The sequence below is a fragment of the Nicotiana tomentosiformis genome, chromosome 6 (assembly GCF_000390325.3).
Source record: "Nicotiana tomentosiformis chromosome 6, ASM39032v3, whole genome shotgun sequence".
NCBI classification, from domain to species: domain Eukaryota; kingdom Viridiplantae; phylum Streptophyta; class Magnoliopsida; order Solanales; family Solanaceae; genus Nicotiana; species Nicotiana tomentosiformis.
In genome coordinates this window covers 112,529,573-112,601,661 of record NC_090817.1, presented here as the reverse complement: position 1 = coordinate 112,601,661, position 72,089 = coordinate 112,529,573, and the positions used below count along the sequence as shown (strand labels likewise).

General features: G+C 40.2%; 1 protein-coding gene and 1 long non-coding RNA gene across 2 annotated transcripts; both read left to right on the top strand.

Moving 5' to 3' along the window:
- Window positions 1-26: 26 nt before the first annotated feature.
- LOC117279691 (uncharacterized) lies at window positions 27-2,844 on the top strand. Its single transcript, XR_004510097.2, has 4 exons — window positions 27-843; window positions 926-1,615; window positions 1,688-2,515; window positions 2,597-2,844. It is a non-coding gene; the product is annotated as an uncharacterized lncRNA (long non-coding RNA).
- A 14,290-nt stretch (window positions 2,845-17,134) lies between these two features.
- LOC104094258 (peroxisome biogenesis protein 19-2-like) lies at window positions 17,135-21,183 on the top strand. Its single transcript, XM_070177688.1, has 5 exons — window positions 17,135-17,344; window positions 17,448-17,496; window positions 17,772-18,051; window positions 19,590-19,906; window positions 20,976-21,183. Exons 1-5 carry the CDS (start codon window positions 17,302-17,304, stop codon window positions 21,019-21,021), a joined length of 735 nt encoding a protein of 244 aa, XP_070033789.1. The 5' UTR covers window positions 17,135-17,301; the 3' UTR covers window positions 21,022-21,183.
- The last annotated feature ends 50,906 nt before the right edge of the window (window positions 21,184-72,089 follow it).

The window sequence follows — 72,089 nt, the reverse complement described above, 5'->3', positions numbered from 1 at the left end:
TCAATCTAAGTAATAATATAGAAAAATTATCGATTAAATATTAATATAAAAGATATTACAATATATTTAAAGATGTTAAACAATTAGACAGAAAAATACTTTAATTAATATTGTTCAATTTACAGACATCGTCATGGAGGTTCCCCTGTGCATCTCAGATCTGCATCTCGAGAGCTACTCTTGCTACAGGGCAACCATAGGTTTTCACACATCTGGGATGGGTAGTGTCTGTCCCACACATTTCGCCCCATACGTATAGACGATATGTGGGAGTACATTAGGGACCACCCACCGCATCCCTGTATAGTTAGACACCTTCAGGGTGCGGGCTTTTACAAGATCATAGAGATCGGTCGGTTGCAGTTCGACTAGGCGTTGATCACGGCTATGATAGAGCGATGGCGACCGGAGACGCATACGTTTCATCTACCCATCGGCGAGGCTACCATCACACTTGAGGACGTGGAGGTTCTTTTCGAGCTGCCTGTTGATGGTATAACTGCAGCTTACCCGCATGCTCTTAGAGATTATACGGGAGTGGATTACCTTCATATGTTATAGCGGCTCACCGGTTTCCAGCCAGCGGAGCAGACTGCATTGAGTGGGGCCAGTCAATTACAGCTGACGCCCGTTTGGCAGCATCTGGTGGCGATGGATACAGAGATTATTGATGATTTACCACCAGAGGATATCAGCTTGCGATTTCTACATCATCTGGAGCGGCTAGATGATTTATCTAGTTACAGCTGGGGTGTAGCTGTTCTAGCTTACATGTATAGGCAGATGTGTCAGGCGTGCATGGGCACCGAGAGAGACATTGCCGATTTTTTACCGTTGTTGCAGGTGAAAACATAGTCAATTCTTTTCATGATTATAACATACATAGTAAGAAACGCCTTAAATTTACATCCACAATCTATATTAGGTTTGGGCCTGGGAGCAGTTCCTGCAGTTCCAACCATCGATAGCTCCGGATGCACCACCTCCACCATTTCCCCCTTTAGCTTGGAGGTGGGTTGATAGGCAAGGCCACTCCCGCGAGGTCGAGGCTCGACATCATCTCCCTTATTACAGGGATTTGTTGGATTTACTTAAAGGCACTCGGGTACATATATACCTAATTTTACTTGGCCTAGCTTGATATGTATTGCGTTTACTCTTGATTCTTGTGTTTAATAAATAGTTCGTATGAAGGCCATACAGCGACGCACTCATAGTTGGATTGCCAGATTATTGCTCCCGCGGTCGAGCTATGTGGAGCTCTTCTGTCCCACTAATATATATCGATATAGTCGAGCATCATGCCACCGATCGAGTCCTTTGCCAGTTTGGTCACCCGCAGCATGTACCTATTCCGCCCACTTGGCACACGACACATTACCAGCGGGATGATCGCTGCAGGGTCGACCAGACATATTTGGCCTGGCTAGAGGCCTAGATTGAGGTTTGGGACCAGAGGTATGACCTGATTCCTCCATACCCTCTACTTGACCGTACGGAGGCCGGGCATAAGTACATGGGTTGGTATCGCAATGTTACCTGACTTGTCGTCGGGAATCCCGTTCATCGCGATAGTGGTCGGTACATTCCATACGTCGGGAGGCATGAGGCACTGGTATGTTATTTGTTATACTTACTTATAACGTTACATTATCCTTCCGTAATTAATATTTTATATGTTATGCAGGCTATTGGCTTACACCAGTTCTACCAGTTGGGACTGGAGATGCTACAGAATACAGGGGAGGGAGCGGTAGCTTTGCACGTGTTTGGCCTTCAGGTTACTGATCTTGCTGCTGACACATTGAGACGTGCCCGAGAGGATGGGAGCTTAGGATACAAGGCTGCTTATGTGCCGCCCGAGGAGTACCATCATGGTCCACCAGTGGAGCCTGAACGTGGTAGACGTGGCCAGAGAGGAAGGGGTGGCCGATGTGGTCGTGGTGGTCGGCGAGGACAGGGTTCCCAACAAGGGGGCGTTGAGGCACCCGTGGAGGATCTTAGAGATGATCAACCAAGTGAACACCCTAAGCCACACGATACTCCTCATGATATTTCATCATTCAGCCTTCAGCTGTCACCAGGGACTTTGCAGGTGATCTCCTCAGCTCTATTATTGATCGCGGACATGGCCATTACGCAGCAGGATTGGGATCAATATTTTCCTGGTCATCCAGAGCCATCGACGGTTGCTGTTGATCGTCCGCTATGAGAGGTGCATAGTGGGAGACGACTGAGTTATGGTTCATCACTGAGGGATGCTGAGGATCTTTCACATACTTCATCTACTCCAGTGCACCTCGATGTTCCGACATAGCATTGTGTCGCTACTCAGGCGCAAGTTTATTTGTATTACTATTATTTCAATTTGTTTTTGCCTTATAGATTAGTTAGTAATATCTAAAGTATTTTTATTTTTTTAAAGATTTTGTCATCGCCCGTCACGAAGGCCACATTGTGATATACTAACTTGCCGGAGACGGATGATCTTAATCAGGAGCCCGCTGAGACCATGGTATGGCCATTACATTTTTTTTGCTAACACGTACGTTAGTATTTTATATTTCATATAATAAAATATCTTATTATTTTGTAGGTTACTGCTGGCCCAATGACCACTTCTACCGAGCATGCCAGCCTTACTGACGATCATGCTGCAACCATCCTCCGATAAAGAGGCGACGTGATGAGGATGATCCTGATAACGTAGCAGGGCGAGATGGGATGGGAATCGGGCCAGCCAATGCTTTAAAGCATATAGGATGTGGGACTCATTGATATGTATTCTTAGTTGTATATATGACATTAAATATATAATAGCAAAATTATTTATTTGTTGGTTTATTTATTTGTTTAACACTAGAACACAAAAACAATAAGACAACTTAACATAAGTTTAAATTCGTCACCAATTAAAGATAATACATGCCACGCATAACATAAAAATAAAATACTATACTAAACGCATCCATGCTTTTGTTTAGCCACTATCGCCCATTTTTCTATGCTTCAACCACTTAACTTTCTCTTCCAATCGATTATTTTCTTCTTCTGCCTCTTTTAGTTTCTCCTTCACTGCCGCAAGTTGTTCTTGTAATTTCAAGATATGGAGTTCGTATTCACCAGTCAGATTCCAATTGTTTAGCAAACATGATTTATAGTATTCTTAGTTAATGGGTTCATCATACCATTCTTCAAAACCACATTGATTTTCGTCCTACCAATGGGGATGATAACACAAGACTATTAATTAACATGTTATATAAAAACTATTAACAAACATTTTTTTCAATAATAATAACTTACAACTTGTTTACACATCCAACGTCTACGCCCTAGATTGCAATTTGACCAACATGGCTTCAAAATCGCATGTTTGCCACAGTAACATCTTGGTACATCATTGCGTCCATACATGTTTGTCACGACCCAATTCTCCCTCCGTAAGACGTCGTGATGACACCTAGTCTCTACGACTAGGTAAGCCTAACAAAATGCGGAAATAACAAAAATGGAAGTAAAACTTAACAACTAACTGCAACAGATAACTAAATAACTGGTAACAATGCCGCCCGACATGTACAATATAACCAACACTCTAGTGATACACAATATTCCCAAAATCTGGAACATTATAAGTCATAAGCTATAGAAGGAAACTAGTATCTCTATACACCAGAGTCTAATAAAAGAAGTACGGAAGGTAAATGACATAGGAGAGAATAGAGGGGGACTCCGAGGTCTGCGGACGCGGCATATGTACCTTGAAGTCTCCGTACAACAACAAGCACTCTGAGCTAATAGCGGGGTTGATAAGAAGTACCTGGATCTACACACAAAACATGTGCAGAAGAGTTTCATGAGTACACCACAACGGTACTTAGTAAGTGCCAAGCCTAACCTTGGTAGAGTAGTGACGAGGTCAGATCCGGTCCCTACTGGGATATAATAATAAGACAAATGATTTAATAAAATGAAGTAAAATAGAGAAAATAACAGAAAGTATTCGCAAAGCAATAGCAACACCGCACAATGATATAACAATAAGGGCACTCTCGAGATACCATCTGGTAGTCCCAAAAGTAAATATGCGAGTAGATCTCCCGAGTTACCGCCTCGTAGTCTCAAAAGTAAATGTTCAGGGAGAACTCCCGAGGTACCGCCTCGTAGTCTCAAAAGTAAATATGTAGGGAGAACTCCTGAGGTACCGCCTTATAGTGTCAAAAGTAAATGTGCAGGGAGAACTCCCGAGTTACCGCCTCATAGTCTCAAAAGTAAACACATATCTCAAACCGATAAGTACAACAATTAACGGCAAGAATTCTACAGTTAAGACTGATAAGGATCAAGGAAAAACAGGAAATCAATTAGGCATGATGCACAGAGTTCAAATAAGCAGTTAAAGTATGTAGACATGGGATATTAGACTAAACAGGATAACTACACATGCTGGCATAACTCAATTAAAATGAAAACATGTTACTACTCAGTGAAAATCGGGTTTTACAACAAATAGCCTGTGTACGCACTCGTTAACACACGTACACGGTGCTCACATATCACAATAGTACCAAATCCTAAGGGGATTTCTCCCACCCCCCCCCCCCCACAAGGTTAGGCAAGCTACTTACCTCGAATCAAGCTCAATCAATCAGTAAGAATGCTCTTTCCTCGATTATCCGACTCCGAATGGCCCAAATCTATCCCAAATTAATTACATATCATAAATACAACTATAATAGACTAATCTAATTAATGAAATCAATACTTTAACAAAAATTCTGAAACCCGTCAAAAAAAAAGTCGACCCGAGCCCACATATTAGAATCGGATAAAAGTCACAAAATATAAACATCCATTCGCTCACGAGTCTAACCATATCAAATTTACCAAAATCCGACACCAATTGGTCATTCAGATCCTCAAAACCAACTCTCTAAATACCTAGCCACAAACCCCCAAATTACACCTAAAAAATACACCATCTAGGTGGAAAATCAGTAGGAAAACATAATTATTGAAGAAAAATAAATACAAGGAACTTACCTCAAGAATCCCCTTGAAAATCCTCTCAAAACCTCCAAAATTCGAGCTCAAAAATGGTGAAATAAAATAAAAATCATGAAATCTCGCATTTAAAGACTTTGCCCAGGCCTTCCAAACTTGCGGCAACTTGGTCGCTTCTGCGGTCTCGCAGGTGCGCCCCATTCCCGCTTCTATGCCAACCGCGTGCGGAAAAGCCCTCGCACCTGCGCCAATCTCCGCATCTGCGGCCAACATCCACTCCTGCGCAAACCGCTTCTGTGCACGCATGGCCGCATGCATCCTTGACCGCTTCTGCGGTCCCTTTTCTCGCTTCTGCGAGCTTGCATCTGCGGTCCCCTAATCCGCAGATGCGATTATACCAGTAGATGCAAACCTTCAGCAATTCCTCAACTTCAAACCTTGGTCCGTTAACCACCCGAAATCAACTCGAGGCCCCTGAGACCTCAACCAAATATACCAACAAGTCTTATATCCCAATACGAACTTAGTTGAACTCTCAAATCACCTCAAACAACTTCAAAAACACGAATTACACACGAATTCAAGCCTAAAGAACTTCAAAATTTCCAAATTTTACAAACGACGCCGAAACCTATCACGTCCGATTGACCTTAAATTTTGCACACAAGTCATAATTGATATAATGGACCTATTAGAATTTTTAGAATCGGATTCTGACCCCGATATCAAAAAGTCAAACCCCCGGTCAAACTTCCCAAAAATGCGATTTTCGCCATTTCAAGTCTAATTCCACTACAGACCTCCAATTAATTTTCTGGACACACTCTTAAGTCCAAAATTACTATACGGAGCTAAAGGAACTGACGAAACTCCATTCCGGAGTCGTCTTCATACAGCTCCAACTACGGTCAAAATTCTAAGACTTAAGCTTCCGTTTTGGGACTAAGCCAATTCACTCCGAAGCCACAACAAAACCTCCCGACAAGTCGCATAAGCAGAAAAAGATACGGGGGAAGCAATAAATAGGGGATCGGGGCTAATACACTCAAAACGACCGGCCGGATTGTTATAATATTGTAATGCTCGAAAATAAAAAAAATAATGGAAAATTTTTCTATTCGTTTCGTTACAACGCAAATTATAACTAAAATGTGTGAGGTTTTTATAGGCAGCTAAGAGTGATTTTAGGTTACGTAACGCATATTGGTAAAGCGTTATGTATCGCGTGTTAATGATTCTTTAGGGTACAAGTGGGTGTAGCTTTTCAGATCGACAACTTTTTCAGGCTGACATGACAATACACATAACATATATTGGTGACACGCTATGTTTCACGTGATAATAATTCTTTAGGGTACAAGTGGATGCATCTTTTCAGATCGACAGCTTTTTCAGGTCGACATGACAATATACATAACACATATTGATAATGCGCTACATTTCGCGTGATAATGATTCCTTAGGGTACAAGTGGGTGCAACTTTTCAGATCGACATGACAATACACATAATATATAATGGTGATGCGCTACGTTTCACATGATAATGATTCTTTAGGGTACAAGTGGGTGTAACTTTGATGGCCTTTTCAGGTCGACAACTTTTTCAGGTCGACATGACAATAAACATAACGCATATTGGTGATGCGCTACGTTTCATGTGATAATGATTCTTTAGGGTACAAGTGGGTGCAACTTTTCATGTTTGCCTACTATAAAGGCTATTCGCCTTAATAATGCTGAAAAATTCTCATCTCAAGCTTTTGATAATTACTGTCTATCAGTTGGAATAAAAGTTGAACATCCTGTAGCTTATGTTCATACTCAAAATGGCCTTGCAGAGTCATTTATTAAACGGATGCAATTGATAGCAAGACCACTACTTATGAAAATAAAATTGCCCACTACTGTTTGGGTCCATGCTATCTTGCACGCAGCATCACTTATCCCTCTCAGACCAACATATTATAATAAATATTCTCCGTCACAATTAGTTTTTGGTCATGAACCAAATATTGTCCATCTACGAATTTTTGGATGTGCTGTATATGTGCAAGTACAGCACAGTAAGATGGGCCCCCAAAGAAGGTTAGGAATATATATTGGGTTTGAATCACCCTCTATTATTCGCTATCTTGAACCATTGACGGGAGATTTATTTACTGCTCGATTTGCAGATTGTCGATTTGATGAAACAAATTTCCCACAATTAGGGAGAGAGAAAAATGAAATCAAAAGAGAAATTATGTGAAAAGTTTCATCATTATCTCATTTTGATCCACATACCCCTATATGTAATCAGAAGGTCCAGAAGATCATCCATTTACAAAATATAGCAAGTCAAATGCCAGACGTGTTTACTGATTTGAAAAAGATAACTAAGTCACATATCCCTGCAGAGAATATGCCTATACGAATTGATGTCCCAACAGGACTATCTACTAGCATAAGAACTAGTGAACCTAAAGCATGCCTGAAGCGTGGTAGGCCTTTGGGTTCTAAGGATCGAAATCCTAGAAAAAGAAAATCGACAAATGATCAAAATGATATTATGAAGGGATCTCCTGAAGAGACCCAAGATCTGATTAGTTCTGAGATTCCTGAAGAAATCAATGAACCCGAGACTCAAGTGAGTGAGGAACTTTTAATAAGTTCTACTGGTGATGGGATTAATTTAAATCGATTTGAAATAGTGGTGGATAATATTTTTGCATATAATATTGCACTTAACATTATGCAAGATAGTGAGGATTGTGAACCCCGATCTGTCGAAAAATGTCAACAAAGATCTGATTGGCCAAAATGGCAAGGGGCAATTCAATCAGAATTGAACGCACTTGCTAAAAGAGAGGTCTTTGGACCAGTAGTCCAAACACTTGCTGGTGTAAAACCAGTTGGTCATTAATGGGTTTTTGTGTGAAAAAGGAATGACCAAAATAAAGTTGAAAGATACAAAGCTCGCCTTGTCGCACAAGGATTCTCACAACGACCTGGAGTCGATTATGAAGAAACATATTCACTAGTTATGGATGCCATAACATTTCGATATCTCATCAGTTTAGCCTTACGTAAAAGACTTGAAATACATATGATGGATGTGGTTACAACTTATCTGTACGGGTCACTTGATAATGATATTTACATGAAAATCCCTGAAGGATTTAAAATGCCTGAAGCATATTCGAAATCTCGGGAAATGTATTCAATCAGATTACAAAGATCTTTGTACGGTTTAAAGCAATCTGGGCGCATGTGGTATAATCGCCTTAGTAATATTTACTGAAAGAGGGTTACATAAATGATGTTATTTGTCCATGTATTTTTATAAAGAAAATGACATCAGAATTTGTTATACTTGCTGTTTACGTTGATGACATAAATCTTGTTGGAACTCCAGAAGAGCTCCAAAAGGCAATTGAATATCTTAAGAAAGAATTTGAGATGAAAGATCTGGGAAAAACAAAACTTTGTCTTGGATTGCAAATTGAACATTTAGCAAACGGGATCTTTATGCATCAATCTACCTATACATAAAGGGTCTTAAAATGCTTTTACATGGACAAAGCGCACCCATTGAGTATACCAATGGTTGTTCGATCACTTGAAGTGAATAAGGATCCGTTCCAACCTCCAGAAGAGGATGAGGAACTCCTTGGTCCTGAAACAGCCTATCTCAGTGCAATTGGTGCACTTATGTATCTTGCTAATGCTACAAGGCCTGACATAGCATTTTCTGTTAATTTACTAGCAAGATATAGCTCTTCTCCTACTCGGAGACATTGGAATGGGATTAAGCATATTTTGCGATATTTAAAAGGAACTCTTGATATGAGTTTGTTTTATGCTAACAAAGGTAGTGCAGATCTTGTTGGCTATGCAGATGCAGGTTATTTATCTGATCCCCATAAAGCTCGATCTCAAACCGGGTACGTGTTTACATATGGAGGTACTGTCATATCATGGCACTCCACAAAGCAGTCAATTGTTGCTACTTCTTCAAATTATGCTGAGATAATAGCTATTCATGAAGCAAGTAGGGAATGCGTATGGTTGAGATCAGTGATTCATTTTATTCAAGAAAAATGTGGTTTGGAGTGTGATAAAAGAACCATAATTTTATACGAAGACAATGTTGCATGCATAGCCCAATTGAAGGGAGGATTTATAAAAAGGAGATAGAACGAAGCACATTTCACCAAAATTATTCTACACACACGATCTTCAGAAAAATGGTGATATTGATGTGCAGCAAATCCGTTCAAGTGACAATCCGGCAGATTTATTCACTAAATCTTTGCCAGCTTCAAATTTTGAGAAGATGGTATACAAGATTGGAATGCGGAGACTCAAATATCTGAAACAAGTTTTTCATCAGGGAGAGTAAAATAAGCGATGTACTCTTTTTCCTTACTAAGGTTTTTTTCCACAGGATTTTTCTTATAAGGTTTTTAATGAGGCAGCTAGAAATGCGTATTACTAAATATATGTACTCTTTTTCGTTCACAAGGATTTTTTCCCACTGATGTTTTCCTAGTAAGGTTTAACGAGGCACAATGCCTTTTAATGAACATCCAAGGGGGAGTGTTATAAAAATAATTATATTGTGGATGTTCATTTATTACTCCGCTATAGATAATCTTCCTGAAGAAGATTATCCATTTAGTACTCTGTTGAAGTTTATCTACAAGCAGCTGATGCAGGCAGGTTGCAAGCAGCTTAATGAAATAATTTGCAGCAGCTTCTTATTAAACAGGCAGGTTGCAAGCAGCTCATGCAGACAACTTACAAGCAGCTAAAGAAAAGCCTTGCAACTGCTTCCTGAAAAGCCTCGCAGCTGCTTCCTTTCTTCTATAAATAGAGGAGTTTTTAGTTCATTATGTACATAAGTTTAAAAGTTGAATAAAATATCAATCTCCCTCTATACTTGCCTTCAGTTTATTTCTTTTATAGTCTTTATTTTATACCACCACCAATCCTTGTTTGGTAAGTCTCTTTCCTTTTTCTCTTTTTTGTTTTTTTCTTTTTAGAAAATTAATGTATTTTAGGTGACGTTTGCTACAGTCTTTGCAAAATATATAAAAGAAATAATTACTGAGACTCTTCGTAAAATTTTTATAGCAAACCAACCTAACACAGGAGTCCGAAACCAAAGTGTTAACGATAAAAATAGGCGAAAAAAATAACTGAGCACCATTTTATAATATAACGCAGTTTTTCACCGCGCGTGTGCTATATATAAACTTTATTGCCCCATTAATAATTCATCTGAACTTTAATGACCCACCAATAATTGAGGGTATAGCGCATGCATAATACACGCTACATATATAGCGCTTATTATGAATGTGTTATACCCTCAATTATTGTATCGCCCGGACTGGGTTTTTCCTTATTTAAGGAGTTTCAGAATTTGATAAAAATCCCTTCATGATCCTTCAGGTCTTCCGAAATATTTGTTCGATAACTTATTTTGCATTTTGTCATAATGTCCGAAAAGTAAAAAATTAGGGTTTTATTATATTGGGAAGTGGGGGATGGGGTTGTGGTGGAGAATAACTCAGTACGCTATAGTTGTTCTCTAGAGTGTCATGTTAAGTTGCCACTTACAATGGAGTACGATAGATTGGTATCGTTTTTATGTAAAAAAATAAGTGTGACGAAACGTTCGGGTAATATTAAAGTAACCGAAAGATATCTGTATTTTGTTACTCCGCAAGGGGTTGCTTGTTATGCTGAGTTTAACATCGAAGACAATGAAACCCTGACAGATTTTTTGAGGACTCTGGAAGAATACCAGGAACTTCTTGTGATAAAAATGATGGAAATGTACGTCAAGGCTGAAGACGTTCGCAATATTGAGGTTCCACAAAATAGGGATATCTCTAAATCATCGGTTGGTTTTTTTGGAGCAGTTTTATTTGAATTCCGTTTGAAAGAGTTTGGCCAGATCTAAACTTATCTCCATGGATGAATGAGGAGCGAGGACATAATTTTTTCCCAAGTTTACATAATCCACAAGCCGAGTGGTAAATTTTAATTTTGTTTTGTATTACGATATTTTTTTTTATGTATTGTATTTGTATTAACACTCATATATTCCAAAGGGGGTACCGGCAAGATATGAATTTTACAAGTTATGAACCAACGGATAGTTGAAATATGCCTAGTTTTGGTGTGTTGGATCATGGTGGTCCATCAGGGAGTCATCAGCAACATGATAATGTGCATCGTGCGATATCAATAGATTATGATTTGTAAGTTAAGTGATAAGTTTATATGTAATGTTTAGATGAATTTGAAAAACTCGTTATTCTATTGGTTGTGCAGTGAAAACAAGCAACTTGAAGATCTTGTCCTTACTTAATTTCCCGAAGACGATATATTTAATCGGGATTTGGCAGATGCGCAGAGTCAGGAAGATGATAGTGATTATGACAACAATGATTATGAGTCTGGAGATGACACACCCTTTTCTGATGAGGGTGATGATGATGAGGACGAGAATGATGAGTCTGATTTGACAAGGGAGCATGATACCACCAATCAGTATGCTCCATATATGCAGACTCCACCTCCCGTTAAACCGAGAGTGTACGAGTCCCATGTGTCATTTCATTCAAGGGAGATTCCCTACCTTAATCAGTTGCCTAGTATGCCGGATGTGGATGCCCTCACAAGGAATCTTGACGACATTCGGACAGCAATGTGGGATGTCTAGACCAACGGTGCTGTCAAAGAATATGCTTTTTGCTAATAAAGCGGGACTAAGTAGGGCGGTGCGAATATACAGCATAAAAGAGTGTAATGAGATTGTGGTTCATGAGTCATCTTCGGAAGTATATAAGATTATTTATCGTAGATGGTTTCAAGGTTGTACATGGATGCTGCGTGCGAGAAAGTTAAAAATAAATATGTGGATTGTGGGCAAATACATTAACACCCACACTTGTGAAATGGACACATTCAGTAAGAATCATTTTAACTTGAATGTTGACTTGATTTCTCTTGTCTTGATTCCACACATTGAATCGTCCATAAGGTTCAAGATTAAAGAGTGTATAACATATGTCCACCAGGTATATAGATGTACTATTACCAAAAGAAAGGTATTTCTCGAGCGTAAACGTGCCTTTGAGATTGTTTATGGTAATTAGGATAAGTCCTTTGCCTCTCTACCCATACATGGCTGCATTGCAACACTTTAACCCCTGGACTTTTGTTGAATGGAAGCTTGAGCGGAGTCCGGGAATACAAGAATTCATCTTCAGATATGTGTTCTGGGCATTTAAACCATCCATTGATAGTTTTGTGCATTGTCGGCCGGTAATATCCATAGACGACACTCATGTCTATGGAAAGTATGATATTAAGTTGTTGATCGTCGTTGCAGTAGATGCTAATGGAAGCATATTTCCCCTCGCATTTGCTATTTGTTCCAATGAAAGCCAAGAGACGTGGACATTATTTTTGAACCACTTGAAGGAGCACGTTGTCAGGCAACATTTAAGTATTTGTCTAATATATGATCTCCATGGCGGTATTTTAAGTTCTGTACATAATTTGCGTGCATGGCAAGAACCGTATGCCTACCACCGTTACTGTGTTAGGCACTTGATGGCCAACTTCGAGAGGGATTATCCGAACAAGGACTTATATAATTTAATGTGGATGGCTGCAACAGATCACCAAGAGTGTAAATTCAGGAGGCGAATGGAATTGATTAGGCAGGAAGACCCAAAAGCCTATCGTTGGTTGATGTGACATGAGCTTGACAAGTGGACTTTGCATAAGGATGGTGGTAGAAGATGGAAAATTTTGACTACAAATATGTTAGAGTCTTTCAAAGGGTTGTTGAAGTCTGCACGTGGATTGCATGTCACTGCCATGGTGCGGAAGTCATTCAAGCAGATGGCGGAGAGGTTTGTTAAAATATCTAGAGGTGTATCGTAATTGGTGGAAAAGGGGTGTTGAATTTATTCCACAGTCAATTAAACGACTTGAGAAATATAGAAAGTAAGCACAGTGGCATACATTTTTGCAGTATTGCAACGAGCAAAATATTTTTGAAGTTCGCACTGGTGTGCATCACAACCGCGGGAATAATACACACACCGTCAATGAATCTAGAAGATTATGCTTCTGTGGAAAATGGTCAATCTATCACTTTCCATGCTCACATGCCATGAAGTTCTTTCAACATACAGGTTTCGCAGCAACGAGGTACATTGATAAAGAATATAGTGTTGCTGCATACATAAACACCTATAGTGGATAGTTACAACCAGTGGGTGCTGAGAATTATTGGCCGCCAGAACTATTTAAAATGGTGTGTAACAAGGATTATGTGCGTCAACAACAAGTGCAAAAAAGAACGCGGATACGGAACCAAATGGATGTTGGTGATATCGTTTATGTGCGTAAATGTGGTATATGTTCCCAAATATGACACGACCATCGTAAATGTCCTTCAACTGGTTTGGGAAGCGGTGGTAATTTAGCTCTTGGTGGCAGTTCATCCAGTGTGCCCAATTATGAAGGATAAACGTAGTATTTTAATACAGTATTTTTGTTATAAATGTTCAGTTTGCAAAATTTCTGAAATAAAATTATGTTTCCAATAGGGTCAAATCTAATTGATATTTAGCATTAAAGATTCAATACAACAATTTAAAATACACCCCAAGAAATAAATAACAATTTTTGTTTGCCATTATCATCACTGTCTGTCACTATTTCATTGTCTTTGTCTTCATCTTCTTTGTCAACATCTTATACGCACCCTTTCGGACCGAGGGCATCGTAATCTAGGCCCCAGTTGACACACATTTCTAGTATTTCATCGCTATCATCAATAAGACTATTTGCTTGATTTCTACAATAATATGGGACTCCTACGTCCAACGTCTGTGGTAGAAACTTAGGTAGTCCCTCCTACTCGACAACTGTTGGGAAAACAGGATAATCAATGTCTCTATGCAATTTTTTATTTTCTAATAAATCTCAATACTGATCCTCCATTCCTTGCAGGTAGTTAAGATCATCCAGTGCATGATGAACGTCTAGTGCCTTTTCTATCTCTAAAATCTCCTTCATCAAATGCCGAATCACTTATTGTTCATCTTTGTGTGTGTTTGTTTTGAAGGTTGCAGACAATGCTTGTGATACAACTAGCCAATGCCAGTGGCATAGTACTTCATAATCACACTATTTTGAGTAAAGGGGAACCCATTGTAGTTGTTCTCCCCAAATTCGCATACCTTCAGGCTTTGTAGAATGCGTTTTTCCCTCAATAATGTGCCCTGCAACTTTGAGATCAGTGTTTATATTGATAGGATTTTTTCCCAAGGGATGTAGAACACCATATCACTTGTCATCAACCAAATCAGTATAGCAACCTAGCATATTTCTTTCTAGGTAGGGATCGATTGTGTTATGACGTGTTCCATGTGGATCTATTGAACTACCTTCACTTTTTTGCCTCTTCTTAAACCACTTACTAAATGTTAGTGGCATTTCTAAAATGGATGTTGTAATGGTTCTACAAATGGTCTTTGATTACTGATCTCTTGGTTCAACTTAAGAAGAACTAAACTGCACGAACTTGTATATTAAATGTAGTGCATCACCAATATACGTTATGTGTATTGTCATGTCGACCTGAAAAAGATATCCATATGAAAATGTTGTCCACATGAGACCATCTTGAAGATGCATCTATTAGGACCATAAAATATCTAAACAACCCACTTGGTGGGTGAATAGGTCTACATATATCCCCATGTATACGTTCTAAAAAGGTAGGGGACTCAATGCCAACCTTCATTGGTGATGGTCTAGTGACCATTTTGCCTTGATAACAAGCATCACAAGAAAATTCATCATTTGTAAGAATCTTCAGGTTCTTTAATGGATGCCCATTCGAATTTTCAGTAATTCGTCTCATCATTATTGATCCAGGATGACCCAAACGGCTATGCCAAAGCACAAAAGTATTTGAATCTGTAAACTTCTGGTTTATGATAGAGTGTGCTTCAACTGTACTAATCTTTGAATAATATAAGCTAGAAGATAAAATTGGTAACTTTTCTACAATGCATTTCTGGCTAAAAATATTCTTTGTAATACAAAGATATTCCACGTTCATTTCATCTATTGTGTCAACATGATACCCATTTCGGCGGATATCTATAAAACTCAACAAGTTTCTTCGGAACTTGGAGGAGAATAATGCATTGTCTATAATAAGTTTTGTTCCCTTAGACAGAAATACAATAGTTCTTCCGGAGCCTTCAATCAAACTTATATTACCAGAAATTGTAGAAACATTTGCTTTTTCCTTATGCAAATAAGAAAAGTATTTATGATCTTTGAGTATGGCATGCGTTGTTCCACTATCAATTACACAAATATCTTCATGATTGGTCTTTGATCCAAACATAATTTGAGAATTATCCATATTCTTCAAAATGACATAAACAAAATAAATATGATAGTAAACATTATTATCAAAGCATAACTTTTATTTATGTACAACAATTACATAACCATACTATCTACTACAAACAATAACAATTAAAATATTTATATTTTTACAGATTCACTACCGATCACATGACTTATTTCTCCTTCTGGGAGTGCAAAATAATCAGCTACATCCAAATGCATGAAGTCTAAATTATCTTCAGAAATAAAATTTGCTTCAGCATTTTTCTCTGTCTTCTTTAGGGAGGCTTGATACAGCTCAACTAGGTGCTTTGGCGTACGACATGTACGTGACCAGTGCCCTTTTCCTCCACATCTATAGTATGCATTTTCTGGCTTTGCTTCTTGCACCGCTTCATGCTTTTGTTCCTTCATTTTCCACTGCTGGTGGTGAGGAGGGTTCTTTGGTGCATTGTTATTACCACGATTAGAGTTTCCTCCTCGACCACGGCCATGACCACGACTGGGGCCACGTCCTCTTCCACGCTTAGCTTGGTGGAAGTTCGTCTCATTCACTTCAGGGAATGGACAAGAACCAGTAGGTCGACTTTCATGGTTTTTCATTAATAGCCCATTATGTTGTTCGGCTACAAGAAGGTGTGAAACAAGTTCAGAATACTTTTTTAATCCCATCTCTCGATATTGCTGTTGCAGGAGCATATTCGAGGCATGAAAAGTGGTGAAAGTTTTCTCCAACATATCATGATCAGTAATATTATCACCACATAGTTTCAATTGGGAAATAATTCTGAACATAGCAGAATTATACTCACTGATAGATTTAAAATCTTGTAGCCTTAGATGAGTCCAATCATAACGTGCCTGTGGAAGAACGACCATCTTCAGGTGGTCATATCTATCTTTCAAATTATTTCACAGTATGACTGGATCTTTAACAGTAAGATATTCCATTTTCAGGCCCTCATCAAGGTGATGGCGTAGGAATATCATTGCTTTGGCACAGTTTTGGTTTGATGCCTGATTTTTATCTTTGATGGTGTCTGCCAGACCCATCGCATCAAGATGAATTTCGGTATCAAGCACCCAAGACATGTAACTTTTGCCCGATATATCCAGGGCTACAAACTCAAGTTTAGAAAGATTTGACATTATTTAGAAAAAAAAAGTTCGTACCTCTGATACTTTCAAAGTATTTTCTCGAGATGGCAGAGTCTCGTGCTGATAACGTGTTGTAAAATAAAGACTATAAAAGAAATAAACTGAAGATAAGTATAGAGGGAGATTGATATTTTATTCAACTTTCAAACTTATGTACATAATGAACTGAAAACTCCTCTATTTATAGAAGAAAGGAAGCAACTGCGAGGCTTTTCAGGAAGCAGCTGCAAGACTTTTCTTTAGCTGCTTGTAAGCTGTCTACATGAGCTGCTTGCAACCTGCCTGTTTAATAAGAAGCTGCTGCAAATCATTTCATTGAGCTGCTTATAACCTGCCTGCATTAGCTACTTGTAGATAAACTTCAACAGAGTACTAAATGAATAATTTTATTCAGGAATATTATTTATAGCGGAGTAATAAATGAACATCCACAATATAATTATTTTTATAACATGTGGCAATTAGATGACCTCGGGATGCGCAAAACCCTAGTGTATTTTTGTCGGGTTTTCCGCCAAAACACGTAACTGTACCTTCCCAAGAAAAATCTTTACCGTGCGTATACATTACCCTTTATATAAATTGCACCATCTCGCTTTTATCTATCACCCATTCACAAAGATTGGATTTTTATAAGATATTTGGCAATACACTAACAGAAAAAACACAAACAGAATATACTATAGGGGGAATCCATGGCTACTGACCACTCTGATGAGTTAGACCAACTTCTTGATAGTAAGTGGCTCCCCTTTTACCCCGTTTCAGTAATTCATACTTGTAACATGTACAGAATTGAATTGAATTAGACTGGAAACTGACCCCTTGAGTTAATTTTCAGGCGCTTTGGATGATTTTCAGAGCCTCAATCTCACTTCTGCTTCCCAAAGGTCTTTTCTGTTATGCTTTCTCTTGTGGCGTTTATTTAGTCTTTTCCAATGTACACCCCCCCCCCCCCCCCCCCCCCAAAAAAAAAAGAAATTAAATCTTTTCTTTGGTTTTAAGCTAATGGGGTTTGAATTTTGAGCTGTGATAAACAGGGGGCAGGATATATAAGAAGTTTATTTAGTCTTCTCCAACGGAAAAAAAAAATCTTTACTTCGGTTTTAAGTTAATGGGGTTTGAATTTTGAGCTGTGATTAAAAAGGGTTGATGTTGAATGTAGAAATGGGGATGGAGACAAGAAAGAGAGTTCTTGTATGGCTAGTGAGGTTCAAGGGCTTGGGATGTCGTTGCCTGATTTGAAAGCTAAGAAGAAGGGGAAGCAAAAGGCTTCTAAGGACTCACATGTCTCTGAAGCTCTTGAAAAGCTTAGAGAGCAGACTAGAGAGGCTGTTAAAGGATTAGAATCAGTGGCTGGGCCGAGACCTGGTGTAGAGAGCTTTGGAAGTGATCCAATGATGGAGGAGTGGGCCAAGCAATTTGAGGAGCTTGCTGGTTCTCAGGTATATTTTTCTTAAGTTTCTTGAATGTTAACGTCATTGTTTTTTCACTTCTGATTCTTTTTATCAAACAGTGATTAGTGAAATGTTGAAACTGCAAAATATATGTTTCTTTGTGAAGCTTCATAATTGAATGTGAAGTTTTTTTCATGAAATTTGCAAGACGGCTGATAGATTTTGTTCTCTTACATACTGGAAATTTGGGGAAGGGAAGGGGTGTGGTGAGGAATGACTAGTGAGGATGTTACTGTATTGATATAGTCAGAGAAACCATTTTGCTTCATTTATAGATATAATTAACATTTTCAGCTAAATGATTGCGTTTATGCATGGAGGACTTTTGGTAATGAATTGATGTAACATCTCAATGCCTTCTGATGATTTTAATCGCCCTGCAGATTTTCAAAATTGTTGCAGTCTTGTGTTCTGTTGGCATGTTTAGTATGTTTCAATCGATATACATGCTGTATAAATAGGATCTAATTGCACATGTAGATCTCGTGACTAAGGAAGCTGAATGAATTTTTTTGTTCCAAGGACTGAATTTCATTATATTGTTTGGCCTTGACCAATTACTCTAAAAGTAAAGGACTGCCACCCTTCTAAAGACTCATTAGAGGAATCTATCCAAAATGTGACCCTTTCAATGCCTTTTACATTCTTAGGTCCTGTTTCCTCTACTGTAGAATTCTCTGCTTAGGATTTTGGATTTCGCCATTGATCTCTATGCTACTACTTCAATCAATCGCTGTTTTGACTATCTTTCTTTTCCTGATAAGGAAGCTGTTTGAACTTTGACTATTAACCTTCAGTTTTGGGTGGATGCTGCATTTCATCTTCTTGCTTCCTTCCTATTTAATAATGCAATGGAAGTACATTCATGAATCAAATAAGGAATTAAGGACATATTGGACTGTTAAGAGCAAAGTGCTGAGACATTTGAATGATTTGGATGAGAAAATAGAAGACACTCAATAACTACTCACTACTGGACTTCGAGTCGAGATAGAGTTAACTTCTTGTTACATGTGCAAGTGTGGATTAATGTGTTTATATGTTCAGGAAACTGCATGATTGGCTCGAGATGGATTTCTATGTCTATCATCCCTGAAAGCTGTTCACAGCCTGGATTTGCATTTCATGTTTTGGTTACCTATAGTTAAAAGCAATTCCTGTTGCCTTAATTCTCTTTTGTATTCTCCTTTTCGCTTAATAAGTCAAAATCATTTTTATCAATTGCACCACGATGGTACCTCAATAATACAACATGACTATTACACTAAGCCTCTAAAAAGTCCTTCGAACTATCTAATACATAAAGAGATATCTTTTTTGCACTGAAAAATACAAATAAAATGGAGTAGTAAATAGCTCCTAAAATTTTCAATTCCTTCGATAGTATTCTATCCCATTTCTCCAATCATCCATAATGTGCATGAAGGCACCCCCATATACTCTCTAATGTATATCTTTTCTTATAAATAGTTTCTTCTCACTTGTTTGGAGCGGATTCATAACTATTTTGATCGAGTAATTGCTAGGACATGGAGTCTATCGTAGAGACCATGATGCAACAGCTTCTTTCAAAGGAAATTCTTTATGAACCTATGAGAGAAATTGGAGAAAGATATCCAAAGTGGTTGGAAGACAATAAATCCAAGTTAAGCAGTGAAGAATATGAACGTTATAGACACCAGTATGAACTTATAAGAGATCTAAACAAAGTCTATGAAACTGAGCCAAGCAACTTCAACAAAATTGTCGAGCTTATGCAGAAAATGCAAGAATGTGGCCAACCACCAAATGATATAGTGCATGAGCTTGCTCCAGACTTTGATATATCAACTCTTGGACAACTGTAAGTGCTCTAGTATCTTCAGAATTTCCTTCAAATTTAGTTGCCTGCATTTTGAATCAGTAGTAGTTATAGCCTGGAATTGTAATGTCGTCTTTTCCTTTTTTTACCTGGAGATAGTAGGTCCTTTACAGTTCTTGGCCTATACATATTTCCCTAAAGTTTTTGGTTGATGGACTAAAAGCATGCTAGTATCTTGCCTATTCTAGATTTGGGGTAAAGCACTGATTATGTGTCTACTGTGATTTTGGGGTAAAGCGCTGCTTATGTGTCTACTGTGTGTATGATAGTATCCTATCAAGGTCTGAAAGTTCCACATCTTTGGATCAAACTTTTGACTTAATGGAACAGCTCCTGCAAACTGATCCTGGTCTCCTGCTTTCTGCGCAACTGGTAGAACCATTTTCAGTGTTCCAACTCGCCCAAAAAGAAAAAAAGAACTCAATTCAACATGCCAAATCAATGAAAATAATACAGACCAGAGAAACAGTATTGCAATGGTTTGACAGTGGTTGCAATTGGCGACTAGAATGTTAATGGAATGTTATAGTACATAATAATTTCATGTAAAATATGAAAGCTTGCAGATTTGCTTTAGCCTTTATGGAAAGTGAGCTTTTACTCTTCCTCCGTCACTGTTCGTCTTTCCCTTCTCCTATAAAGAACGAGTAAGTTGTTTAAATTATCTCCAGATCCTGCCCTGTCTGAGATCTGACAACCATCCCAGCTACCAAAGCAAAAGCGGCTGGCTCAAGAACATACTGCTGCATCCTATGCTTAGTAATAAAATAGGAAGAACAAATTGATGGCATATGTCAGATGGGGAATTTCTCATTCTCTAAACCATTGTTACGGTGATTTTTGAATCTTTACCAATCTAATGAGATCTGTCTAAAATATTGAGCCTTCTTAGTTATTCGTCTGTCTAATAGAAAAGACATATTTTAATCATTAGTCTGATAGATGATGTTTTTTGTTTCCGCTTGAAAATGGAACCCTGTAACTGTTTTGATGTTTAGTAGTATCTTCAGCTGTGAATTGTGATTGAGCAGTCTGTACTCTGGTTTTGCAGATCACCAGAGATGCTCGAGTCGCAACAGAACTGCTGTATTATGTGAAGACACTGTTTCGACTATCCTGCTGGCCAGCTTGCTCCTTAAATTGTTCTTTTACCATTGTTACAATATGCGAGGAACATAAGTTATATCTCGATGGAATTCAATTGTGAGGTTATTGCTTATCTCATCTTTCTAATAAATGTGACGTGCATTCTTTTCTTTCGTTTTGGTGACCGTATATGGCATACCTTCCTATGCATAAAATGCTTGGAAAATTTTGAATGGTGTTGCAGGATATTGAACTTTTATCACAGCTCAATTTGTATGTTGAGTTTGGATTTTTTTTTTTTTTTTTTTTTGCGAAAAATTTAAAAATAGCCATTTTTTCGCCTGGTCAATCAAATTTAGCCACATAATCAAAAGTCAACTATATTTAGCCACTAAATTAGCACAAGAACAATTTGTTGACTAAAATACCCCTACTCTATTTATATAATTTACGCGACAAGACCTCATACTCTGTTTCAGCAGAATCTTGCGGCATCAATCTATAGATTGAAGTAAGCTCTCACAATTGTTCTTCTGATTCTTCGAATTTTCTGGTTTGATCTTCTTATTCTTCACAATGCGTTAATCTATGATTCTTCTCGTTTGTAATTTAGATCGTAACTAATAATATCTGCATTGTTATTTATTGTTATAAATTTATATAAAAAACGTTTATTCTGTGCTTAATTGTATAATATATAAATGTAATTTAATTTCAAGTACTTTATTCTGTCACTAAACACCGAAAATGTTTAGTTCATTAAAACACACACAGTTAAACTGATGGCAGATGAATTAATTGCAGAACAAAACATCCAGTATAATATACTGGACCTTTCTGATAGATATATTAAACTTACAAACTTCCAAAATATTATACGGATATATATATTAAACTTACAAACTTACAAACTTCCAGAATATTACATGGAGAGTATGTGTGATTCTAAACTTACAAACACCAAGAATATATCTAAATGTTTAAGATTCACCTACTATCCTGAATAAAAAGATGGAATTTTGTCGTTAGATATGTCAAAACTACAGACTCTCCAGCATATAGTATTGGAGGTATCATTGATTCAAACTACTACAAACAATTATGCATAAAATGGTATAGAACACAACACCAGTATAAAATGCTGGACTTGTCTTAATTAATATGTAAAACTCAGATACTTCCAGCAGATTATACTGGAAGTATCTGTGATTCAAACCAGAAGAATAGGTATAAGTTTTTAAGGTTCCCCTAATGTCCTGAATAAAATGCTAAACTTTTATTATTACATAATTGAAAACTACAAACTCTGCATCATATAGTACTGAAGGTATCTTTGATTCAAAACCAGAAAAAATAATGCATAAAATGGTGCAGAACAAAACGCCAGTATAATATGCTGGACGTTTCTTAATTTATCTAAAACTCAGAAACTTCCAGCATATTATACTGGAAGTATCTGTGATTCAAACCAGAAGAACACATCTAAGTTTTTATGGTTCCCCTAATGTCCTGAATAAAATGCTAAACTTTTATGATTACATATGTGAAAACTACAAACTCTGCAGCATATAGTACTGGAGGTATCTTTGATTCAAAACCAGAAAAAATACTGCATAAACTGGTGCAGAACACAACGCCAGTATAATATGCTGGACTTTTCTTAATTAATATCTAAAACTCAGAAATTTCCAGCAGATTATACTGAAAGTATCTGTGATTCAAATAAGAAGAACACATCTAAGTTTTTAAGGTTCCCCTAATGTCCCGAATAAAATGCTAAATTTTTATGATTAAATATGTGGAAACTACAAACTCTGCAACATATAGTACTGGAGGTATCTTTGATTCAAAACCAGAACAAAACACCAGTATAATAGGTTGGAGCTTTCTGAATTGATATGTAAAACTCATAAAATTCCAACGTATTATACTGGAAGTATCTATCGTTTAAAGTAGAAGAACACATCTAAGTTTGTAATGACTTGAATAAAATCCTGGACTTTTGTGATTACAAAACCAGAAAAAATAGTACATAAAATGGTGAAGAACAAAACGTCAGTATAATATGCTGGACTTTTCTTAATTAATATCTAAAACTCAGAATCTTCCAGCAGATTATACTGGAAGTATCTGTGATTCAAACCAGAAGAACACATCTGGGTTTTTAAGGTTACCCTAATGTCCTGAATAAAATGCTAAACTTTTATGATTACTTATGTGAAAATTACAAACTCTGCAGCATATAGTACTGGAGGTATCTTTGATTGATAAACCAGAAAAAATATTGTAAAATGGTGCAGAACATAACACAAGTATAATAAGCTTGACTTTTCTTAATTAATATCTAAAACTCAGAAACTTCCAGCAGATTATACTGGAAGTATCTATGATTCAAATAAGAAGAACACATCTAAGTTTTTAAGATTCCCCTAATGTCCCGAATAAAATGCTAAATTTTTATGATTATATATGTGAAAACTACAAACTCTGCAGCATATAGTACTATAGGTATCTTTGATTCAAAACCAAAACAAAACACCAGTATAATAGGTTGGAGCTTTCTGAATTGATATGTAAAACTCATAAAATTTCAACGTATTATACTGGAAGTATCTGTCGTTTAAAGCAGAAGAACACATCTAAGTTTGTAATGACCTGAATAAAATGCTAGACTTTTGTGATTATAAAACCAGAAAAAATAATACATAAAATGGTGCAGAACAAAACGCCAGTATAATATGCTGGACTTTTCTTAATTAATATCTAAAACTCAGAATTTTCCAGCAGATTATACTGGAAGTATCTGTGATTCAAATAAGAAGAACACATCTAAGTTTTTAAGGTTCCCCTAATGTCCTGAATAAAATACTAAACTTTTATGATTACATATGTGAAAACTACAAACTCTGCAACATATAGTACTGGAGATATCTTTGATTCAAAAATCATAAAAAATACTGCATAAAATGGTGCAGAACAAAACACAGGTATAATAAGCTTGACTTTTCTTAATTAATATCTAAAACTCAGAAACTTCCAGCAAATTATACTGGAAGTATATGTGATTCAAATAAGAAAAACACATCTATGCTTTTAAGGTTCCCCTAATATCCCGAATAAAATGCTAAACTTTTATGATTACATATGTGAAAATTATTTCCTATTTCTTGAATAAAATACAGGATACTAATATCTAATTATTTGTGTACATTAAATGTAGGATGCATACAAATTTTTTGATTATTGTTTTCGATGAAAAATGGACACCAAATTACAAGTATTTAGATCATAAAACGAAGCTTGTGCTTATAAATGATGGGACTTCATTTGACGAATTCATTAATAAGATTTTTGTAGTTATAGAGTTCGACAGGAACAAGTTTGAAGCAACAATATGATTTAATATCAACCTAGGTACTGGCAAGGGAATACATGTAACAAAAGATGAAGAACTTACTTCCTGTATGATGCTCTTAAGAAACGGTCCATACTAGAAAGGCTGCAAATTTGTTGTTGATATATCAGAAATACTTTCTGAAATTTTTACTAGAGATCAACAACAAGAAGGTAATGCAATAACGGAGATTGACAATCAACAATTATTGAAGGGAACCACATATGTTTCAGAAGATCAAGTCATGCTGATTTTTGAAATACCAGAAGAGCAAGACATGCCGATTTTTGAAATTACAATGAAAAATGAGAGTGTAATTCCTGTGAAAGATCAACACTTTAAAACACTACACACAATTGAAGGGAGAAAAAGGAAAGCAAAAGGAAAAGCAAAAGAATCCCCATCAATAATAATAAAGGAAAATGCATCATTGGATGATGTAAAACTAGGGTATGTTTTTCAAGACAAAAATGCTATGATTAGATATTTTTGCTTAGCAGCAATAAAGGAGCACTTTGAGTTCTATGTTGAAAGAACAAGTAATACAAGATACTCTTTGATATGTAGTGATAAAAAGTGTGGTTGGACTGTTCGAGGTTCAAGAATTAAGGAATCAACACTTTTTAAAATAGTTAAATTTCAGAGAACACATGAATGCTCGATTGACATTAGAAAGTCACATCAAAGACAAGTGACTTCAAATGTGATAAGAGATTACATGATTGACAACTTAAGAGACATAGCTACTGAAGTAAAGCCTAAGTTTATCATTTCAGAAATGAAAAGAGCACATGAAATAGATATTGGCTATGGAAAAGCATAGCTTGCTATTCAAAAAGGGATATCTTTATTAAGAAGAACAACAAAAGAAAATTATGAGTAGCTGCCATCGTATTTTTATATGATGGAACAAAAAAATTCAGGATCATATGCTAATATTAAGAGAGATGCAAAAAACAAGTAAAAACAAAACTTGTAAAATTTTAGTATTTCGTTTGTTTTTTGTCATCATTATTTTTCAGTTCATTAGTGAATACTGCAAATGACACAACAAACTCTACATTAATATTAAATATAATACTGCATTTTGATATAAAAAATATAGATTTTACAGTATTAAAACTTTCAAAATTACCTCTATAATATACTGGTTTCATATGCAAAATATACAAAATCTCAAGCCTATTATTCTGCTACTATGTTTAATTCATAGTAGAAACACACATCTGCAAATATCCATTAGTATTCAGCTTGTCATACCACAAAACTAAATTCTATTTACTTTTCAATGTAACGGATTTCTTTACATGTTTTTTATGTATGGGGCGTCAATTTCTGGGTGGAAGTATTGTAGACCACTTATTGCTATTGATGGAACATTTCTAAAAAAATAAATATAGAGGTGTTCTATTATTGGCAGTTACAAAGGATGCAAATAACCAGATTTTCCCTATAGCATTTGGGGTAGTGGATTCAGAGAATAACGAGCTATACGAATGGTACTTTAGAGAATTAAGAAAAGCAATTGGCATTCGTAAAGATTTAATGTTTTTATCAGATCGACACAAGGCCATTGCAAAAGTTTTCCCTGAGTGTTACCATGGTATTTGCATATATCATTCAGAGAATAATCTAAAGCATAGAAGAGTGAGAAACACTGTAATAAACCTGTTTCAAAGTGTTGCAAGAGTATACAATCAATCAGAATTTGATGACTTTATCTCCCAAATAACTGTTGTTGATAAGAAAACATTCGACTACTTAATGGAGGAACCACTAGGAAGATGGGCTCGTTCACATTGTCCAACACAACAATATGATATGCTAACAACAAATATTATTGAGTCAATGAATAATGTTTTGAGACGTGCGAGAGAATTGCCACTTTTAACAATTATGGATTTCATACAAGAAAAAATAAAAATCTGGTTCTATGAAAAAAGGACAACAACAGAAGGAATTTTTCGTGAAATATCAAACTGGGCAGAAGCAACATTGAATTAAACCAGCTTTTACATTTAGAGTATTTCCCATTGATCGACTCAAATTCAAAGTCAAAGAAGGGGGTATGGAATTTATTGTTAATCTAGACAAGAGAACATGTGTTTGTTCTGAATTTCAGCTAAATGAGATACCCTGTGAACATGCAATTGCTGCAATTGACACTATATATCAAAAGAAATCGGCTTTCTGCTCCTCCTATTATACAAAGTGTCAGACCCAAAATTTCTCACCGACGGGACCGTGATGGCGCCTAACATTTCACTTACCAGGCAAGCCAACGTTAGAGAATCATTAAACCATTTCCTTATTTCGATTCAGTAAATAACAATAATTAACTCAAATGAAAAATAATATGTGCGGAATATCGTAAAACTGTATTAATTACTACCACCCGGATCTGGAGTCACAATTCATGAACATTCTAGAATTTACTACAAGTAATAGTCTGAAAGAAATACAACTGTCTGAATAAAAGAAACAATAGAACAGAAATGATAGACGGGGACTTCAAGGTCTGTGGACGCCGATAGATCTACCTTGAGTCTCCGGACAGTGGGCCAATAGCAAAATCTCGATCAACCAGAGCCGATATCAAAATCTGCATAGAAAGTGCAGAGTGCAGTATCAGTACAACCGACCCCATGTACTAGTAAGTGTCGAGCCTAACCTCAACGAAGTAGTGACGAGGCTAAGGTAAGGCACCTACAATTCAACCTGTACAATTCAACAGTGTATATACAAATAACAAAAATGAAGAACTAAACAGGAAATATCGGGAGGGGAACATACTGAGGGGAATACAAGATAACGAACTACAACAGAATGATCACCGGAGCAGTCAATATACCATGAATCAACAGAAATAGTGAATACAGTAAGAAAAAATGCACGGCATCACCCTTCGTGCTTTTATTCTCAATCTCACCATAAAATTAATAGAAACGACACGACATCACCCTTCGTGATTTTACTCTCATATCATGGCACGGCATCACCCTTCGTGCTTTTACTTTCATATCATGGCATGGTATCACCCTTCGTGCATTGACACTCACAATATGGCACGTCATCACCCTTCGTGCATTAACACTCACAATATGGCACGACATCACCCCTTCGTACATTAACACTCACAATATGGCACGACATTACCCTTCGTGCATTAACACTCTCCCTTACCATAATGCAATGCATAGATAACAACAGGGAGACAAAATAACAAGTACACACCTTACTTCAATACCTGGTTCCATAATATTAATCTCAACTTGAAATAAGAACTCAATTATCATTAGAAAATCCATAAACATGATAAGAACGATAAATTGAATAATACTAGCATAACACGTATCAATTTGACATAGGAAATGACAATATAAGAAAAACAGAGAAGCATGAAAAAATAGGTAAATTTAGCGGCGCATAAGTACTCGTCACCTCACATATACGCCACTCACATGAATTTCACTTAGCAAGAAATCTAAGGTTCCTAATTCCCTCAAGTCAGGGTTAGACACAATACTTACCTCGCTCCGAAGGCCACTTAATTCTCAATCATAGCTTTTTCTTTGGAATTCACCTCCAAACCACTCGTATCTATTCAAAAATGACTCAATAATATCAAATATTGCTAAAGGAATCAATTATATTGCATATATTAAATTTTCCAAATTTTCCTCCAAAAATCAAAAAATCGACCCCGGGCCCACTTGGTCAAAACCCGAGGTTCGGACCAAAATCCTTTTACCCATTCACCCCCGAGCCCGAATATGTAATTAGTTTTGGAATCCGACCTCAAATTGAGGTCTAAATCTCCAAATTCCTGAAATCCCTAGTTTCTACCATAACCCCTAATTCTACCATGAAACTCTAGATTTTTAGGTTGAATTCTAGTAAATTGAAGTAAAAGATTGAAAGAAACGAGTTAAGGAACACTTACCTATGATTTGGGGAAGAAAATGTCTTTGAAAAATCGCCCTAGGCCTCCTATCCTTTTGAAAACAAGAAGAAAAATGACTAGAGTCCGAAATAAATGCTCCCTGCCTAGCGACCTTCGCACCTGCGGTGCTTTGGTCGCACCTGCGCATCCGCATGTGCGGACGAGATATGCGCTTCTGCGGAGAAGGACTGAGCAACCTGGGGCCGCACCTGCGGACAGGGTTCCGCTTCTGCGTTCCCGCTCCTGCAGAGAAAAGTCCGTATTTGCGGAAAAAACGAAGTCCAGGCCTGGGTCGCATCTGCTGGGCTTCCGCTCACTCCTGCGACCAAAGGCTCGCAGGTGCGGGCACACCAGATTTGGTGCACCAGCAGCCTTGTTGAGGTTTGAACTCAACTCGCGCATCACCCGAATGGCACCCGAGCTCTCGGGGCTCCAAACCAAATATGCACGCAAGTCTAAAAATATCATACGGACTTGCTCGCGCGATCAAATCGCCAAAATAACACCTAGAACTCTAAATTTAGCACCAAATCAAATGAAATTCTCAAGAACACTTTAAAATTTCTATTTCCTCAACTGGACGTCCGAATCACGTCAAATCAACTCCGTTTCTCATCAAATTTCACACACATGTCTTAAATATCATAATAAACCTGTACCGGGCTCTGGAACCAAAATACGGACCTGATACTAACAATGCCAAATATCAATCAATCCTTAAAAACAAATAATTTCCAAACTTATAATTTTCATCAAAAATTCATAACTCAAGTTAGGGACCTCCGAATTCAATTTCGGGCATACGCCTAGGTCCCATAATTCGATACGGACCTACCAGGATTGTTAAAGTACGGATCCGGGCCCGTTTACCAAAATTGTTGATCAAAGTGAACTAAAATCAACTTTTAAGGTAAAAATTCTTATTTTCATTAGTTTTCAACATAAAAGCTTTTCGGAAATTTGCTCGGACTGCGCACGCAAATCGAGAAGGGTAAAAAATGAGACTTTTAAGGCTTAAGAGCACAGATTCGAGTTCTAAAACATAAGATGACCTTTTGGGTCATCACATTCTCTACCTCTAAAACAACCGTTCGTCCTCGAACGGACATAGAAAAGTACCTGGGCTGGTGAAAAGGTGGGGATAACTACTCCGCATATCGGACTCGGACTCCCAAATAGCTGCCTCAATAGGCTGACCGCTCCACTGCACTCGAACTAAAGGGTAACTCTTTGATTTCAACTGGCGGACTTGCCGGGCTAGAATTGCCACCGGCTTCTCCTCGTAAGTCAAATCCTTGTCCTATTGGACAAAGCTGAAATTTAATACATGGGACGGATCACCGTGATACTTTTGAAGCATGGACACATGGAATTCCGGATGAACAACTGCTAAACTGGGTGGCAACGCAAGCCTATAAGCCACCTCTCCCACTCTCTCCAGAATATCAAAAGGTCCGATATACCTAGGGCTCAACTTGCCCTTCTTTACGAACCTCATTACACCCTTCATGTGTGATACCCGAAGTAACACTATCTCTCTGACCATGATTGCAACATCAAGAACTCTACGGTCGACATAACTCTTCTGCCTGGACTGAGCTGTGCGAAGTCGATCCTGAATAATCTTGACCTTATCCAAGGCCTCCTGAACTAAATCTGTACCCAATAATCGAGCCTCCCCCGGCTCGAACCACCCAACTGACGACCTACACCGTCTACCATATAATGCCTCATAGGGAGCCATCTGAATGCTCGACTGGTAGCGGTTATCGTAGGCAAACTCCGCTAACGGCAAAAACTGATCCCAAGAACCTCCAAAGTCAATAACACAGGTGCGGAGCATATCCTCCAAGATCTGAATAGTACGCTCGGACTGCCCGTCCGTCTGAGGATGAAATGCTATGCTCAACTCAACCCGCGTACCTAACTCACGCTGAACTGCCCTCCAAAAGTGCGAGGTAAACTGCGTACCTCGATCATAAATGATAGGTCCGAGCACACCGTGAAGACGGACGATCTCACGAATATAAATCTCTGCCAACCGCTCCGAGGAATAGGTAACTGCCACAGGAATGAAATGCGCTGACTTAGTCAGCCTGTCCACAATGACCCAAACTGCATCGAACTTTCTCTGAGTCCGTGGGAGTCCAACAACAAAGTCCATAGTGATACGCTCCCACTTCCACTCAGGAATATCTAACCTCTGAAGTAAACCACCAGGTCTCTTATGCTCACACTTTACCGACTGGCAATTTAGGCACCGAGCTACATAGGCAACTATATCCTTCTTCATTCGCCTCCACCAATAATGCTGCCTCAAGTCCTGATACTTCTTGGCGGCGCCCGGATGAATAGAATAACAGGAACTATGGGACTCCTCAAGGATCAACTCACGAAGTCCATCCACATTAGGCACACAAATATGACCCTACATCCTCAAAACTCCATCATCTCCAACAGCAACCTGCTTGGCACCACCGTGCCACACTGTGTCTCTTAAGGACAAGTAAATGAGGATCGTCATCCTGCCGATCTCTGATGCGCTCATATAAAGAAGACCGAGTAACTGTACAAGCTAGAACACGGCTGGGCTCAAAAATATCTAACCTCACGAACTGGTTCGCCTGAACATCCAATGCAAGCGGTCTCTCACCAACTGGAATATATGAAAGGCTACCCATACTGACTGACTTTCTACTCAAAGCATTGGCCACCACATTGGCCTTCCCGAGATGATACAATATGGTGATATCATAGTCTTTCAATAGCTCCAGCCACCTCCTCTGCCTCAAATTAAGTTCCTTCTGCTTAAACAAATACTGCAAGCTTCGATGATCAGTGAATACCTCATATGGCACGCTGTAAAGATAGTGCCTCCAAATTTTCAGCACATGAACAATGACTGCCAGCTCTAGATCATGAGCAGGGTAATTCCGCAAAAACACGAAGAAACGGTCATGGCGGGGCGGTAACTATGGTTTCTTAGAACGTATTTCATGGCCCGAATTATTTTTAGGCGATCGGGGTCCTGGGGCCCAGGCCCACTCGGAGGCGTGGGTAATAGAACACGAAAATATGGGAATTGGGCGGAATTCTAGTTTTTTTGCCGTAAAACGCAAACCAACGATTAACGGTCATTGCGGGGTGGCGACTATGGTTCCTTGGGTCGTATTTTATGGCCCGAAATTTTTTTACAGACTCTACTAGACTCGCTCATGACTCGTGAGACCTAAGTGAACCTAGTGCTTTAATATCATGTTGTCACGACCCAAAATCCATTAAAGGTCGTGATGGCGCCTAACACCGCTTTCAAGCAAGCCAACAATAATTGATTAACGTGATTACTCATTTTAGTATTTTAAAATCATAATGTTTCCTTCAATTAAATAATAAGAAATAAAATTACAGAGTAAATGATAATATTCTCCCAAAATACACTAATGAACACTCATAAGTACCCCCCAGAACCCGGTATCACAAGTGCATGAGCATCAACTAGGAAAAATAAAATAAAATACAACATCTATCCGGAATACAAATTAGACAGGAAAGATATAAGTAACTCTGAAGGAGATTCTGCTGGCTGCGGATCGTAACCTGAAATGCTGGTCGCGGCAAGTCCTCGCATCATCCGTGCCTCCGTGCTCAAAGGACCACCGGACATAAAAGTACCTGCACAAAAAATGTGCAGCAAGTTTAGTATGAGTACGTAAATTCACGTGTACCCAGTAAGTATCTAACCTAACCCCGGAGAAGTAGTGATGAGGAGTCAACATCGACACTCACTAGTGGTCCAATAATATCAAGTATAGTAAGGAAGTGAACCAATATGAGGCAAAGTAAATAAATGAAATAAACAGCTGTAAATATGTGGTGCAATTATCCTCCTTACAATAACCTCAAGCTTTTAATTAGCAAATTTCTCCTAAACCGGAGCATATATGTGTGTATAATGGACCTCACCGAATAGGTTGTTATAATTCAAATGAGGGAAAGATTTACAGATACCCTGGCTTCTTGCTAAATATTTTGCTCGATTCCATGAGAATATTTTATAGAAATGTTGAGGCGTACGGCTCGATCCAAAATAATTATTAAACTGTGCACTGACGAGGGTCGAACGGCACGAACCATAGATGTATCTATTAAACTGTCGAGGCGAACGGCCCGCTCCCATGAGAGTGTGGTACATAAATCCTGCTGAGGCGAATGGCCCGATCCCATATAAGTGAAATACATAAAATTGTCGAGGCGAATGACCCGATCCTATTAGAGTGTGGTTCATAAATTCTGCTGAGGCGAACGGCTCAATCCCATTAGAATAAGAAGCTTTGACGGGTCCTTGACCCCACTCACGAATAAACGTGTGAGTTGAAATTTCTGTAACAAAACCTGTCAATGAAGTGTGTGTATATATATATATATATATATATATATATATATCAAGGAAACATGCTGTAAGAAGAGTATAGTTATTCGGTGACTAATCATGAAATCGTGAAGTCTCTACAAAAGCAAGTCTAGTCTCAAGTAGAGATGTAAAACAGAGGAATTTAATAGGCGAGAGAATGCTCAAATAGTGCAGCTACATCATGATGTGAACCTAAGTCTACCCGGACAATAACATGAATGTAGCTACGTACGGGCTTTCATCACCTCGCGCATACGTAGCCCCCACAACAAGGTGCACAAATCAAATATATCGCCTAGGGGTAGTTTCCCCCTCACAGAGTTAGACAGGAGACTTACTTCACTCTGACGTTCCAAAATCTGCTGCAACGCCAATCTAACAACTCAACACAATGACCGTCGATCCAAAACTAGTCAAATAAGATGCAACCCAATCAAAATATACTCTAATACTCATAATTAATCAATTTATAATAATTTCCAACTCCGCTCGAAAAATCGATAAAGTCAACCTCGGGCCTATATGCCCGGATTCCGAAATATTTTGAAGATAATCATTATCCATAATATTACGAACTCAAATATATAATTTATTCTTAATTCCATGTCCAACTTCGTGGTCAAAATCCAAAAATACCGATTTTTAGGTTTCTTTCAAAATCTCACAATTTCTATATATTTTCATGCTTGAATCCATATAAAAACCATGTATTTAACTCACAATGTGAAGAAATCACTTACCCCATTATAGTTGATGAAGATGGCACTCCAAATGTGCTCCAAAATCGGCTCTCAAGGACGAAATAAAGTGAAATTGAGCCAAACCCTCGTTTTAAAGAAGCACACTACCCAGCCCGACCTTTGCACCTGCGGTCCAATAGCCGCTCCGGCGGCTCAGCACATGCGTGCCAAAGTCCGCTTCTGCAGCCCAGTCCTTCTTGGCCAATTTCGCTTCTGCGATCTTCCCTCCGTATCTGCGGCTTCGCAGGTGCGAACATTTCCTCACACATACGCTCCTTTCCAACTCACTTAGGACCGCTTCTGTGACCCTTCTGGCCGCTTTTGCGGCTCCGCACCTGTGGTCAAAACCTTGCAGGTGCGGTTACACCAGATGACAGCAGCTCCAGCATTCCTCCAAGCCCAGACTCGATTCGTTTACCATCCGGAATCCACCCGAGGCCCTCGGGAAGACCTCAACCAATTATACCAACACATCCCAAAATACATTACGAACTTAGTTGAGGCCTCAAATCACGCCAAACAACATCGAAACTAAGAATCACCCTCCAATTCAAACCTAATGAACTTTAAAGCTTCAAACTCCTACAATCGATGACGAAACCTATCAAGTCATGTTCGATTGACCTCAAATTTTGCACATAAGTCACATTTGACATTGCGGACCTACTCCAACTTTTGGAATCGGAATCCGACCCCTCATATCACAAAGTCCACTCCCAGTCAAACTTCTCAGAAATATTCGAATTTCTAACTTTCTCCAAATAACCCTGAAATGACCTACAGACCTCCAAATCCACTTCCGGACGCGCTCCCAATACCAGAATCACCGTACGAAAATATTCCCAGACTCGAAATCCCAAATGGACATCGATAACATTGAAATAAACCTCATCCCAATTATTTCTATGAAATTCTTCCAAAATGCCAACTTCCACAATAGGCGCTGAAACGCTCCCAGGTCATCCAAAACCCGATCTGGACATACGCCCAAGTCCAAAATCATCATACGAACCTGTTGGGACCTTCAAATCCCGATTCCGAGGTCGTTTACTCAAAAAACACACTTTAGTCAATTCCTCCAACTTAAGGCTTCCGAAATTAGAATTTTCTTTCCAAATCAACTCCGAACTCTCCAAAATTAAATTCCGACCACGCGTACAAGTCATAATACCTAAAGTGAATCTGCCCAAGGCCTCCAACCGCAGAACGACACGCTAGAGCTCAAAACGGCCGGTCGGGTCGTTACAAGGAAATATTTGTGATTTTATACGTATAACATGTCTAGTGTTGTTTCCATTGTAGAATACCATACAATGTGAGTATATTGTGGGTACAGGTATACTAACATTCTCTGTATTCCACTCTTATTGCACATTTTGTATAACATTCTTATTGTTAAACCTATTATACTTGGTATAATTTAAAGTAAACAATGCATACTGGTATACTATATGTGATGAGTTCTAGTATAATAAACTGAGTATTATACAAAAAAATCATTAGTTCCAGTATAATTTCTGTGATATACCTTTAAGCTTTTTATATAGGTATACTATAGAGTGTACCTATTATATTTGGTATAATTTAAAAAGATTTTGCATACAGCTATACTATATGTGATGAGTTCCAGTATATTTAACTAAGTATTGGATAGAAAATTTAATTAGTTCTAGTTTAATGTTCAAGGTATACTTTTAAGATTTTTATATAGCTATACTATTGAGTGTACACTCTTACTTTTGATAGATATATGGATTTCGGAAAAACAAAAATTACTATATAAATGCAGCAAAGTATTTTGTAATAGAAGAAACAAAGATTACATTCATTTTGACTTCAAATCAAGAAACAAAAAAAATAGACAGTAATAATATTTTGAGAAACAAGAATCCCGAGCAAATTATTCTAGATTACAATCACTTTTTTGAATGAGCGCATGCAACCTTATTGTATATAATCAATCATTCTTTTTTCTGTATTTTCTTGAATAAGGATGAACTACTGTTGAACATGTGCAATTTGTTCTGTTATGCCCATATCTTTTGCAACGACCACATCTTGATTCCTTATTGAATTTTGTACAAGAGACATGCTGATTCTTCTGTCTTCTTCCTAGCATAACTTTTGCATTTGGAGGCTTAGTGATTTCTGACTTAATAGTATCTGGTATAACCCATGTAGTTGAATCACCTATAGAATTTACTTGTCCTTCATATGTTTTTAACCAAAAGTCCCTTTGTGTGATGACCCAAAAGGTCATCTTATATTTTAGAACTCGAATCTGTGCTCTTAAGCCTTAAAAATCTCATTTTATCCTCCTCGATTTGTGTGCACAGTCCGGGCAGGTTTCCAAAAAGCTTTTATGTTGAAAACTAATAAAAATAAGAATTTTTGCCTTAAAAGTTGATTTTAGTTTACTTCGGTTAACATATTTGGTAAACGGGCCCGGATCCATGTTTTAAAGGTCCCGGTACGTTCGTATCGAATTATGGAACCTGGGCGTATGCCCGAAATTGAATTCGGAGGTCCCTAACTTGAGTTATGAATTTTTGATAAAAATTATAAGTTTGGAAATTATTTGTTTTTAAGGATTGATTGATATTTGGCATTGTTAGTATCGGGTCCATATTTTGGTTCCGGAACCCGGTACAGCTTCATTATGATATTTAAGACATGTGTGTGAAATTTGGTGAGAAATGAAGTTGATTTGACGTGATTCGGACGTCCAGTTGAGGAAATAGAAATTTTAAAGTGTTCTTGAGAATTTTATTTGATTTGGTGCTAAATTTAGAGTTCTAGGTATTATTTTGGCGATTTGATCACGCGAGCAGGTCCGTATGATATTTTTAGACTTGCATGCACATTTGGTTTGGAGCCCCGAGGGCTCGGGTGCCATTCGGGCTATGCGCGAGTTTAGTTCAAACCTCAACAAGTCTGCTGGTGCACCAAATCTGGTGTGCCCGCACCTGCGAGCCTTTGGTCGCAGGTGCGAGCGGAAGCCCCGTAGATGCGACCCAAGCCTGGACTTTGTTTTTCCGCAAATGCGGACTTTTCTCTACAGGAGCGGGAATGCAGAAGCAGAATCCTGTCCGCAGGTGCAGCCCCGGGTTGCCCAGTCCTTCTCCACAGAAGCGCATATCCCGTCCGTACATGCGGATGCGCAGGTGCGACCAAAGCACCGCAGGTGCGAAGGTCGCTGGGCAGTGAGCATTTATTTCGGACTCCAGCCATTTTTCTTCATGTCTTCAAAAGGATAGGAGGCCTAGGGAAATTTTTCAAAGACATTTTCTTCTCCAAATCATAGGTAAGTATTCCTTAACTCGTTTCTTTCAATCTTTTACTTCAATTTACTAGAATTCAACCTAAAAATCTAGAGTTTCATGGTAGAATTAGGGGTTAGGGTAGAAACTAGGGATTTCGGAAATTTGGAGATTTAGACCTCAATTTGAGGTCGGATTCCAAAACTAATTACATATTCGGGCTCGAGGGTGAATGGGTAAAAGGATTTTGGTCCGAACCTCAGGTTTTGACCAAGCGGGCCCGAGGTCGATTTTTCGACTTTTTGAAGGAAAATTTGGGAAATTTAATATATGCAATATAATTGATTCCTTTAGCAATATTTGATATTATTGAGTCATTTTTAATAGATACGAGTGGTTTGGAGGTGAATTCCAAAGGAAAAGTTGTGATTGAGAATTAAGTGGCCTTCGGAGCGAGGTAAGTGTTGTGTCTAACCCTGACTTGAGGGAATTAGGACCCTTAGATTTCTTGCTAAATGAAATCCATGTGAGCGGCGTATATGTGAGTTGACGAGTACTTATGCGCCGCTAAATTTACCTATTTTTCCATGTTTCTCTGTTTTTCTTATATTGTCATTTCCTATGTCAAATTGATACTTGTTATGCTAGTATTTTTCAATTTATCGTTCTTATCATGTTTACGAATTTTTTAGTGATAATTGAGTTCTTATTTCATGTTGAGATTGATATTATGGAACCAGGTATTGAAGTAAACTGTGTACTTGTTATTTTGTCTCCCTGTTGTTATCTATGCATTGCATTATGGTAAGGGAGAGTGTTAATGCACGAAGGGTGATGTCGTGCCATATTGTGAGTTTTAATGCACGAAGGAGTGATGTCATGCCATATTGTGAGTGTTAATGCACGAAGGGTGATGCCGTGCCACATTGTAAGTGTTAATGCACGAAGGGTGATGTCGTGCCATATTGTGAGTGTTGATGCACGAAGGGTGATGCCATGCCATGATATGAGAGTAAAAGCACGAAGAGTGATGTCGTGCCATGATATGAGAGTAAAAGCACCAAGGGTGATGCCGTGCCGTTTCTATTAATTTTATGGTGAGATTGAGAGTAAAAGCACGAAGGGTGATGTCGTGCATATTTCCTTACTGTATTCACTATTTTTGTTGATTCATGGTAAATTGACTGCTCCGGTGATCATTCTGTTATAGTTCTTTATCTTGTATTCCCCTCAGTATGTTCCCCTCCCGATATTTCCTATTTAGTTCTTTATTTCTATTATTTGTATATACACTGTTGAATTGTACAGGTTGAATTGTAGGTGCCTTGCCTTAGCCTCGTCACTACTTCATCGAGGTTAGGCTCGACACTTACCAGTATATGGGGTCGGTTGTACTGATACTGCCCTCTGCACTTTCTATGCAGATTTTGATATCAGCTCTGATTGATCGAGATTTTGCTATTGGCCCGCTGTCCGGAGACTCGAGGTAGATCTGTCGGCGTCCACAGACCTTGAAGTCCCCGTCTATCATTTTTGTTCTACTGTTTCTTTTATTCAGACAGTTGTATTTCTTTCAGACTATTACTTGTAGTAAATTCTAGAATGCTCGTGAATTGTGACTCCAGATCTGGGTGGTAGTAATTAATACAGTTTTATGATATTTCGCACATATTATTTTTCATTTGAGTTAATTATTATTATTTACAGAATCGAAATAAGGATATGGTTTAATGATTCTCAAACATTGGCTTGCCTGACAAGTGAAATGTTAGGCGTCATCTTGGTCTCGTCGGTGGGAAATTTCGGGTCGTGATAGTTGGTATCAGATCTCTAGGTTGCTTAGGTCTCATGATTCACGAGCAATCTTAATAGAGTCTGGAGGATTGGTACGGAGACGTCTGTGCTTATCTTCCAAAGGCTATGAAGTTTAGGAACAAGTTTCACTTCTATTTTTCTCTGTCGTGCGATTTTGCTTTCTCAATACTGATTGAACGCTTCTACTTTTATTCTCTTGCAGATGGCGAGAACACATACCGCTTCCTCAGCTGAGCAGCAGCCAAAGCCTCAAGTGACAGCTCTTACACGGGGTAAAGGTCGAGGTCGAGACCGTGCTAGAGGCCGAGGCAGGGGCAGGGCTCAACCTAGGGCCCGAGCAGCAACCCCAGCAATGGAGCCTCAGATAGAGATTGACGAGGAGGTTCCAGCCTAGACTGTTTCTGTCGGACCAGCTCAGGTTTCGGAGGGGTTCATTGCTACCCCAGTACTTCAAGACGCTTTGGTCCGTTTGGTGGGCCTTATGGAGAGTGTGGCCCAGACTGGCGCATTTCCCATGGCACCAGCAGTCTCTCAAGCCGAAGGAGGAACCCAGACTCCTACCACTCCCGCTCCGGAGCAGATAGCTCCCCAATATCAGGCTCCAGCAGCTCAGCCAATCAGATTAGTTTAGCCGGTTATTGCGGCACAGGTCGGAGATGGGCCAGCTATGTCTTCTGAGTCTTTATGGAGATTGGACAGGTTTACCAAGCTCTTTCATGTTCACTTCAGTGATGCTCCTTCAGAGGACCCCCCAGGAGTATCTTGACAGTTGTCACGAGGTTCTACGGAACATGGGTATAGTGGAGACCAATGGGGTCGATTTTGCTGCATTTCAGATGGCTGGTTCCGCCAAGAAATGGTGGAGAGATTACTTGTTGACCAGACCAGCTGGGTCGCCTGCTCTTACTTGGGACCAGTTATCTCAGCTCTTCATAGAGAAGTTTCTGCCTATCACATTGAGAGAGGAGAGTCGCCATCAGTTTGAGCATCTCCAGTAGGGCGGTATGACTGTTACTCAGTATGAGACCTATTTTGTGGAATTGGCCCATCATGTCATTCTTCTGCTTCCCAACGAGAGAGAAAGGGTGAGGAGGTTTATTGATGGACTTGCTCAGCCTATCAGATTGTAGATGGCTAAGGAGATTGGGAGTGAGATTTCTTTTCAGGCGGCTGCTAATGTCGCCAGACGAGTCGAGATGGTTCTTACTCAGGGAGGTCAGGGGTCTAACAAGAGGCCTCGTCATTCTGATGAGTTCAGCGGTTCCTCATCTAGAGGCAGGAGTACTTTAGGTAGAGGCCATCCTCCCATGCCGTTTCATTCAGTGCTCCAGGCATCCCACGGTGCCTCAGGTGGTCATGGCCCTCAGATGCATTATTCCGACCAGCTAGCCTACAGTGCAACACCAGCTCCTATTAGTGCATATCCACTCCAGAGTTATCAGGGTGGTTATTCAGGTTGACAGGGTCAGTTTCAGGGTCAGCAGTCACAGCATCCGAGGTTATATTATACTTTTGGTGATCCGAGGCACATTGCTAGCTTTTGCCCTCAGGCAACAGGCAGCTCACAGCATCAGAGTTCTCATGCCATGGTTCCGGCACCAGTTGTTGCACCACCTGCTCATCCAGTCAGAGGCAAGGGTCAGGCAGCCAGAGGTAGGGGCCAGACTATTAGAGGCGGAGGTCAGGCCGTTAGAGGTAGAGACCAGCGAGCTAGAGGCCGTCCAAGGGACGTAGTTCAGGGTGGTGGGGCCCAGCCCCGGTGTTATGCTTTTCCAGCCAGGCCTGAGGCTGAGTAATCTGACGCTGTTATCATAGGTACTGTTTTAGTTTGTAGTAGAGATGCTTCAGTTCTATTTGATCCGGGATCTACTTACTCATATGTGTCTTCCTATTTGCTTCCTATTTGGTTGTGCCCTGTGATTCTTTGAGTGCTCCTGTGTTTGTGTCCACACTAGTGGGAGATGCTATTGTTGTAGATCGTGTTTATCGTTCGTGTGTGGTCACCATTGGGAGTCTTGAGACTCGTGCAGATATTCTACTTCTCGACATGGTTGATTTTGATGTCATACTGGGTATGGATTGGTTGTCACCTTATCATGCTATATTAGATTGTCACGCCAAGACGGTGACTTTAGCCTTACAGGGGTTGCCTCGATTAGAGTGTAAAGGAAATCTTGGCCATTCTGCCAGCAGGGTTATCTCTTATGTGAAGGCTCGACATATGGTCGAGAAGGGGTGTCTAGATTATTCTGCTTATGTCCGCGATTCTAGTGCGGAGGTTCCTTCCATAGATTCGGTGTCGGCTGTTCGTGAGTTTCTAGAGGTGTTTCCTACAGACCTGTCGGGGATGCCACCCAACAGGGATATTGATTTTTGCATTGATTTGGCTCCGAGTACTCGGCCTATTTCCATTCCGCCATATCGCATGGCCCTGCCAGAGTTGAAAGAATTGAAGGAGCAGTTGCAAGATTTGCTGGATAAGGGCTTCATTAGACCTAGTGTCTCACCCTGAGGTGCACCTGTGTTGTTTGTGAAGAAGAAAGATGGATCGATGAGGATGTGTATAGATTATCGGTAGTTGAACAAAGTCACCATCATGAACAAATATCCATTGCCGGGGATTGATGATTTATTTGATCAGCTTCAGGGTGTCAGGGTGTTTTCAAAGATTGATTTGAGATCTTGCTACCATCAGTTGAGGATTAGGGCATTCGATGTTCCTAAGACAGCTTTTCGGACTCGGCATGGGCATTATGAGTTTCTAGTGATGTCATTTGGGCTGACAAATGCCCCAGCAGCATTTATGGATTTGATGAACCGGGTGTTCAAACCCTACTTGGATTCCTTTGTGGTTGTGTTTATTGATGATATCTTGATCTACTCCCACAGTCAAGAGGAGCATGACCAGCACCTTTGGATCGTTCTTCAAACTCTGAAAGATAGCCAGTTATATGCTAAGTTCTCAAAATGTGAGTTTTGGTTGAGTTCGGTTACTTTCTTGGGTCACGTTGTATCAGCATAGGGTATTCAGGTGGATCCTAAGAAGATTGAGGCAGTCTAGAACTGGCCTAGACCCACATTAGCTACCGACATCCATAGTTTCCTGGTTTTGGCGGGCTATTACCGTCAATTTGTGGAGGGGTTTTCATCCATAGCAGCCTCGTTGACCAGATTGACAAAGAAGGGTGCCCCGTTTAGGTGGTCAGACAAGTGTGAAGCGAGCTTTCATAAGCTCAAGACAGCTTTGACTACGGCACCGGTATTGGTGTTACCCACAGGTTTAGGATTTTATATAGTATATTGTGACGTATCTCGTATTGGTCTGGGTGCGGTATTGATGCAGGGTGGCAAGGTTATTGCATATGCTTCACAACAGATCGGTATAGAGATGTCTGTACTTATATTCAAGAGGCTATAGGGCTAATAAGAGTACTTCCCTTCTTGATTTCTTATAGTGCGATTTGATTCCTTTGAGGATTGTGCCTTTATTTTCTTCCTACTCATTCTTGTACGGTGTTGAGCATCGTGTCAATTGGGAACCGAGGATTTGCAGTGGTACTACAGACGTGGGGCAGGATGTTTCTCCCTGCGTATATGATTGGGCTATTGTCGTCGCCTTGCGGAAGGTCGTTCTGTCATTTTAGCTCAGTATCAATATTGCCTATGGTTTGAGATTTGGCACTGATTATCATGATGATTCGTGTGTTGCTATCGCATAGTGATGATGCAATTGTAGGATGCTTGTCTAGGCGTCGAGGCAGTAAATGACTTGAAAGGAGGATTTCTCAGCGCATGATGTAGAGGTTCGGCGTTTAACCCCATCAAAGGAAAGGTAATCGTACTATGATTGTTCAGGTTTGGGGTTGATCGAGTAATGAGGCTTGATATTTTCGAGCATGGTAGAGTTCTCAATTGTGATGTGGTGTCATCTCCCTTGTTAAATGCGTTAAGGTTTACCGGTATTATGGTCTTCTTCAATTCGCCTTTGGGGTAGGGTATTGTGGAATAGTGTCGGGGAAGCGGCTGTCAGAGATCGCAGTGTGCAGTGGTTCAGGATCGAATAGGTGTTCCTAATGTTGATGGTTCGAGAAGGATGATCTTCAGAGATGCTTTAAAGTTGGTAGCGATCTATTGGTTCAAGTGCTACAGAGACGGATTTTGATTTAAGGCAACAACTGGGCAACGCGGGATGAGGAAGGATATGTGGAAGGTGTCTTGTGGTGGTTAAGTTTCTAGAAGGCCAAGACCGAGAAGCGGAAGTCGAGTAGTTTCTTAAAGGAGAGGGTTTGACCAAAGTGAGAGAGTGGCAGAGTATCATATGGGTTATATGGTAGGATAGCTACATGCCTTGGGGAAAGTTTAGAGTGATTTGGGATTTATGGTGGACAGTGACTGGGTCTACGAACTAATTTGGAATATCGGCTGCTATACTGAGGAAGGTTGGATATGACAGAAAGGAGTTGCTTGATATGAAGAGGGATACAACATGACTTCAAATTTGAAATGTATTATCGCACCTTTAGTTGATGTCAATAGAGAATGAACAAACTTGTACAGCTGGTAAATGAGCACGAACATGATGGTTTACTGATTTCGCGGTGTTGACGGAGCTTCTACGAAGAATTCTACTGGCTATCCAGTAAGAGGTCGAATATGTAAATGTGGGTAGTGATTCAGAATATTTACGAAATATTTAACAAGAGGATTTCGAGAAATTTGGTAGGTCAATTATGCAAGCTCATATCTATGAGGAATGAGGAATATTGGTGGGTTATTATGACTAAGGGAAGAAAACATCAGTGGTAATTTTAGCAAAGGATTAGAGGAATGTGTGCTATACTTGGGCCTTATCGGTTCATGTTCAATTTTGAGAAGACTTAGAGTTTCTGCTTCTAGTGGAAGTAATGTACGAGGGAAAAAAATTCAGTTGGGTGCTTCTTGGATAGGATGTTCACGTGCTGGCAGAGCACTAGAGTTTGGCTTATACTCGAGACCAAGACAGAGTGGGTGAATCTCAACAGTGGTCCTGGTGGTCCAAGAATTTGAGTACAGTGCCTAAGGACTTAGAATGTTCTATGATTCATTGGGTATGTGGTGCTGTATCGGAGGAAGGGCATAAGTAGCTCTAGATTCACAGAAGGTCTTGCAGAATGGGTGTACCAGTTGGCTATACTATTGAGCACTTAAGGAGAATATGAGACGGTTTATGGGTATTGAATGGGAGTGGGTCGTTCGCCTCAGCAGGATTATTGATATATTATATGGTTCGGGCCGTTCGACCCTCGGCAGTGCACATATATATATATATATATATATATATATATATATATATATATGGATCAAGCTGTACGTCCTCGGCATAACTCGTGCGTAACGATATTGGCACCACCTTACCTATTATGTATTGTTTCACGGACTTGGAAGTCGAAAGGTTTAGATGAAAGTCTATCATGACATTCTACGGAGAAAAATTAGGGTCGTGACAAGTAGACTACCTGAAAACAACTTAGTTCTTACTTGATCAAAAGGATTGTTTGCTTATTTCCTGCTTTGAGTTCTATTGTCATTGTATAATTCATGTTTAATTAAAACTTTATATTATTATATTATTGGCCCATAGTGAGTGTCGACGTCGACCCCTCGTCACTACTTCTTCGAGGTTAGACTAGATACTTACTGGGTACATGTTGTTTATGTACTCACTCAACACTTCTGCTCTTAAATGTGCAGGATCTGAGGCAGGTGCATCTGGAGATCAGTTCGGCGTGCACGCTTGACTTGCACTTCGAGACTTCACGGTGAGCTATTTTTCGAGCCGTCCTGCAGCAGCTGAAGTCTTCCTTTTGTTAAATTTTCTGTCTTTTTCCTTTTCAGACAGTAGACTAGTATTCTTTTGTATATTCTACTAGAATGCCCATATACTTGTGACACCAGTTCTTGGCACACGTTAGTAGACTTATGATTTTGGATCTATTTTATGACTTTGATTTGCACTTAGTTGCTTTCGTTTAGTTACTTTACATCTGTAAATTGCTAAAACTTTTATCAATGAGAAATTTTATTCACTTAGCAAACATATTAAAAGTGAAAACCACTAGATTGATCAGTGTTGGATTGCCTAACAACGGAGTTGGGAGCCATTACGGCCTATAATGAAATTGAGTCGTGACAACATGGTATCGGAGCACTAGGTTCACACAGGTCTCACAAGTTATGGGCAGGCCTAATAGAGTCTTGCGGATCGGTGCGAAGACGTTCGTACTTATCTTCGAGAGGCTATAGGGTGTTAGAAAACTATTCTTTATTCATCTCTTATCGTGCAGTTGATGGTGTACTAAGTTTCTCTCTTACTCTCTCACAAATGGTGAGAACGCGTACGACAGCTGTTCCAGACCCGGGAGGAGGTACTCCCTCTGTCGCGAGAGGCCGAGGCAGAGTCGGGGGAGGGCACCAGCCTGAGGTAGGGGACAAGGACGTCCCAGAGTTGCCCCAGTTGTTCCACCAGCAGATCCAGTGGAGGATCCCATTGTTCAAGAGTAGGGCGAGGTGCCCGCAACAGAGCCAGCCTCGGTAGATTTCACGTCAGCACTGGGCTTTCAGGAGGTCATGGGCCGCATACTGCAGTTCATGGATTCTATGACCCAGGCCGGTTTATTTCCAGCAGACCCAGCCACATCTCAGGCGGGAGAGGGAGCATATACCCCTACTGCTCAGGCACCTATGCATGCAGCTGCCGTATATCAGACCTCGGGAAAACTACCTGTGGGCGGGCTCCATCAAGTTACTGCGGCTATACCTGAGCCTAGACTAGCTGCGGCCGACGAGCCACAGAAGCTCTTAGACAAATGGACTAGGCTTCACCCTCCGGTCTTTGCGGGTGAGCGACATGAGGATCCCCAAGACTTTATTGATAGGTGCAGGGACAGATTACACACCATGAGCATATTGGAGTCTCACGGGGTGGATTGCACTACCTTTCAGTTAGAAGGCAACGCACGTAGGTGGTGGAAGGCTTATCTTCTTGGCAGACTAGCAGATTCTCCTCCTATGACTTGGGACTAGATTACACGCCTATTCCTGGACATGTATATCCTACCCTCCTAGAGGGAAGAGTTGCAGTGTTAGTTTGAGTGGCTCGAGGAGAGTCAGATGTCAGTGACCGATTATGAGGCGGGATTTTCTGAGCTGTCTGGCCATGCACTTATGATAGTTCCTTCTGAGGCGGAGTGAGTGCAGAGGTTTTTGCGGGGTTACACTCTAGTATTCAGGCTAGCATGGCTCGGGAGGTTGAGTTGGGGACTCACTATTATTTAGTAGTGGAGATTACTCGCAGGATTAAGGGTTAATGTCAGAGGGGAAGAGAGAAGATGCAGCGGGACAAGAGGTCCCGTTTTCCTGGTGAGTTCAGGGGAGCCCTAGCTGGTGGAAGAGGTTATTTTAGGAGGGGTCAGTCCAGCAAGCCCCCATATTCAGCACCATCACCTCCTCGAGGTATTCCAGCGCGACCCTATCTTAGTGCTATGCCGGAGAGTTCTTACTGCATGTTAGCTCTTCAGGGTCCTTTCAGTGGATACTCCGGTTATCAGGATTCTTCTAGTGCCTATTTCAGTGCCATGCCAGATAGTTCATATCGCCCGCCCGCTCTTCAGGATTCTTCCGGTGGGTATTCAGGCCACCAGGGTCAGACTTCAGGGCAACAGTCCACTGCTTCGAGAGGTTGTTATGAGTACGGGGATCCTAGTCACATGAATAGACATTGCCCCAGACTTTGGGGCAAGGCAGTGCGGCATAGTCAGCAGCCCATGATTACAGCTCTAGTAGCTGCATCAGCCGTCCGGCCGCCCAGAGGCAGAGTTCAGATGGGTAGGGGCCGTCCCAGAGGTAGAAGTCAGGCAGGCGAAGGCCAGCAAGGTGGCGCACCAGCCAGAATTTATGCTTTTTCGGCCAGACCAGATGTAGTGGCCTCAGATGCTGTGATCACAAGTACTATCTTTGTTTGTGGTATGGATGCTTCAGTATTATTTGATCTAGGATCTACCTATTTATATGTGTCATCTCTATTTGCTCACTTTTTGGATATTCCTCGTGAGTCCTTGGGTACTCCTATCTATGTGTCCACTCTTATGGGCGATTCTGTTGTTGTGGATCGGATCTATCGGTCCTGTGTGGTTATATTTTATAGTTACGAGACTAGAGCAGATCTTCTATTGCTTGATATGACCGACTTTGAGGTCATCCTGGGCATGGACTAGTTATCTTCATATCACGCCATCCTTGATTGCCATGCGAAGACTGTTACCTTAGCGATGCCAGAGTTGCCTAGATTAGAGTGGAAGGGTTCGTCTGTCAATACATCTTGTCAGGTTATCTCTTTTATGAAGGCTTGACACATGATCGAGAAGGGTTGTTTGGATTATCTAGCCTATGTTCGGGATACTACTGCAGAGTCCCTGGCGAATGATTCGGTACCAGTAGTCCAGGAGTTCTCCGATGATTTTCCTTCCGATCTTCCAGGCATTCCACCAGATCGCGATATCAATTTGGCTCCAGGTACCCAGCCTATATCTATCCTACTGTATCGTATGGCTCCGAAAGAATTGAAGGAGTTAAAGGAACAACTTGAGAAGTTTCTAGCAAAGGGGTTCGTCACGCCGAGTGTATCACCTTGGGGTGTACCAATATTATTTGTGAAGAAGAAAGATGGGGCTATGCGGATCTGCATTGATTACCGCTAGTTTAACAAAGTCACCATTAAGAACATGTACCCGTTTCCGTGTACTGATGATTTGTTTGACTAGTTGCAGGTTACTAGGGTGTTCTCTAAGCTCGACTTGAGATCAGGGTACCCTCAGTTGAAGATTCGGGATTCAAATGTTCCAAAGACTGCTTTCCGTACTAGATATGACCATTATGAGTTTCTAGTGATGTCCTTCGGTTTGACTAATGCCCCAGCGACATTTATGGACTTGATAAATAGGGTGATCAGGCCTTATATTTATTTGTTTGTCATTGTCTTCATTGATGACATTTTGATTTACTCACGTAGCATGGAGGAGCACGAGAAGTATTTGAGAGTGGTGCTTCAGACCTTGCGGGAACAGAAGCTATATGCTAAGTTCTCCAAGTATGAGTTTTGGTTAGATTCTGTGGCATTCTTGGGGCATGTGGTATCAGGCGAGGGCATTAAGGTGGATCCCAAGAAGGTGGAGGCAGTTCAGAGTTAGCCTCGTCCTACTTCGGCGACTGAGATCAGGAGCTTCTTAGTCTTAGTAGGTTATTATCGACGGTTCGTGGAGGGTTTCTCATCCATTGAAGCACCTTTGACTAGATTGACCCAGAAAGGTGCCCAGTTGCATTGGTCCGAGGATTGTGAGATGAGCTTCCAGAAGCTCAAGACAGATTCGACCACAACACCAGTCCTTATGTTGCCTTTTGGTTCGGGGATGTACACTGTGTATTACGATGCTTCACGCATTGGCTTGGGTTGTGTATTGATGGAGGAGGGGCGAGTTATTGCATATGCTTTACGCCAGCTGAAGCCCCATGAGAAGAATTATCCAGTGCATGATTTTTAGTTGGCCGCGATTGTTCATGCTCTTAAGATCTGGAGGCATTATCTATATGGGGTGTCTTGTGAGGTTTACACTGATCGTCGCAGTTTGCAGCATTTGTTCAAGCAAAGGGATCTCAATTTGAGGCAGCGTAGATGGCTTGAGTTACTGAAGGATTATGACATCACCATTCTTTATCATCCGGGTAAGGCAAATGTAGTCGCGGATGCCTTGAGCAGGAAGGCAGGGAGTATGGGTAGCTTGGCATTCATTTCAGCAGAGGAGAGGCCACTAGCCTTGGATATTAAGTCCTTGGCTAACAGACTTGTAAGGTTGTATATTTCAGAGCCCAGCTGAGTTCTTGCTTGCGTCGTTTCCCAGTCCTCACTATTGGAGCAGATCAAAGATCGACAGTTCGATGATCCGCACTTGATGGTTTTCAAGGAGACGGTACTACAAGATAGTGTCAAGGAGGTTTCTATTGGCGAGGATGGTGTTCTACGACTCCAGGGTCATCTGTGTGTTCCTAATGTCGATGTCCCAAGGTAGAGGATCCTAGAAAAGGCGCACAGTTCTCAATATTCCATTCATCCAGGTGCTACGAAGATGTATTCTGACCCGAGACAACATTATTGGTGGTGGCAGATGAAGAAAGACATAGTTGGGTATGTGTCTAGGTGCCTAAATTGCCTACAGGTTAAGTATGAGCACCAGAGGTCAGGAGGCCTATTCTTCGTAGTTGGGTTGCTGCGGACTTTGCAGAAGTTTGATGCAGTTTGGGTCATCGTAGACAGATTGACCAAATCGGCACACTTCATTCCTGTGATGACAACGTATACTTCAGAAAGATTGGCCCAGATTTATATCCAGCAGATAGTTCAGCTACATGGTGTGCCTGTTTCCATCATTTCAGACAGAGGTCCTCAGTTTACTTCACATTTTTGGAGAGCCGTACAAAGTGAGTTGGGGACCCGTGAAGAGCTCAACACCACATTTCATCCCCGGATCGAAAGGCACTCGAAGCGGATAGTTCAGATATTGGAGGACATGCTCAGAGCATGAGTGATTGAGTTTGGAGGGCAGTGGGATCGGTTCTTGCCTTTGGCCGAGTTTGAACAGTTACCAGTCCAGCATCAAGATGGCTCAATTCGAAGCTTTATACAGTCGGTGGTGTTGTTCTCCCATTGGGTGGTTTGTGCCCGACGAGGCTAGGTTATATGGTACTGATTTGGTGAAGGATGCCTTGGAAAAGGTAAAGTAAATTCAGGAGCAACTTTGCACAGCACAGTCTCGACAGAAGAGTTACGCAGATCAAAAGGCGCGTGACTTATCATTTATGGTAGGCGAGAAGGTTTTCTTGAAAGTCTCATCGATGAAGGGGATCATGAGGTTTGGGAAGAAGAGCAAGTTAAGCCCAAGGTTTATAGGCCCATTTGAGGTGTTGAGGCAAATTGGGGAGGTTTCTTATGAGCTTGCTTTTCCTCCCAGTCTACCGGGAGTTCATCCGTTTTTCCACGTGCCTATGCTTCGAAGGTATCATCCTGACTTGTCGCATGTGTTAGACCTCAGCACGATTTAGCTAGATGAGAGTCTGGGTTATGAAGAGGAGCCAGTTGCCATTGTTGATAGGCAGGATTGCCAGTTGAGATCCAAGAGGACTTCCGAGCTGTCCTACAGCAGCTGGAGTCTTCCTTTTATTATATTTTCTGTCTATTTCCTTTTCAAACAGTAGACTAGTATTCTTTTGTATATTCTACTAGAATGCCCATATACTTGTGACACTAGGTCTTGGCACACACTAGTAGAATTATGATTTTGGATCTATTTTATGACTTTGATTTGTACTTAGTTGCTTTCGTTTAGTTACTTTACATCTGTAAATTGCTAAAACTTTTATCAATGAGGAATGTTATTCACTTAGCAAACATATTAAAAATGGAAACCACTAGATTAATCAGTGTTGGCTTGCCTAACAATGGAGTTGGGCGCCATCACGACCTATAATAAAATTGGGTTGTGGCAACATGGTATCAGAGCACTAGGTTCACATAGGTCTCACAAGTTATGTGCATGCCTAATAGAGTCTTGCGGATCAGTGTAGAGACGTCCGTACTTATCTTCGAGAGACTATAGGGTGTTAGGAAACTATTCTTTATTCATCTCCTATCGTGCAGTTGATGGTGTACTAAGTTTCTTCTCTTACTCTCTCACAAATGGTGAGAACGCGAACGATAAATGTTTCGGACCCGGGAGGAGCTGCTCCCCCTATTGCGAGAGGCCGAGGCAGAGGTCGGGGGAGGGAACTAGCCCGAGGTAGGGGACAAAGACATCCCAGAGTTGCCCCAGTTGTACCACTAACATATCCAGTGGAGGATCCTATTGTTGAGGAGCAGGGCGAGGTGCCCGCAGTAGAGCCAACCCCGGTAGATTTCACGTCAGCACCGGGCTTTTAGGAGGTCATGGGCCGAATGCTGCGGTTCATGGATTCTGTGACCCAGGCTGGTTTATTTCTAACAGACCCAACCACATCTCAGGTGGGAGGGGGAGCACATACCCCTACTGCTCAGGCACCTGGACATGCAGCTGCCGTATATTAGACCCGGGTACACTACCCGTGGGCGGGGCCCAGCCAACTACAACGGCTATACTGGAGCCTAGACCAGCTGCAGCCGGCGAGCCGTAGAAGCTCTTGGATAGATGGACTAGGCTTCACCCTCTGGTCTTTTGGGGGTGAGCAACATGAGGATCCCCAGGACTTTATTGATAGGTGCAGGGATAGACTACACACCATGAGCATATTGGAGTCTCACGGGGTGGATTTCACTACCTTTTAGTTGGAGGGCAGCGCACGTAGGTAGTGGAAGGCTTATCTTCTTGGCAGACCAGCAGATTATCCTCCTATGACTTAGGACCAGTTCACACGCCTATTCCTAGACATGTATATCCCACCCTCATAGAGGGAAGAGTTGCGGTGTTAGTTCGAGTGGCTCGAGCAGGGTCAGATGTCAGTGACCGATTATGGGGCAAGATTTTCTGAGCTGTCTCCACATGCACTTATGGTACTTCCTACTGAGGCAGAGCGAGTGCGGAGCTTTGTTGTGGAGTTGCACTCTAGTATTCAGGCTAGCATGGCTCGGGAGGTTGAGATGGGGACTCCCTATTAGTTAATAGTGGAGATTACTTGCAGTATTGAGGGTTAACGTCAGACGGGTAGAGAGCAGATGCAGCGGGACAAGAGGTCCCATTTTCCTGGTGAGTTCAGGGGTGCCCTAGCTGGGGGCAGAGGTCATTTTGAGAGGGGTCGGCCCAGCAAGCCCCCATATTCAGCACCATCACCTTCTCGAGGTATTCTAGCGCGACCCTATGTTAGGGCTATGCTGGAGAGTTCTTACCGCCTGCCATCTATTCAGGGTCCTTCCAGTGGATACTCCGGTCATCAGGGTTCTTCCAGTGCCTATTTTAGTGCCATGCCAGAGAGTTCATATTGCCCACTCGCTCTTCAGGGTTCTTCCGATGGGTATTCAGGACACCAGGGTCAGACTTCAGAGCAGCAGTCCACCGCTTTGAAAGGTTGTTATGAGTATGGGGATCCTAGTCACATGAAGAGACATTGCCCCAGACTTCGGGGCAAGGCAGTGCGGCATAGTCAGCAGCCCATGATTACAGCTCTAGTAGCCGCATCAGCCGTCCGGCCGCCCAGAGGCGAAGGGAAGATGGGTATGGGCCGTCCCAAAGGTAGAGGTTAGGCAGGCGGAGGCCAGCCAGGTGGCGCACCAGCCATAATTTATGCTTTTTCGGCCAGACCAGATGTAGTGGCCTCAGATGCTGTGATCACAGGTACTATCTTTGTTTGTGGTAGGGATGCTTCAGTATTATTTGATCTAGGATCTACCTATTTATATATGTCATCTTTGTTTGCTCACTTTTTGGATATTCCTCATGAGTCCTTGGGTACTCCTGTCTATGTGTCTACTCCTATGGGCGATTTTGTTGTTGTGGATCAGATCCATCGGTCCTGTGTGGTTACATTATGTGGTTACGAGACTAGAGCGAATCTTCTGTTTCTTGATATGACCGACTTTGAGGTCATCCTGGGCATGGACTTGCTATCTCCATATCATGCTATCCTTGATTGCCATGCCAATACTATTACCTTAGCAGTGCCCGATTTCCCTAGATTGGAGTGGAATGGTTTGTCTGTCAGTACATCTAGTCTGGTTATCTCTTTTATGAAGGCTCGACACATGATCGAGAAGGGTTGTTTGGATTATCTAGCCTATGTTTGGGATACTACTCCAGAGTCCCCAGCGATTGATTCGGTACCAGTAGTCTGGGAGTTCTCTAATGTTTTTCCTTCTGATCTTCCAGGCATGCCGCTAGATCGCGATATCGATTTTTGTATCGATTTGGCTCCAGGTACCCTGCCTATATCTATACCACCATATCGTATGGATCCGAAAGAATTGAAGGTGTTGAAGGAACAACTCGAGGAGTTGCTAGCAAAGGGGTTCGTCAGGTCGAGTGTATCACCTTAGGGTGCACCAGTATTATTTGTGAAGAAGCAAGACGGGACTATGTAGATTTGCATTGATTATTGCCAGTTGAAAAAAATCACCATTAAGAACTAGTGCCCGTTGCCGCGTATTGATAATTTGTTTGACAAGTTGCAGGTTGCTAGGGTGTTCTCTAAGATCGACTTGAGATCAGGGTACTATCAGTTGAAGATTCGGGACTCAAATGTTCCGAAGACTGCTTTCTATAGTAGATATTGCCATTATGAGTTTCTAGTGATGTCCTTCGGTTCGACTAATGCCCCAGCGACATTTATGGACTTGATGAACAGGGTGATCAGGCCTTATATTTATTCGTTTGTCATTGATGGCATTTTCATTTACTCACGTAGCATGGAGGAGCACGAGAAGCATTTGAGAGTGGTGCTTCAGACCTTGCAGGAACAGAAGCTATATGCTAAGTTCTCCAAGTGTGAGTTTTGGTTAGATTCTGTGGCATTCTTGGGGCATGTGGTATTAGGCGAGGGCATTAAGGTGGATCCCAAGAAGGTTGAGGCAGTTAAGAGTTGGCCTCATCCTACTTCGGCGACTGAGATCAGGAACTTCATAGGGTTAGCAGGTTATTATCACCGGTTCGTGGAGGGTTTCTCATCCATTGCAACACATTTGACTAGATTGATCCAGAAGGGTGCCCAGTTTCATTGGCCCGAGGATTGTGAGACGAGCATCTAGAAGCTCAAGACAGATTTGACCACAACACCAGTCTTTGTGTTGCCTTTTGGTTCAGGGATGTATATTGTGTATTGCGACACTTCACGCTCTGGTTGTGTATTGATGGAAGAGGGGCGAGTTATTGCATATGCTTTACGCCAGCTGAAGCCCCATGAGAAGAATTATCTTGTGCATGATTTGGAGTTGGCCGCGATTGTACATGCTCTTAAGATCTGGAGGCATTATCTATATGGGGTGTCTTGTGAGGCTTACACTGATCGTCGCAGTTTGCAGCATTTGTTCAAGCAAAGGGATCTCAATTTGAGGTAGCGTAGATGTCTAGAGTTACTGAAGGATTATGACATCACCATTTTTTATCATCCGGGCAAGGCAAAAATAGTCGCGGATGCCTTGAGCAGGAAGGCAGAGAGTATGGGTAGCTTGGCATTCATTTCAGCAGAGGAGAGGCCACTAACCTTGGATATTCAGTCCTTGGCTAACAGACTTGTGAGGTTGGATATTTCAAAGCCCAGCCGAGTTCTTGCTTGCGTCGTTGCCCGGTCCTCACTATTGGAGCAGATCAAAGCTCGACAGTTCGATGATCCGCACTTGGTTTTCAGGGAGACGGTACTACAGGGTAGTGCCAAGGAGATTTCTATTGGCAAGGATGGTGTTCTGCGACTCCAGGGTCATCTATGTGTTCCTAATGTCGATGTTCGGAGGGGGAGGATCCTAGAAGAGGTGCACAGTTCTCGATATTCCATTCATCCAGGTGCTACGAAGATGTATCGTGACCTGAGACAACATTATTAGTGGCGGTGGATGAAGAAAGACATAGTTGAGTATGTGGCTAGGTGCCTAAATTACCAGCAGCTTAAGTATGAGCACCAGAGGCCAGGAGGCCTACTCCAGCAGATGACTATACCTGAGTGGAAGTGGGAGCGCATAGCTATGGACTTCGTAGTTGGGTTGCCGCTGACTTTGTGGAAGTTTGATGCAGTTTGGGTCATCGTAGACGGATTGACCAAGTCGACACACTTCATTATTGTGATGACTACGTATACTTCAGAGAGATTGGCCCAGATTTATATCCAGGATATAGTTCAGCTGCATGGTGTGCCTGTTTCCATCATTTCAGACAGAGGTCCTCAGTTTACTTCACATTTTAGGAGAGCCGTACAGAGTGAGTTGGGGACCCGTGTAGAGCTCAACACCGCATTTCTTCCCCAGATCGACAGGCAGTCAAAGCGGACAGTTCAGATATTGGAGTACATGCTCAGAGCATTCGTGATTGACTTTGGAGGGTAGTGGGATCGATTCTTGCCTTTGGCCGAGTTTGCTTACAACAACAGTTACTAGTCCAACATCGAGATGGCTCCATTCGAGGCTTTCTACGGTCGGTGTTGTCATTCTCCCATTGGGTGGTTTGAGCCTGGCGAGGCTAGGTTGTATGGTACTGATTTGGTGAAGGATGTCTTGGAAAAGGTAAAGTTGATTCGGGAGCTATTTCGCATAGATAGTCCCGACATAAGAGTTACGCAGATCGAAAGGCGCATGACTTATCATTTATGGTGGGCGAGAAGGTTCTCTTGAAAGTCTCGCTGATGAAGGGAATCATGAGGTTTGGGAAGAAGGGCATGTTGAGCCCAAGGTTTATAGGCCCATTTGAGGTGTTGAGGCAAATTGGGGAGGTTGCTTATGAGCTTGCTTTGCCTCCCAGCCTATCGGGAGTTCATCCGATTTTCCATGTGTCTATGCTCCGGAGGTATCATCCCGACTTGTCGCATGTGTTAGACCTCAGCACGATTTAGTTAGATGAGAGTCTGGGCCATAAAGAGGAGCTAGTTGCCATTATTGATAGGCATGATCGCCAGTTGAGATCCAAGAGGATTTCTGTGGTAAAGTTTTAGTGGATGGGCCAACCAGTCGAGGAGGTGTCTTGGGAGTCCGAGGAGGACATGCTGAGCAGATATCCTCACTTTTTCAGCACTCTAGATATGATTCTAGACCTGTTCGAGGATGAACATTTGTTTAAGAGGTGGAGAATGTAACGACCCGACCGGTCGTTTTGCTTTCTAGAACCCAATTCCCCTAAACAAGACTCCCCATATGTGCTTTTACTGTTTTATGACTTGGGGGTGGTTAGTTTGAGGATTTGGAATGGTTCGGGTTGAAATCAGAGCATTTGGTTCCTTAAGTTGGCCTTAAAAGACCAAGATTGACTTTGGTCAATGTTTTGAGTAAACGACCTCGAAATCAGGATTTGACGGTTCCAATAGGTTTGTATGATGATTTAAGACTTTGGCGTATGCTCGGATCTGGGTTTGGATGACTCGGGAGCGTTTCAATGCCTAATAGTGAAAGTTGGTTCTTTGAAGGTTTTAAAAGTTATTTAAATTTGGTTTAGAGGGGTTTTGGTGATATCGAGGTCCAAATAGAATTCCAAGACCGTGAATAGTTCCGTAATGTTATTTAAGACTTGCACACAAAATTTGGTGTCAATCCGAGTAGTTTAAGTACATTTCGGCGCATTGTGAGTAAATTGAAGAACTTGAAGTTCATAAGTTTGATTTAATTGGTTTTGGGGTGTGATTCTTAGTTTTAATGTTGTTTCGGGCATTCGAGCGAGTCCGTTTTATGATTCCAAACTTGTTGGTATGTTCGGGCGGGGCCCCGAGGGCCCCGAGTATTAATCGGACGAGGCTCGGACCAAGTTGGAAATTGGGAGCAATAGCTGAAGCTCCCAGTTGCTATCATAATTGCACTTGCGCTTGGCCAGCCGCAGGTACGAGCTCGCAGGTGAGAGCTACGAACCTCAGAAGCGAAAGAGTGAGGGCAGCCCAGCCACCACATGTGTGGAAGTTTTGGCGTACCTGCGTGACCGTAGGTGCGAGAGCCGTGGTGGCAGGAGCAGCTGGGCTTGCAGAAGCTGTCCCTTTTATACGCAGATGCAGAGCTTGGCCAGGTAAGGGAAATGCGCACCTGCGAGGATTTTTCCGCAGGTGCGGGACTACAGATGAGGCCAAGGCACCGCATGTTCGAAAAATTACTGGGCAGAAGGGTTCATTTAATACGGGACTTAGGCCATTTCTAACACATTTCTCTCACTCTTGGGCGATTTGAGAGCTTTTAAGGAGGGGATTTCGACCTATAATTTTAAGGTAAGTAATTTCTACCTAATGTGAGTTTAATACATAGGTTATGGGTAGATTTTAACATGAAAATTTGTGAAAATCATGGGTTTAGATGAAAAACCTAGGTTTGGGTAAAAATGGTATTTTACCACGAAAATGGTTATGGAACTTAGTAAAAATCGTATATTTATGTTCCTAAAGTTATGGGTAACAACTTTCTTCGAAGATTTCCGGAATCAGGGCACGTGGGCCTGGGGTGAATTCTTAGAATCTTACATTTAGGGTTGGGTAACCTCTTTAATAGTTAGAATACGAATTTTTGAGCATGTATTGATTAGTTTATATACTATTTGATTAGTTTTGGATTGATTCGGCACCGACTTGAGGGTGTGAGCGCATTCTTGAATCGGGAAGTAGGCTTGAAGCGAGGTAAGTCTCTTTTCTAACCTGTAAGAGCGAATTAACCTCATAGGTGAACTTATGTCAATATGTACTTCTATTTGTGGGGGCTTCACACGCACGATGTGACGTGAATCCGTGCGTAGCTACTATTCATGCTTATGTCCGGGTAGATTTAGGCTTACACCATGATTTGTTGATACCGTTGCTTGATTATGTTTACTAACTGTTAGATTAAGTGGAGATTGAGAATCTCAATATTTTTAAGTTCCAAGTTAAATTTCTTATGTTAAAAGGAATTGAGAAGTATTATGATAATTTAAGAAAAACTATGTTCAACCGCTTCGCAAGTATATTCCGCGAGCGGGGTAAACTTCCACTACTCTCATGGGAGCGGGTCATTCGCCTCGGCATGATTATTGATATATTATATGGTTTGGGCCGTTCTGGCCCGTAGTGAGTGTCGAAACCGATCCCTCGTCACTACTTCTTTGAGGTTAGACTAGATACTTACTGGGTACATGTTGTTTATGTACTCACTCTATACTTGTGCACTTAAATGTGCAGGATCTGAGGCAGGTGTATCTGGATATTAGTTCAGCGCGCACCTTTGACTTGCACTTCGAGACTTCACAGTGAGCTATTTTCCAAGCCGTCCTGCAGCAACTGGAGTCTTCCTTTTGTTATATTTTCTGTCTATTTCCTTTTCAGACAGTAGTAGACTTATGATTTTGGATCTATTTTATGACTTCGATTTGCACTCTTTAGCTTTTGTTTAGTTACTTTACATCTGTAAATTGCTAAAACTTTTATTAATGTGGAATCTTATTCACTTAGAAAACATATTAAAAGTGGAAACCACTAGATTGATCAGTGTTGGCTTGCCTAACAACATAGTTGAGTGCCATCACGACCTATAATGAAATTGGGTCGCGACAATTTCGTCCATGGGAGCCGATTTTGGAGCACTTTTAGAGTGACATCTTAATCAACTATAATGGGTAAGTGATTTCTTCATATTGTGAGTTAAATACATGGTTTTTATATGGATTCAAGCATAGAAATTTATAGAAATTGTGAGATTTTGAAAGAAACCTAGAAATCGGTATTTTTAGATTTTGACCACGAAGTTGGACATGGAATTGAGAATAAATTATATATTTGAGTTCGTAATGTTATGAGTAATGATTATCTTTGAAAGTTTTCGGAATTCGGGCATGTGGGCCCGAGGATGACTTTATCGATTTTTCGAGCGGAGTTGGAAATTATTATAAATTGATTAATTATGAGTATTAGAGGATATTTTGATTGGGTTGCATCTTATTTGACTAGTTTTGGATCGATGATCACCGTGTTGAGGTGTTAGATTGGCGTTGGAGCCGGTTTTGGAATGTCGGAGTGAGGTAAGTCTCCTGTCTAACTCTGTAAGGGGGAACCTACCCCTAGGCAATATATTTGATTTGTGCAACTTATTGTGGTGGCTACGTACGACGAGAGACCGTACGTAGCTACGTTCATGTTATTGTCCGGGTAGGCTTAGGTTCACATCATGATGTAGCTGCACTATTTGAGCATTCTATCGCCTATTAAATACCTCTATTTTACATCTCTACTTGAGACTAGACTTGCTATTGTAGAGACTTCACGATTTCATGATTAGTCACCGAATAACTGTACTCTTCTTACGGCATGTTTCTGTGATATATATATATATACTTCATTAATAGGTTTTGTTAAAGAAATTTCAACTCACACATTTATTCGTGAGTGGGGTCAAGGACCCGTCAAAGCTTCTTATTCTAATGGGATCGGGTCGTTCGCCTCGGCAGAATTTATGAACCACACTCTAATGAGATCGGTCCGTTCGCCTCAGCACGATTATGTATTTCAATCTTATGGGATCGAGCTATTTGCCTCAGCAGGATTTATGTACCACGCTCTCATGGGAGCGGGCCGTTCACCTCGGCAGTTTAATAGATGCATCTATGGTTCGTGCTGTTCGACCCTTGGCAGTGCACCGTTTAATAATTATATTGGATCAAGCTGTACGCCTCAATATTTCTATAAAATATTCGCATGGGATCGTGTGAAATATTTGGCAAGAAGCCAGGGTATCCGTAAATCTTTCCCTGATTTGAATTATAACAACCTATTTGGTGAGGTCCATTATACACATATATATGCTCCGATTGAGGAGGAATTCGCTAATTAAAAGCTTGAGGTTATTGTAAGTGTCACGACCCAAAATCTCACCACAGGCGTCGTGATGGCACCTAGTATCTAAGACTAGGTAAGCCGATTACAATTACATTTCAAGCCATTTTTTTTATATACCAAGAGCGAAAATAATTACAAATATAACAACCTTCCAAGACTGGTAGTACTAAGTCACGAACTCTAGCTGAATACATGAAATAATCTCAAGGATCAAATACTCAATACTGTTTGAATAATAAATAACAGTACAATAAAATGGAAAGACTCCAAGGAACTGCGACGACCAAGAAACTCTACCTTGAATACTTGCGATCCCACTCTAACTCTGTCCGAGTCCGATATCTCCAATACCTGGCTCTGCACAAAAAATGTGCAGAAGTGTAGTATGAGTACACCACGGTCGGTACCCAGTAAATATCAAGACTAACCTCAATGGAGTAGAGACGAGGTACAATCAAGACACTACTAGTCTAATTACCTGTGCAATATAGTATACAAAATAATAGGAAACAAATAATAATAAGGGCAACACAAATCAACCAGTGATATGCCCGGCATGGCAACAAGAACACTATTAATATTATTCCACAAATGTCAAATACAAGTACACCCATGTAAATCAAGTTCTTCAAATAAATATCTTTAACATATAATTCTTCCAAATAACTCTTTTTCAAATATAATTCCCTCAAATAAATATCTTTCAAATATAATTCTTTCAATAAATCTTTTTCAAATATAATTTTTTCAAATAAATATCTTTCAAATACAATTCCTTCAAATACTACTTTTTGAATAAAAATCCTTCCAAATAAATATTTTGAATATAATTCTTTCAATTAAAAGTCACCATGTGACACCTCATTTCATAATCATAAAAGTACGGGTCTCAGCCCTTTTCATATTTTCACGGCACTTCGTGCCCATAATTAAATCATCATATTTTCCTGGCACTTCGTGCCCATTTTTCATATCACATCTGCATGGACAGTTCACGTGCCAATAATAAAACCATCATATTTTTCCCCGCACTTCGTGCCCACGTTTCATATCTCAACTGCACGGACAATTCACGTGCCAATATCATCATTATTTATTCACGGCACCTCGTGCCCACATTTCTTTTCATAATCCGCCTGGCAATAGCCACAGGCTCCCAATTTCAACATAAATCAGACTATTATTAATTTATCAACAACAAGACAAATTACACAAGGTATAAAAATAAACACAAGGAAAATCACAACATCATAAAAACAATTACCAATGCAACCACTCCACATCATCACATATCATCCCTGACAATAGCCACCCTTATCTCTCCTATAGCCACCCTTATCTCTCCTATAATAGCCACCCTTATCCCTCCGCACTGACAATTCAATAGCCACCTTATCGCTCCTATTGCCACCCTTATCTCTCCTATAGCCACCCTTATCGCTCCGCCCAGACAATATTCCAACAAACTCAACAACAGTGAAATGCCACCCTTATACCCACATAATATCAACAGTGGAATGCCACCCTTATATCCTCAAATAACAACTCACACAACACAACAATTTACATGGGAAATTATCACGGCAACATAACAAAATCAATTCATATCACAATTTTCCCAATGGCCACAACCAAATTCCAAAGATACAACCAAATCAATTAATTTCACAACAAATAGCCGACGGCTCCACACAATGTGTATATCACCACAAAAATAATCAACAGAGATAGAAATTACTCAGCGTAAAGCAAAGCCTTCGTTAATCCAAATTTAGATAATTATATTAACACTTCTTTTTAAACTTGCTTAATTAATTATTTGAATAGGAAAAGTTCATATTGAAATTAAATTCCAAGAAATATCAAACAAACAATACTCACGAAATTACATATATTTTCAAGAAACAATCACATCAAATTGTCATATAAAAACAAATTCAACAACAAGGATTTAGACATGGCAAATAGATGATTTAATAAATACTAACAATTATCCAAATTACTACACAATTTGCCCAAGACTTTAACTCAATGAATTTTGCACATATAAGCCCAAGTACGTACTCGTCACCTCGCGTACACATTTTTCACATTTCACAAATGGCATATAAGCCTCGATGCCTAAGGGGTAATTCCCCCACTCGAGGTTAGGCAAGACATTTACCTTTTAAAAGTTAGGCCGATATTCCAAAATCGCCTTCTTGCTTGAATTGACCTTCGGACAGCTCAAATCTAATCAAATTAATTCAATTCAGTGAATACTAATTATAGGAATTAATTCCATATGAAAAATACTAATTTTCCAACAAAATCCAAAATTTAACTCAAAAATCGCCCGTGGGGCTCACATCTCGAAATCCGACAAAACTCACAAAATACGACAACCCATTCAATTACGAGTCCACCCATACCAATTTTATCAAATTCCGATAATAACTCGACCTCCAAATCTTAAATTTTTGTTTTTGGAAGATTTTACAAAAATCTTGATTTTTCTTCCATAAATTCAGGGATTCATGATGTAAATGAGTATGGAATCATGAAATATAATCAATATAGGATAAGGAACACTTACCCTAATGTTTTCCCGTGAAAATTGCCCAAAAATCGCCAAGAACCGTGCTCCAAAAATTCAAAACGAAATGAAGGAAATGACCATTTTTGATCCTTAACTTTCTGCCCATTCGTCACTAAAAGTTCATTTTCCGTCACTAAAAGTCCACACCAGAACTTGCTTGTACCAGCCTTCATTCAATCGATCATAACTTTATGTTCAAATGTCCAAATGATGAATGGTTTAACTTTCTCAAAACTCGAATCAACAGACTGCAATTTTCATGTTTTGAAAAAGTTTCCGATTCCTTATGAATTGCGAGATATAAGCTTCCAAAGTCGACTCCTCGCATCAGAAATTTCTGGCAAAATTTCTGGTGAAACTGCTCTACCAGCCTTCATTCAATCCATCATAACTTTCTGTACAAATGTCCAAATAATGAACGGTTTAACTTTCTGGAAACTAGAATCAAAGGGATACAACTGTGAAGTTTTAAACATTTTCAGATGCCTTATAGATTATGAGATATAAGCTTCCAAAGTTAGCTCCACGCACCAGACATTTCTGGCGAACAGCTCTGCAACAGAAATTTCCAGCAACCCTCTTTGTCTGAAATCCATTCCGTTTACCTTCCGAAATCCACCCGAGGCCCTTGCGACCTTAACCAATCCCAAAATATAATACGAACTTAGTCGAGGCTTTAAACCACATAAAACAACATCAAAATGATGAATCACACCTCAAATTAAAATCTATGAACTTTGAACTTTCAAATTCTATATCTTGTGCCGAAACACATCAAATCAATTCGGAATGACTTCAAATTTTTCACACAAGTCATAAATGACATAACAGACCTATTCCAATTTCCAAAATCGAATTCCGACCTCGATATAAAAAAGTCACCTCCGGTCAAACTTCCCAAAAAAATTAACTTTTGGCATTTCAAGCCTAATTCCACTATGGACCTCTAAATAATTTTTTGGACACGATCCTAAGTCCAAAATCACCATACGGAGATATTGACATCATCAAAATTCCATTCCGGAGTCGTTTTCTCAAAATTCAACTCTCCTGTCAACTCTTTCCATTTAAGCTTCTAATTAAGGATTGTTTCTTTTAATAATTCCGAATCTTCCGAAAAATCAAACTCGACCACACCCGCGGGTCATAATACTTATTACGAAGTTGCTCGAGACCTTAAGTCACTGAATAGGGTGTTAATTCTTAAAACGACAAGTCGGGTCGTTACAGTAAGGAGGATAATTGCACCACATATTTACACTTGTTTATTTCATTTATTTACTTTGCTTCATATTTGTTCACCTCCTTACTGTACTTGATCTTATTGGACCACTAGTGAGTGTCGATATCGACCCCTCGTTACTACTTCTTCGGAGTTAGGCTAGATACTTACTGGGTACACGTGGATTTACGTACTCATACTATACTTACTGCACATTTTTGTGCAGGTAATTTTATGTCCTGTGGTCTTTTGATCATGGAGGCACGGATGATGCAGGGACTTGCCGCGAGCTGTATTTCAGGTTATGATCTGCAGCCAGCAGAGTCTCCTTCAGAGTTACTTATATCTTTCCTGTCTAATTTGTATTTCGAACAGATGCTGTATTTTATTTTATTTTTCCTAGTTGATGCTCATGCACTTGTGAAACCGGGTTCTGGGGGTGCTTATGAGTGTTCATTAGTGTATTTGGGGAGAATATTATTATTTACTCTGTAATTTTATTTCTTATTATTTAATTGAAGGAAGAATTATGATTTCAAAATACTAAAATGAGTAATCAAGTTAATCAATTATTATTGGCTTGTATGACAACGATGTTAGGTGCCATCACGACCTTTAATGGATTTTGGGTCGTGAAATTCCTGCATAATATCCTGGAAGTTTGAGAGTTTTACATATCAATTCAGAAAGCTCCATCATATTATACTGGCGTTTTGTTGTTATTTTGCACTAATTTATGCAGCATTTTTTCTGGGTTTGAATCATTGATACGTCCAGTACTATATGGTGGAGAGTTTGTTGTTATCACATATCTGATTACAAAAGTCTAGTATTTTATTCAGAATATTAGGGGAACTTTAAAAACTTAGACGTGTTCTTATGGTTTGAATGACATATACTTCTAATATAAAATGTTGGAAGTTTGTGAAATTTACATATTAATTCATAAAAGTTCAGTATATTATACGGGTGTTTTGTTCTGCACCACTTTATACAACATTTTTTCTGGTTTTAAGTAAAATATACCTCCAGTATTATATGATGGAGAGTTTTTAGTTTTCACATATCTAATCATAAAAGTTCAGTTATTTCTTCTGTTATGTCTTGAATTTGAAGAGGAATTATTGTAACGACCCAACTTGTCGTTTTAAGAATTAACATTCCGTTCAGTAACTTAAGATCTCGAGCAGCTTTACAATATGTATTATGACCCGCGGGTGTGGTCAAGCTTGAATTACTGGAGATTCGGAATTAAATTAAAAGAACAATTCTTATTTAGAAGCTTAAATAGAAAGAGTTGACCGGAGAGTTGACTTTTGAGAAAACGACTCTGGAATGGAATTTTGATGATGTCAATAGCTCCGTATGGTGATTATGGACTTTGGAGCATGTCCAGAAAATTATTTGGAGGTATGTAGTGGAATTATGCTTGAAATGGTGAAAGATGAATTTTTGGGAAGTTTGACCGGGGTTTGACTTTTTGATATTGGGGTCGGAATCCAATTTTGGAAATTGGAACAGCTTCGTTGTGTCATTTCTGACTTGTGTGAAAAATTTGAGGTCATTAGGACGTGGTTTGGTAGGTTTCGGCGTCGTTTATGGAATTCAGAAATTTCTAAGTTCATTAGGCTTGAATCCGTGTGTAATTCGTGTTTTGGTGTTGTTGAAGGTGATTTGAAGGTTCGACTAAGTTCGTATGATGTTATGGGGCACGTTGGTATGTTTGGTTGAGGTCCCGAGGGCCTCGGGTGAGTTGCGGGTGGTTAACGGATCATTTTTGGCCTTGGTGAGATTGCTGATATCTGCTGCTGCATTCTTCTAGTTTACTCTTTCGCGTTCGCGAGTGGGCCCTCGCGTTCACGAAGAGTGTTCTCTGAGTGGTGATATTTTGTTCTTCGCGTTCGTGAAGGGGAGGACGCGAACATGAAGGTGTGGTCTGCGTGTGCATCGCGAACGCGGGAGCAGTGTCGCGTTTGTGAAGAGGAGTGAGGCAGTTGGGGACCCCAGGTCCTTGTTCTATGCGTTCGCGAGGTTGTGGTCGCATTCGCGAAGGTCTGAGATAGTAAAGCATCGCGTTCACAAGCCATGTGTCGTGTTCACGAAGAGTAAAGTGGAGAAGTAATCAAGTTGGTCTACGCAAACGCGAGAGGACGGTCGCATTCGCGAAGAAGGAAATCTGGGCAGACAGTGTTAAACTCCAAATCGAGGGTTTGAGTTCATAACACAAAAATTGATTTTTGAGCTCAGTTCTTGGGCGATTTTGGGGGTTTCTTCATGACTTTGACTGGAGTAAGTTTTCTACATCCTAAAGTGATTATATTTCATTAATCTATTGTTATATTCATCATTTAATTTGGAATTTAATGGAGGAAATCAAGATTTTTGCAAAATCTTCCTAAAATGAAAATTTAAGATTTAGAAGTCGAGTTGTTATTGGAATTCGATAAAATTGGTATGGTTGAACTCGTATCGGAATGGGTGTTCGGATTTCATGAAAATTATGTCGGGTTCCGAGAGGCGAGCCCCGAGTTGACTTTTGTTGACTTTTTAGAATTTTTTTTTAAGTCGACGTTTTATTATCCGGAATTGTTTCCGATGAATTTTAATGAAGTTGTACAATTAATTTGGATAGATTTGAGCTGTCGGAGGTCAGTTAAAGCAAGAAGGCAATTTTTGGAATATCAGCATAACTTCAAAAAGGTAAGTGTCTTGCCTAACCTCAAGTGGAGGAATTACCCCTTAGGCATCGAGTCTTATGTGCCATTTATGAAATGTGAAAAGCCGTGTACGCGAGGTGACGGGTACGCACTTGGGCTTATATGTGAAAATTTTATTGGGTTAAAGTCTTAAGGCATTATTGTGTAGTAAATTAGATAATTGTTGGTATTTATTAAATCATCTATTTTCCATACCTAAATCCTTGTTGTTGAATTTGTTTTATATGACAATTTGATGTGATTGTTACTTGAATATTTATGTAATTCCGTAAGTTTGTTGGTTTGATATTTCTTGAAATTTAATTTCATTATGGATTTTCCCTCTGCAAATAATTAATTAAATGAGCTTAAGAAGGGGTGTTTATATAATTATTGAGAATTTGAATTAATGAAAGCGTTGCTCTATGCTGAGTAATTTCTATCTCTGTTGATTGTTTTGAGGTTTTATACACATTGTGTGGGGCCTTTGGCTATTTTTTGTGAAATTAATTGATTTGGTAGTATCTTTGGAATTGGTTGTGGCCATTGGGAAAATTGTGATATGAACTGATTTTGTTATGTTTCCGTGATAATTTTTCGTGCAAATTGTTGTGTTGTGTGAGTTGTTATTTTGAGGATATAGGGGTGGTATTTCACTGTTGATATTATGTGGGCATAAGGGAGGTATTTCACTGTTGTTATGTGTGCTGGGATATTGTTTGGGTGGAGCGATAAGGGTGGCTATAAGAGCGATAAGGGTGGCTATTAATATTGTCAGGGCGGAGGGATAAGGGAGGCTATTATAGGAGTGATAAGGGTGGCTATAGGAGAGATAATGTAATGACCTGACCGGTCGTTTTGAGCTCTAGCATGTCGTTCGGCAGTTTGAGGCCCTGAGCAGCTTCACTTCAGGTATTACAACTTGTACGAGTGGTCGAAATTTAATTTCGGAAAGTTCAAAGTTGATTTGGAAAGAAAATTCTAATTTCGGAAGCCTTAAGTTGGAGGAATTGACTAAAGTGTGATTTTTGAGTAAACGACCTCGGAATATGGATTTGAAGGTTCCAATAGGTTCGTACGATGATTTTAGACTTGGGCGTATGTTCGGATCGGGTTTTGGATGACCCGGGAGCGTTTCAGTGCCTATTATGGAAGTTGGCATTTTGGAAGAATTTTATTAATTTGAGTTGAAGTGAATTTCAATGTTATCAATGTCTGTTTAGGATTCGAGCTTGGGAATAGCTCAGTATGGTGATTCTGGTATTGAGAGCGCGTCCGGATGTGGATTTGGAGGTCCTAGGTTATTTGACGAAAGTTGGAATTTGGATGATTTTTGAGAAGTTTGATTGGGAGTGGACTTTTTGATATCGGGGTCGGATTCCTATTCCGGAAGTTGGAGTAGGTCTGTAATGTCGAATGTGACTTGTGTGCAAATTTTGAGGTTAATCGGACGTGTTTTGATAGGTTTCGTCATCAAATGTAGAAGTTTGAAATTCTAAAGTTCATTAAGCTTGGAATGGGGTGCGATTCATGAATTCGACGTTGTTTGATATGATTTGAAGTCCCGAATAAGTTTGTAATATGTTTTGGGACGTGTTGGTATAATTGGTTAAGGTCCCGTGGGCCCCGGGTGGATTCCGAGTGGTTAACAGATCGAATTTGGAATTTGAAGAAGAGTTGAGGCAGCTGATATCTAGTGTACCCTCACCTGCGAGGTTTTGACCGCAGGTGCGAAGGGCACAAAAGCGACATTAGAGTCACAGGTGTGGAGCAGGCTGGCCAGGTGCAAGACCGCAGGTGCGAAGCTTTTAGCCGCATCTGCGCAAGCGCAGAAGCGGAAAGTGCCTCGCAAAAGCGGAAGCAGGCGTAGGAACGAAAGGTTTCTCGCACCTGCGAAACCGCAGGTGTGGCTACTTGACCGCATGTGCGAGGGACGAGGCTGGGCAGTGTGTCTTTTAAAAAACAAGGGCTTGGCTCATTTTCATCTCATTTCCTCCATGAGAGCCAGTCTTGGAGCGAGTTTGGAGCTCATTCTTCGTCATCAATTTCAAGGTAAGTGATTTCCACTTATTATAAGCTAAATACATGATTATATATGGATTTGTACATGAAAATTAGTAGAAATTATGGGGTTTTGGTAGAAAACCTAGAATTTGGTATTTTTGGATTTTTACCACGAATTTGAGCATGGAATTGGACATAAATCATATATTTGAGTCATAAGGTTATGGGTTATGATCATCTTCGAAAATTTTCGGAATCGAGGCATGTGGGCCCGAGGGTGATTTTTATCGACATTTAGAACTGAATTGGAATTTGTTATAAATTGGATTATAAGGAGTATTAGAGTATATATTCATAGATTTGCACATTTATTTACTAGTTTTGGAGCATTGAGCATCGATTCAAGTTATTGGAAAGGCTTGGGAGCAGGAGAAGGTACTTCGGAGCAAGATAAGTCTCCTTTCTAACCTTGTAAGATGGAATTAACCCCATAAGTGAACTAAATTATTATGTGATTCTATTTGTGGGGTGCTACGTACGTACGAGGTGACGAGAATCCGTACGTAGCTACTAACTATGCCTATGTTCGGGTAGTTTTAGACCTACATCATGTCTTGTTGCTATTGTTACCGATTTATGCTTATTGTTTGCCTGGAGAAATGGTGGGATTGAGTTTCTTACTAAATGTTTTGAAAGGAGTTGAAATTGTTATGAAAATTGGGATCTTAAAGGTTTACATTTGAACCTCGTGTTTTGAAAAGAATGGAAGAATATTATAATAACTTAAGAAATCTATGTGTAACCGTGTCGCATGTATGATTCGTGTGCGGGGTAATTTTTTATATTATGTTTGATCGCGTCGCACATATGATTCGCGAGTGGGGTAATAGATGTATCTATGGCTCGCGCCGTTCGACCCTCGGCAGTGCACAATTTACATTTATGTTGGATCAGGCCGAACATCCTCGGTGGTATTTCTGTGTGATAACAGACTGGAAGTCCCTTTTATAATTGGTATAAATTCATTGTTTGTGTGATTATGTGTTTTAAGAGAAGAAAGTGGTTTAAGCTGTTAAATATGGCGAAGACTTGTTCAGTCATTTCTTATTCTCAGTCTTATCTTTGTATAGCATGCTTAATTGAAAGGTCATATTATCATATTGTTGGTCTTAGTAAGTGTCGAAGCCGACCTCTCGTCACTACTTCTTCGAGGTTAGGCGGGTTACTTACTGGGTATGTGTTGATTTACGTACTCATACTACACTTGTTGCACATTGTTTTTGTGCAGGTTTACTTATGATTAGCGACCTTGTAAGAGTAGAGGCGTGTACGCATGCGGGGACTTAGGTGTAATGACCTGGCCGGTCGTTTTGAGTATTATAACCCTGTTTCCCAATTTACTGCTCAATTTATGCCTTACAATTGATTTATAACTTATCGGGTTAGTTGGTTCGGGTCCGGAAGAATTTCAGAGTGAAATGAGACACTTAGTCTCATAATTGAAAACTTAAGATGGAAAAATTGGCCGGGTATTGACTTATGTGTAAACGACCTCAGAATTTAATTCTGATGATTCCAATAGCATGATGATTTTGTACTTAGGAGCGTGTCCGAAAAATTATTTGGAGGTCCGTAGTGGAATTAAGCTTGAAATGGCGAAAGTTGAATTTTGGGAAGTTTGACTGGGGGGTTGACTTTTTGATATCAGGGTCAAAATCCAATTCTGAAAATTGTAATAGGTACGTTATGTCATTTATGACTTGTGTGCAAAATTTGAGGTCAATCAGGCGTGATTTGATAGGCTTAGGCGTCGTTGAAGAATTCAAAAATTTCAAAGTTCTTTAGGCTTAAATCCAGGTGTAATCGGTGTTTTTGATGTTATTTGAGGTGGTTTGAGGATTCGACTAAGTTCGTAGCAGTTTATAGGACTTGTTGGTATGTTTGGTTGAGGTCCCGAGGGCCTCAGGGTGATTTCGGGTGGTTAACAGCTTGATTGGAGTTGCGGAATGCAGCTGAAGTGCTGCTGCTACTGATGTAACCGCACCTGCGGAGTGGGCACCACAGGTGTGAGCCCGCAGAAGCGAAGGAGGAACCGCAGAAGTGGCCAAGGAAGAGTTGAGCAAAATCCGTAGGTGCGAAGATTTTCCCGCACCTGCGATGGTCGTAAAAGCGGGAAGCTGGGCGCAGATGCGAGTTTGGCCACAGATGTGATGGGTTTCCGCACCTGTGATGAGCGCAGATGCGGTCCCTTGATCGCAAAAGCGGAGGCGAGCTTTAGTGATTTTTCCGCAGAAGCGGAGCTTTGACCGCAGATGCGGAAATGGAGCCGCAGGTGCGAAAATCCTGGTCAGAATGTTTAAAACAGAGGAGTCCGAGATTTTGTCATTTTTGACATTTTCAAAAGCGGGTGAGGCGATTTTTGAGCAAGAAATCACGGGAATTATTGAGGTAAGTGCATTGTGATCATTTCTACTCCATAATATTGAATTATCATCGGATAATCCGACTAGATTACATGTTTTGAGGTTTAAATTGGGGATTTGAAAATAAGATTTAAAGATTTGGAGGTCGAGTTGAGGTTGGATTTTGGTAAAATTGGTATGGATATACTCGTGGTTGAATGGGCTTTTGGATTTTGTAACTTTTGCCGGGTTCCGAGGCGATTTTTAAGTTAATTTTTGGACTTTTATGAAAAAAATTATATTTTCATATGAAATTAATTCCAATAAATTTTATTGACTAAAACGAATTATTTGTGATTAGATTCGAGGCATTAGGAGGCCGAATTGCGAGGCAAAGGCATAACAGAGTAAAGAATTTCATGTTTTGAGGTAAGTAGCAGTTTTAAATCTGGTCCTGAGGGTACGAAACCGCGTATTTTGTGTCATATGATTATTTTGGAGGTGACACACATGCTAGGTGACGGGCGTGTGGGCGTGCACCGAGGGGATTGTGACTTGGTCCGTCCCGTGAAAACTGTAAAGTTGAATAACTTGTTGATAGCTATGTGCTTTCTATGTGTTGTGGAAATTTGACTATAAACCATGTTAGAAACCATGTTTAAGCTATATGTTGGTACTGTTGGGACCCACAGAGGCCGTGTACATGTTGAACTATCTGCTTAAATATTGTTTTGTACTCAGTCACAGTTTACTTGATTATTTTATCCCAGTCTTTATTGTTCATTATTGATGCATCATATCATTGTTGTTTGGGCTGATTTCATGATTGTTGAGAGCCCGAGAGACTGGAGAGAATTTATGACTGAGCGAGGTCGAGGGCCTGATTGTGAGATATTATACTATAGCACATGAGTTGTCCGTGCAGCACGTGAGTTGTCCGTGCAGATTAAAGCGCTTTGGCTGTAGGAGCCCCTCCGGAGTCTGTACACCCCCAGTGAACGCGGGTACCCATTGAGTGTAAGTGCTGAGAGCCCAGCGAGTGATTGCTGTCTTGAGATGTTGTACTTGCTTTTCATTTGTTGATGCACTTAGTTGCTATCTGTTATTGTTGTGAAATTCCTGAAAGATTCTATATCCGGATTACATGAACTTGAACTGTATAAAATTGATTTGACTTAAACTGCCGGATTTGAAAGCATGTCTATTCTTTGCTGGAATTACTGAAAATGAACTATAACTGTGTAGCTCGTCACTATCTTCAGTTCCTTATTTATTATTGTTACTTTCTGAGTTGGTTGTACTAATACTACACCCTGCACTTCGTGTGCAGATTCAGGTGTTCCCGGCCATAGCGAGTGTTGATTTCTTTCGCATAGTTAATTTTTCGGAGATTCAGAGGTAGCTGCCATGTTTCGCAGACCTTGCCTCTCCTTCCCTATCTCCTTATTTACTGCATTTGGTCTCACACTATTATGGACCATATTTTCCAGACTTGTTTTCATCTTAGATGCTCATTACTCAGTGACACCAGGTTTTTGGGAGTATTTATATATGTATTTGTGAGTTTTTCTTCCGCTAAATTTAGATATTATGTTTTCAAACTAAAAGATATGTGGTTTATTGAGATTATCGGCTTGCCTAGTATTGAGATAGGCGCCATCACGACGGGTGAAATTTTGGGCCGTGACATTAGGTGAGCTGTATCTTATGTACGATCCGCAGCCAACAGAGTCTCCCTCAGAGTATTGTATTTTCTTTTTCTGTCAAAATTTGTATTCCAAACAGTTATTATATTTTATTTTATTTTCTAGTAAATGCTCATGCACTTGTGACACTGGGTTCTGGGATGATTATGGGATATTCAATATTGAAATTGGAAAACATTATTATTATTCTGTAAAGTTCATCTTTTACTAGTTAAATTGAAGTAAATTTATGATTTCAAAAATATTTAAAAAATGAGAATTGATTAACTAATTGGGGTGGCTTGCCTGACAGTGGTGTCCGGCGCCATCACGATCTTTAACGAATTTTGGGTCGTGACACATAAGGGTGGCTATTGTTAGGGATGATATGTGATGATATGGAGTT

Excerpts from the sequence above, each read along its gene's own strand:
- LOC104094258 (XM_070177688.1), top strand. The coding sequence starts at position 17,302 with ATGGCTACTGACCACTCTGATGAGTTAGACCAACTTCTTGATA. Across the intron at positions 17,345-17,447 it reads GTTAGACCAACTTCTTGATA|GCGCTTTGGATGATTTTCAG; the intron begins GTAAGTGGCTCC and ends GTTAATTTTCAG. Across the intron at positions 19,907-20,975 it reads ATATCAACTCTTGGACAACT|ATCACCAGAGATGCTCGAGT; the intron begins GTAAGTGCTCTA and ends CTGGTTTTGCAG.